This window comes from Taudactylus pleione, unplaced genomic scaffold, assembly GCF_031769625.1.
Source record: "Taudactylus pleione unplaced genomic scaffold, aTauple2 ptg000500l, whole genome shotgun sequence".
NCBI lineage: Eukaryota > Metazoa > Chordata > Amphibia > Anura > Myobatrachidae > Taudactylus > Taudactylus pleione.
The window spans coordinates 1,425,186-1,486,133 of NW_028284902.1; the positions used below are offsets into that span (position 1 = coordinate 1,425,186).

At 45.0% G+C, this 60,948-nt stretch overlaps 1 protein-coding gene across 1 annotated transcript; it reads left to right on the forward strand.

Moving 5' to 3' along the window:
• Nucleotides 1–35,307: 35,307 nt before the first annotated feature.
• On the forward strand, nt 35,308–57,483 carry ATIC (5-aminoimidazole-4-carboxamide ribonucleotide formyltransferase/IMP cyclohydrolase). Its single transcript, XM_088449920.1, has 16 exons — nt 35,308–35,436; nt 39,992–40,118; nt 40,675–40,751; nt 43,396–43,462; nt 43,581–43,669; nt 45,256–45,407; nt 45,506–45,662; nt 46,661–46,786; nt 47,214–47,321; nt 47,409–47,494; nt 47,635–47,724; nt 54,156–54,284; nt 54,370–54,462; nt 55,842–56,024; nt 56,133–56,285; nt 57,299–57,483. Exons 1-16 carry the CDS (start codon nt 35,412–35,414, stop codon nt 57,416–57,418), a joined length of 1,782 nt encoding a protein of 593 aa, XP_088306046.1. The 5' UTR covers nt 35,308–35,411; the 3' UTR covers nt 57,419–57,483.
• Nucleotides 57,484–60,948: the final 3,465 nt, after the last annotated feature.

A 60,948-nucleotide genomic window follows, 5' to 3' on the forward strand; every position in this document is an offset into this window, starting at 1 on the left:
ACACGATTAGAATACCATAACAAACCTTTAAAAACCTGTCAAAAAAAAATATTAAAACATTAAAAATGTGAACTATAACAACATTACATTTTTAAAACCTGTAAAAAAGAAAATATTAAAACCTTAAAAATGTGAACTATGACAACATTACATTTAACAAAACTGTATACACAAATATTTAAATGTCCTTTTTTTCTTCTTCATAGATAATGTCCATGGATTCTGAACGTGAATTCGTTACAGGATTCATTGAAATCCTGCACTCGAAAGACTGTCTGTGGAAGATCAGTTCTCGGAAGTACCACAACAAGTCGCACAAGTTGGCCGAACTAGAGGAACTTTTGGTGTATACGAAAAAATACATATCTGATGCAGACCTGAAAACTGTACGGCAAAAGATTAAAATCTCAGGACAGTGTACATCAAAGAAAAAAAGAAGGTGGATGACTCCAAAAAATCAGGAGCGGACACAGATGAAATATATATTCCTGCGCTGTGGTACTACCATATGATGTCATTCATCAGTGATCAAGAGCCTCAAAGGGAATCTATCGTCTTGATGGCTGAGCGTGAGGGAGAAGAGGAGGTTGCAGAAGTCTTGGTAAGTAGTGACACAGTTTAAACCAAAATCCTTAATGTTTTTGTTGTTACATCCCAAATGTCCAATTTAGTCAGTAGTTCACAGACAGTCCTCCTGCCATGGTACAGCACCTGGTCCATTAATATAGGTCATGTACTCCTCCCTCACTTCTTTGGCACGTGCGGTGGATTTTGTTGTAGTTGGTGGTGCAGACACGGATGTCAGATGTTCAATGTCCTCCAGGGGTCCTACATCTTCTGGTCTAGCTGGGACTGGTCCTCGTTGAGTAGATTTTCTTCACAGAAAGTTATGCAGCACACAGCATGCCATCACGACCCAGTCTATCTTCTCCACACGTAGATTGATGGTGGTGTGGAAAATGCGGAAGCGGTTGCTCATTATTCCAAACATATTTTCCACAATGCGCTGTGCCCGGGATAGACGGTAGTTGTAGATCCTCTTCTCTCTGGTCAGGCCCCTCTGTGCAAAAGGCTTCATTACATGTTCGTGTAATGCAAAAGCCTCGTCTGCGACGAAAACGTAATTTAGGCCGTGCTTTGTCTGGTCCAGTGAGGGCAAGTTGAGGGTTTTGTTGGCGAGTCTCTGGTAGAAAGCTGTATTTTTGAAGGACCCACCATCCGAAGCACGGTCATTCTTGCCGACATCCACAAACAGAAATTCGTAGTTGGCATTCACCACTGCCATGAGAACGAGGCTGAAGAATCCTTTGTAGTTGTAGTAATATGATCCGGTGTTGGCAGGTGGGTTGATATGTATGTTTCCCATCAATGGCTCCTCCGCAGTTAGGGAAATTCCAACGTTGTTCAAAATCTTTCGCGATGCTCTTCCACTCCTCCACGGTGTTAGGAAACTGTAAAGATAGTAAAAAAGGGTTAAAACATGACTATAATATTTTTTATATATTTTTTCCCTATATAGACTCCCACCCAAGACCCTGATTTAGCATCAGCACCGGACCTCAGTCTGCTCGGTGGTGATAGTGATCCGGAGAATACCACACAAGTGGAAACTCCACTTCCACCTGGACCCTCATCTTCTCAACAACCCCATAAAAAGAAAAAAAAAAACAAGGGAGAAGGAGAATCTTACTGAACGTGAGGACAATTTTTTCCAAAACGCAGAATGGCTGCTGCAGAAACCCCCAGATGCAATAGATGATTTCACAGCTCATGTGAACAGCACATTGAGAAATATGGATACAGATAGCCAAAGAAATTTTCTAAGGTTAAACTACGACCTGTTGAGTCGCTGTATGAGCAAAAATATCTCAAATTCGACATACATTGCAGATCCAATGCTATTTTCCCCTGCCCCAAATAGGTATGTTTGTCCCCCCCTGCCCAGTTAGATATTACACCCCCACCAATCACCCCAAGCACCAGCATGACCTTGTATAATGCACTGCTGGATGCAGCGGATGAGTCGCCCCAATATACAGAGATGTAAATTTTTTCTTGTTTTTAATATCACCAAATTTTATGAATTTTAATAAGTGCTTGCTGCATGGGATAGGGTGGTGATGACGCCATTTGGACAAGGTCACTACGCACCTAGCACAAGTACACATTGCTGGAAGCCGGGGCCACAATGTATACTTGTGCCATGTGTGTATTGGCCTGTTCAAACTGGAGTCTGACCCACCCTATCACATACAGCCGGCTACCTATTGGGATTCATAAAATTTGGTGATAATGTTCTTTTGTGAAATTGTTACAAAAAAAGTATATTCCACACAGTATAGTGCATACTTTTAGTTGCCTGCAGGTCAGTGCACATTGTACTAAATGAAGGCTATTCTTTGCTTTATATTGAGTAAAAAAAAAAAAAAAATTCATTACACAAGAAACCAATGTGTGGTGTGTTTTTTTTACTTACCTTGCAATACTGGTACTGTAGCACTTTAACGATGGCTTTCCTGGTCTCCGGAATGGTGACGCCCAAGGACTGAGGTGAGATGAGTGTCCCAAACTTCAGGTCTTCAAATGACATTCCTGTAGCCAGGTACCTCAGGGTAGCCACCAGTCTGTCTTCAGCAGGGATTGCTCTCCGCCACCTTGTGTCCTGTCTCTGGATGTGGGGGGTCGCCAAATGCAGCAATTCCTGGAAGGTGGCATCATTCATGCGCAGGTAGTTCCGATAGTCATCCGGGTTGTTCTCCTTGATCTCCATCAGCAGCAGGGCCAGATTAAAGGGGTCACAATTGATAAATGAAGCAATCTTATAAATGTCATCACTATTTGGTAAGGAGACCTCTTTTGTGTGCCTGGGCATAAACGCGTTGAGCCTATAGATATCTTCATACTCCCTCCTATTGCTGGCAGTCTTTATCCATTGGATTCATCAACTCCTGTTCACTTTGGTGTCTCAATCTTTTTCCGGTGGAACACTATAGCCCTGAAAGACACTGCTACAGCCGCTGCATGCCGCTGGACCATGACTAATCCGTGACCTATACCGGTAATATCATCGCCTAAGGGACACCTTAATTATTTATTGGATTCACCCAGCACATGACTATGTTTCATTTTGGAAGGAGTACCTACTAAGGAACTTACAAATTATCTTATGCTTATTTGTGGCTATTTTTAATGTTTAATTGTTTGTACTTCATTTATTATGCCTCTTTAATGCCTTTTGGGGATTGATGAAATTTATTAAATTATTTATATGTTAATCAACTGTCCATTGATAATCTACTATTAGCGCTTTATTAATTGATTAGCGCTGGTATATTACTTTTCAAGTTCCTAGACAACTTTGCTTCCTGTCTCCCTCACTTTCTCTCCTCAGATCTTCTATATTATCCTAGGTGACTTCAATATCCCAATCGATGTCCCTACAGAATCCTATGCCTCTAAACTCCTTCACCTTACATCTTCATTTGGCCTCTCCCAATGGACCACCTCCCCCTCCCATGCGAGTGTCCACTCTCTTGATCTGGTTTTCATTCACTGTTGTGATAATTACTGATTACTCCAGCTCCCCAATCCCTCTCTCTGACCATCACCTCCTCTCTTTTAACCCATCACTCTCTCCTTCTCCGCCTCTGCCTCCAAAGGCCACCATCACTAAGCGTAACATTGAGGCTATCCACACAGTTTCCTTATCCTCCCTACTCGACTCTCTTCTCTCCCCTATTCTCTCTCTCTCCTGTCCTGAACAAGCAGCTTCCTTATACAATGCCTCCCTTACTTCTGCACTGGACGCTGTTGCTCCGGTGATCACTACTCACCCTCGCAGATCCACACCTCAACCCTGGCATTCCAGATGCACCAGATACCTACAAAAGTGTTCACGTACCGCCGAGCGTCAGTGGAGGAAATCATGCTCTAAGGCTGACTTTCTCCATTTAAAATTTATGTTCTCATCCTACAGTTCTGCCCTTTCCTTCTTTAAACAGTCATATTTCAAGAACCTCATCTACTCCCAGTCCTCAAATCCCCAGCGTCTCTTCATCACTTTTAGTCCCTCTTCTGTCCATCCCCTCCTCACCCTCCTCCACACTTTCTGCCCTTGATTTTGCCACCTACTTTACATCTAATATTGACAGGACATCATGTCCCACCAAACCCCAAGCACTCCACCCCTTCCCTTCCCTGACCATTTCTCCCCTTCCATCTCACCTACTCTGGCATCTTTCTCCCTTGCTTCAGGAGAGGAAGTCATGGCCCTCATCCCCTCCCCCCCTTCCACCTCCCCCCATGACCCTATCCCCTCCCGCCTCCTCCACTACCTCTCTCCTTCTGCTCCCATTTTGCCCACCTCCTTAATCTCTCCCTCTCATCAGGCACTGTCCCTTCTGCATTCAAGCATGCCTTTGTCTCCCCCATTCTTAAAAAAAAATCTATTCTGGGGTTTGGCTTGGCAGGCTGTGCGGTTGGACATGCCTCGCACCAGCTCCCGCTGCCATCTATATTTGGGGCTGTTTCGGGGGCTCCCCGCACCCACCGACGACCCTCCTGCTAACTGGACGGGTCACTTACCCGCTGGCTCCCTCCCGCTGCTGGCCATTCCCCTCTCTGGCTGTCCTCCAAGCCGCGGTCTCTGCATTCCTGGAGCCGCGGTCTGTGTTGCTGCTGCCTGACTCCTGTGCATCAGTAGCTTCCGGTGGCTCTCCTCCCTGCTCGGCTCCCGAGGCACCGCTATCGACTCCTGGCTCCCTCCCTATTTGGAGGGCTGGCCAGTCTCCGAAGTTGTGGTCTGCATGGGGGCTCGACTGCCATCCTGAAATCCTGACTGGGGACCTGACGCTGGACAGAGGAGACTGCATCTCTGGCCTCAGGTACCGCTCATTCTCCTGTGAGCTTTCTCAACTTGGGCCATCTGCTCCTATGCCCCTGGGGTCTGCTCTCCTGGCTGGGGAACAGCCTATGTTGAAAATAGCAACAAGGTCCCTTATAGTAGCCCCATTATTCTTGGGCTCCCTGCTCCTGATATAAGAAAATACAAAGTTAATACAAACTTCCTATGCTGGATTTTATCGATCTCTCAGCTGACTGTACATTATGCTGACCTGTACTGGGGATTTATTCCTATATTTTTTCTCCTTACAACTATTGTGAAATTACTACCCTGAGTTATACTGTTTCAGACTCTACGGATTCCTCTGAGGTTCCACTCGGGGACATCATTAGCTCCCCCACTACCATGGCTGCTTCTTCTCCCTCCAATAGTTCTCAGGACCATGTATTGAAGCTAAGAGGTGAAATTGCAGAGATTCTGTCCCATGTCAGGTCCCTCCCTTCCAAACAAGATATGCAAGCATTGGAATCTCGACTTCATGAATCTCTACAAACTCAAATTTCTCTGGTCCAAACTGATGTCGCTCATCTGGGTTCTCGTGTGGTAACTTTAGAAGAGGACAGAGATGCTGTACATTCCCAACTAGCTCTTCATGAGACAATCACTCAGCAGTCTCTGGATATGTGGGCTATGCAAACCAGGGTTGATGATTTGGACAACAGAGGTCATAAAAATAACCTTCGAATTTGTGGCCTCCCAGAAGATATTCCTCCTTTGGGCCTCACAGATGTCCTTAATAAAATCTTCGGGGAGATTCTGGCTCTAGATCCAAATTATTCCATTGAATTTGACCGAGCTCACAGAGCCCTTCGCCCAAAGGGCTCGGCATCTGATCGCCCATGTGATCTGATTTGTCATGTCCACTACTTCTCGCAAAAGGAAGATATCTTACGCAAAGTCCGCAGTTTGGAGGGGGTGTATTTCAATGGCACCCGCTTACAGATTTTCCAGGACCTTTCATGGCGTACGCTCCAGCAGCAAAGGTTGCTGAAACCCCTCACGGAAGCTCTCCGCAAGAAGGAAATCAAATATAGATGGGGGTTCCCACTATCCCTCCAGGTGTCGTATGAAGGCAGAGCCCTCACCCTCCTGGCCCCCACAGATCTCCCTATAACACTTCCTGATTGGCAAGCTCTTTCTCTCCCAAACACATTACCTCCTATCCTTCTGAGAAGACCCCGTTGAGAACAAGTCCAAAACTCCAAGAAGAAACCTAGAGGAGACAATTCGCCTCATGGAGCTGACCCTACCTGACCTCCACGTGGTCTTTCTAATAATTCTGTTCTGACTCTTTTATATAAATATATGTGAATATATGTATATATATTTCTTTCTTTTTTGTGTTTCATTGTATTTCTCTGCTGTTCCTGTGAGTTATTATAGGCTTTGTTGTTGTTTGTTTTTTTTTCTCTTTTTTGGGAGTCTATTGCCAGGTATAGTTATTGGGTTAGTACTTTGTCTCCCATATTGATTTTTACCAGATGTCTACCCAGTCCCTCTAGACCCTTCTTCCCTGACCTCGTCATTTGGGCCTTTCCTGTCACGGCCAGGGTTTCTCGGCATGGTAGTCACCGGGTATTACCTGTGAGGTCGTTATGGCGGGGGGGTTCTGGCAGCGGTGCTGGTGTTTGGCGAGGGGCAATGAATGCGCGTGGTTCTGTGCGGGCACATTGTCACTAGGCCTGGCGAGGTCTGGCGGTGTTTTCGTTCTGTTGGCATGGGCGCCGCCATCTTGCCTGCAGCCCTGTGATTCCGGCTGTCCAATCCTGGTAGGTCATGTGCTCATTCCAGCCAGTCACAGCATGGCACTGAGTATTTAGGAAGGTCGAGAGCCTTCCTTCCTTTGCCAGTGCAACGTGTTTCTCAGCTGCGGCTGAGACAGAGGACCTCATTCAGAGGCGGTCGGAGGATGCAAGCGGTCGCTCAGAAACTGGGCGGCCACTTGCATCCTGACCACCTGCCTCTGTTGCAGTCGTTAGGCTGTGGGTTAACACCCACAGCTCTAACGACTGCTCCAGTGATGGTCGCGATGGTCAGAGACCATCGCGACCATCGGGGCTTACAACGAGACCCTAGGGTAGTGTCTCCCTTGTCGTAAGCCCCGGAGAGCTTCTGGCTCTGTCTGAGCCGGAAGCTCTCCACTGACATCACTAGTGATGTCAGTGAGGCCGCCCCCAAACGGTAGGCATTCCCATGGGAACGCCTCCGTTTGGGCTGCCACCCCCCCGGCCCGCCTTCCAAACGGGGCGAGCTGTCAATCAACATCTACAGCTCGCCCCCTTTGGATCGAAACCCGCTACGACCGGCGCTGTCGCTCGTAGCGGGTCTCACGCATGCGCACGACAGCACCGGCGCCGTCGTGCGTATGCTCTGTGGGTGGCCATCGACCCAGTCCGAGCGTATCGGCGCTGAATGACCCCCAGAGTACCTGTGCCTTACCTGCCTGCCTGTTACACTACTAGTCTGAACCTTGCCTGCTCCAACCTGCTGGATTTACCCTGCACCCTCCACATACCTTTCACCTGCCTGAGTACCTGAACCTGCTGTTCCCTGCACCTTGCCTCCCTTCACTTCCAGCTGGACTTCATTACCACAGCCTGCATTTGTTACAGCTCATCATTCCTGCATTCAGTTACTGCTCATCATATCTGCATTCTGTTACAGCTCACCATATTTGTTTATGTGGACATATCTGGACATTTCCCATGAACCCCCACTACAGTTATCAAGTGCACTTTAGTGCTATATCTGGACTTTTTATTTGCCATTCCCATGTCTTCTAAGTCACTTATTAAAAACTCCACCTTTTTCATTTAAGTCTGCTTCTGTGTCTGCTCCTATCACCACCCTGGGTCCACCACAAATTCAGAACCTCACAGTTTGCACTGGCCCCATGGATCCGGCCACGGAACAGGAGTCTGGAGTGGATTTATTTTGCTGCATTGCTGGCCATTTAGAAAACCTGGAAGCTATGCAACATTAGATGGCCCAGTTCCTACAGGAGATGTCTAAATGCCAAGATAATCTGCAAACCTCATTAATCACCTCTGGGGTATCAGCAACTTCACCTCCTCCTGTGCCTGGTAATATAGGGACCACAGTATCCCCTCGTCTACATCTACCCATGCCAAGCAAATTTTACGGCAATCCTAAGCTCTGTCGTGGTTTTTTAAATCAGTGTGATATACACTTTACGTTACAGCCTGATAACTTCCCCACCGCTAGAACCAAAGTGGCATACATCGTGTCCTTGCTGATTGGCTTGGCTCTGGATTGGGCCTCCCCACTCTGGGAGCGTTCAGACTCACTGCTGGATAACTATACAGACTTTGGCCCTGATTCAGAGCCGTTCGCTATTTGCGGTCGTTCGTTCAAAAACAAGGGGTGGCTATTCAAATTAACCATTCGTAAATTGCAGTCTGTTCACACCTCTAAGTCTGAACGAGCGAGCAAAACATACGCTCGTTTATTTGATAAAAACGCCCCCTGGCCGCTCGCACCATACATCATGTCCGCTATTTATTAGATTAATCGAGTACATCGTACAGCGTATGAACTGCTCGCTATTCTTGTGGTTGGTTTTTTCAACCGCTATTTTGCGAGCAGTTCTGAGTTAAAAAAAACCAAGTGACGTGGTCAATGACGCTGCTGTATTAATTATGCACTCCCTTAAAATGCCCGTTTTGACCTTTAAGCACGCCTGCGTTCGAATTCCACTCCCCCGTTTTCAAGCACCTTCCCCTGTTACCACCCACATATGCCTCATTCTGTCACTCAAAATAGCAGGCACTCGCTATATAGCGTACAAACGATTTTCGGCCGCACTGACTGGTTCGCGCATGCGTACTAAAAACCGTACGCATGCGCAGATGTGCAAACATCGCTCGGAACGAGCGTACTGCCGCTAGCAAGCGGCTCTGAATGAGGGCCTTTGTATCTTCATTCAAGAAAATTTTCGATGAACCTGGACGAACAGTGTCAGCATCGTACAGCATCATGACCCTGAGACAAAGAACCCGTCCTGTCAGCCAATATGCCGTACAGTTTCAAATCTTGGCATCAGAGCTTAAGTGGAATGAGGAGGGCCTCACCTCAGCCTATTGGCATGGTCTGTCCGACCGATTAAAAGATGATCTGATTACCCATGAGCTTCCTACCAATTTAAATGATATGATCTCACTCTGCAACAAAATTGACCTACGCTTCAGAGAACGTAAGGCTGAAAAGCACAGAACTGACTGGCAAAGGTCATTTACGTCTCCCTTGCCTACCCGTTCACCCCATCCTCCTATAGATGAGGAGCCCATGCAGGGGAACCAAACCCATCTCTCCAAAGAGGAACGTCAGAGAAGGATGCTAAAAAACCTCTGTCTGTACTGCGGAGATTCAGGTCACCTGGTGGCCTCCTACTCCCGCAACTCGGGAAACGCCCGTTCCTAACTGACCTTGCGAATATCAAGTTAGGAGTTATTTGCCCATCCCAAACACTAAAGATTTCAAGATTTCCTTATCTTTGGATCTCAAGCCCAACCCTGTGTTCGTCTCTGCTCTATTAGACTCTGGAGCAGCCGGAAACTTCATGACTTCCAGTCTAGTTGATAAACTACAGATTCCTTGTTCATCTCTCAAGCAAGCAATTTCCCTGACTTCTGTAGATGGACATCCTCTAGCTAAAGGACTGGTCACCAAGGAAACTCAACCAGTATTAGTTCGTGTTGGGGCACTCCACTCCAAGTCTTTAAAGTTCTTAGTGATACCAGAGGCTTCTCAAGAAATCATCTTAGGACTACACTGGTTACGCAACATAATCCCAGGATAGACTGGTGATCAATGCAGATTCTTTCATGGGGAACTGACTATCAGAAATCCTGTCTTCCCAAAATACGACCTGTAAGAAAGACAGCTTCATTAACATCTCCAGATCTTCCCAAGGAGTACCAGATGTTCTCTGATGTTTTTTCCGAGCAACAGGCGAACATCTTACCTCCCCACAGAGAATGGGACTGTCCTATCGAGCTGCTACCTGACAAGATGCCACCTTGTGGTCGCACCTATCCTCTATCCGCGTCTGAGACTAAAGTCATGTCAGAGTACATCCAGGACAACCTAGCAAAGGGGTTTATTCGCCCTTCCACCTCTCCACCTGGAGCTGGCTTCGCTTCTTTTTCGTTGGCAAGAAAGATGGAGGCCTAAGACCTTGTATAGATTACCAGGGCCTCAATGATATAACGATTAAGAATCGATATCCTCTTCCCCTGATCACAGAATTGTTTGACAGAGTTAAAGGGTCCATCATATTCTCAAAGCTGGATCTGAGAGGGGCTTATAATCTCATCCGCATTCGTGCTGGCGATGAATGGAAGACTGCCTTTAATACAAGAGAAGGACACTTTGAATACCTTGTGATGCCCTTTGGGTTGTGCAATGCCTCTGCCGTGTTTCAGGGCTTTGTTAATGAGATTTTCCGGGACCTGTTGTACGTCTCAGTTGTAGTTTACCTGGACAATATATTGATTTTTTTTTTGTCTTCTGTAACAAAACATCATGAAAATGTGAAGGAAGTATTGTCCCGTCTGAGAAAGAACCACCTTTACTGCAAACTGTAGAAATGTGTCTTTGGGGTTCCCAGTGCCATTCCTTGGTTACATCATCTCTGGCTCCAGTCTAGAAATGGACCCCAAGAAGGTGCAGGCGATTTTGGATTAGTCCCGTCCTCAAACTTTGAAAGCCATCAAGAGATTGCTTGGGTTCGCCAACTACTCTAGATGTTTTATTAAAGGATTTTCATCATTATTGGCTCCCATTACCGCGTTGACCCGAAAAGACGCTAACCCTGCCCTATGGCCACCTGAGGCAGAGACTGCCTTCCAACTTTTAAACAGGCGTTTATTTCAGCTCCAGTCTTACGACAACCAGATTTGGATAGGCCGTTTCTAGTGGAAGTGGATGCATCTTCAGAGGCCGTGGGTGCAGTTCTTTCCCAGCGTTATGACGATAATCGAGTTCATCCCTGTGGGTTCTCCTCCAAGAAGTTTTCTCCTGCCGAGAGAAATTATACCATTGGTGAGCAAGAACTTTTAGCCGTAAAGTTAGCATTAAAAGAATGGAGATATCTGCTGGAAGGGTCCAAGTTTCCCTTCACTGTCTTCACGGACCATAGAAATCTTCTCTTCCTCAAGAATCTTTAGTGCATGAGTCCTTGTTTGGCCTGATGGGCGATATTTTTTGCATGGTTCCAATTCACCCTGACCTTCCGGTCTGGAGCCCTTAATCAAAAGGCAGATGCCCTGTCCAGATCTTTCCGCTGTGATGACAAATCAGAGAATCAACAAAATACCCCTGTTTTGGAGTCAAGAATCTTCGCCACCTTACAGCTACAGCCTCTTACAGGGAAGTCCTTTGTTACCGCGGAGTTAAAGAAGCAGCTTCTCACCTGGGCTCATTCCTCTCGCTTTGCAGGTCACTCAGGTACCCGGAAGACCTTGGAATTTTTAAAGAGGCTATTGGTGGCCATCCATGAAAGCAGACGTGTCAGAATTTATTTCTTCATGTTCTTCGTGTGCCCAGCATAAATCTTCACGTCAGGCACCGGCTGGTGAGTTATTGCCACTACCTATTCCATCACGTCCATGGACACATCTCTCCATGGACTTCGTCATGGATCTACTGAATTCTCAAGGGTTCACTACCATCTGGGTCGTAGTAGACCGATTCTCTAAAATGGTCCATTACATATCATTAAAGAAACTGCCTTCTGCCCCTCACCTGACTCACTTGTTCGTTCAACATATTTTCCGTCTCAATGGTCTTCCAGCTGAGGTAGTCTCTGACCATGGTGTTCAGTTCACAGCAAAATTTTGGAGAGCTTTATGTTCTATATTGCAAGTAAAGCTAAATTTTTCTACGGCTTTTCACCCACAAAGCAACAGTTCCACTGAGAGGGTTAATCAAGACCTTGAGACCGTCCTGAGGATTTTTATGACAACTTCCTAGGACAATTGGTCTGCATTGCTCCATGGGCTGAATTTGCTCATAATGCCTCCTACCACTCTTCCACGAACCAAACACCATTCCAAGTGGTCTATGGCCTTCATCCTCGGGTCCCTGAATTTCAAAGTCTGCCCGTCTTTGATGTCCCAGCTGTAGAAGACACAGGGCCTGATTCAGACCCGCTCGCGAGCGCTATGCGCTCACAAGCGGGTCGATAGTGGCCCGGTGCACATGCGCACGACAGAGCCAGCTCCATGGGTCTCGTACCAAAGGGTGCGTGCTGTCGATGTTGAGTGCTGTCTATGTTGAGTGACAGCACGGCCCCTTTGGTGTGCGGGCCGGGGGAGTGGCTGCCCATGTGAACGCCTCCGTTTGAGGGCGGCCTCACTGACATCATGAGTGATGTCAGTGGGAGAGATTTCGGCTCTGTGAGAGCCGAAATCTCTTTGGGGCTTGCGGCAACGAGACCCTACCACAAGGGTCTCGTCGCAAGCCCGATGGTCTTGACCATCGCGACCATCTTCCTGGCCGCTCGCTATAGCTGTGGGTGGTCACCCACAGCTATGTGAGCAGCCAGGAGGCCGCTCTAAAAAAGAAGAAGGCCGGCCCTGATTCAGAGTGAGCGCTCTGTCAGAGTGTCCGGCTCTGAATCAGGGCCACTGTACGGATATTTGCTTCAATCTGGTCTCAAGTTCGTACTGACCTGGAAAAGGCATCCTCTCATTACAAATTTAAAGCTGAGAACAAGTGTAGGAAAATACCACGTATGCAAGTTGGAGACCAGGTCTGGTTGTCCACCCGGAACCTACGACTTCGAGTGCCATCCATGAAATTTGCTCCACGCTTCATCGGGCCCTTCTCCATCACAGAAGTCAATAACTCCATGGCTTATCGCCTTCAATTACTCCCTTATCTGAAAATTCCCAATTCCTTTCATGTCTCCCTGTTGAAACCCCTGGTGCTAAACCAATTTGACAGAGTCCTGCCTGCTTCTCCCCGTGTCCAGACTGAAAGGGGCATAGAGTTTGAAGTCTCCCAGGTCTTGGATTCCCGTCTCCGCAGAGGACATTTGCAGTACCTACTGGACTGGAGGGGCTACGGCCCAGAGGAACATTGTTGGACCAATGCCTGAGATGTCCATGCTCCTGCACTCATCAAGAGGTTCCATGCTGCCCATCCGGAGAAGCCTGGTGAGTGTCCTGAGGCCACCCATAAGGGGGGGGTACTGTCATGGCCAGGGTTTCTTGGCATGGTAGTGACCGGGCATTACCTGTGAGGTCATTATGGCGGGGGGTCTCTGGCAGTGGTGCTGGTGTTTGGCAAGGGGCATTGCCTGCGCGTGGTTCTGTATGGGCATATTGTCACTAGGCCTGGTGAGGTCTGGCGGTGTTTCTGTTCTGTTGGCATGGACGCCGCCATCTTGCCTGTGGCCATGTGATTCCGGCTGTCCAATCCTGGTAGGTCATGTGCTCATTCCAGCCAGTCACAGCACGGCACTGAGTATTTAGGAAGGTCCAGAGCCTTCCTTCCTTTGCCTGTGCAATGTGTTTCTCAGCTGCGGCTGAGAGAGAGTACCTGTGCCTTACCTGCCTGCCTGTCTGTTACACTACTAGCCTGAACCTTGCCTGCTCCAACCTGCTGGATTTACCCTGCACCCTCCACATACCTTTCACCTGTCTGAGTACCTGAACCTGCTGTTCCCTGCACCTTGCCTCCCTTCACTCCCAGTTGGACTTCATTACCTCAGCCTGCATTTGTTACAGCTCACCATACCTGCACTCATTACAGCTCATCATTCCTGCATTCAGTTACTGCTCATCATATCTGCATTCTGTTACAGCTCACCATATTTGTTTCCCGGACTGTTCCTGTCTGTCACTATCTGGACATTTCCCATTAACCCCCACTTCAGTTATCAAGTGCACTTTAGTGCTATACCTGGACTTTTTATTGGCCATTCCCATGTCTTCTAAGTCACTTATTAAAAACTCCACTTTTTCGTTTAAGTCTGCTTTTGTGTCTGCTCCTATCACCACCCCGGGTCCACAACAAATTCAGAACCTCACATTTCTCATCTTGGCGGTTGGTTCTTAGCACATTTTAGTATTTTCTCCTTCATGGCAATATGCCGTTTAATAAAGTTACATTTAGTGGTACAGATCTAGCAATTAGCACTGTTCTATAATTTTCCTATTTAGATTTATTAATGTAATGTTTTGGTTGGCAGAGTCATTGCCCCCTAGTGTGCCCCTATCCACAAATTTTTTCTCAGTCACATGGGTACCTCGGCGGTCCCCCTTTTTGACCGGATGCAGATTTTTTCATGTTTTTATTATGGCTACCTCTCTTAGAATAATTTCTATCAATGCCAGAGGGCTTAATATATGTCGAAGCTAGATTATTGGCTGAGACAAGATCAGTTTAAAATTGAATCACAGCGACACCATCTTGTGACAGGCCGCAAGACGTCATCTTGGAAATGAGATCGCAAGACGCCATTTTGCGAATGGCCGCCTAAGTGCCATTTTAGATAAACTCACACTTTAGTACATGTGGCGATATTACTATTACCATCATGCGAATGCATCTGTGACCATCGCCATAAGTTACGGCGATTCACCAAAAGCCCATTTTATGACTTTACGTAGTTTGGGTGCTCTGGATAAAGTGTATATTATAATTCCCCTTAAGGATATATTTCAGAAATGGCTTTACAGTATGTCAAAATTGGATTGCATTAGCAACAAAGAGAGAAAATGGCCACATGACAACTAGCCTGTGTAGACAAGCTTCCTGGATATAACATCTGCTCTCACTCCAGGTGGCTCTGCTCGAATACACACCTTACATTAGCAGGCTTCCTGAAATAAAATACCTTCAAAGCCAAGAGTGTTATCTTAGGTTTTGGGTCTTGTAGCTGTGCTAATTTGCATTTACACAAGAACCTGGGAGAACAAAGGACTTTACTTTTGAGCCTGGGAAGGGTGGGGGCTGCTGAGAGAGGGGGGGCATGTGGAACTATAAGGCTCAGCATTCCACACTGCTAGGTGTTCACTTAGTTTAAGAGAGATTTAAGTGCACCATTTCTCATACACACATTAATACGCACAATTGCGCTGGTAACTAATCGCATATTAGCGAATGCATAAGATCCTATATGAAAACGCTGTTCATTAGCTTTATGCGCACGCATCTGCTCCAAGTTAACTAGCGTCTTTATATCAAACCCCACATACTCACACATTACATATCCACATACAAGGTTCCATAAGCTTTAAGGGATAAGATTTAAGTTTGTTCATTTAATATAAATGCTGTGAAATAAAGATTACTTGGCAACTAAGGTTTTATACATGCTAAGTAAGCCGTGTTTGGTTTTGTAATGATGCGTACTCTTTCAACAGAATTCCGGTATTATCGGTTTGGAGATTGCATCATGCATTCTCAACTTATGGACCGCAGAGACTTCAAGCAACAAAATGTATATTATATGAACAACTATTAGGATGTTGCATGGGGCGGGAAACCAGAGACCCTCAGTTGTTGGAGGCTGGGTTGTGTCTATTTGAATCAGCCTGTTAAATGCTCTGTAACAGATGCATCCCCCTTGAGGACCAATGGCATCAGCAACAAACTTCTCTATTGTGTTGTCTATTTCTGGGGGGTATAAATATGTGTGCTCCAACACTGGGTCTTAGTCTTCTTGCTGAATGCTGACTGACGAGGGGTTTCTTGCTGATGCCTAACATCTGGACCAGAGAGCGCTGCATATGTATAATTGTACTTGGGTCTGTATAATCTCTTTGCGCTTAGATTATATGAGGATCATAGCATGTAACTGCTGTACTTTTACTTGCATAATACATTGTGCTTTGGAACCACAGATTCTAGGTCTTAAGTCTTTATTTACTGTATGACTGCATACGCAAAATAGCGTCATCCTTAGAGGTTTATAGGTAGGATATTAGAAGGTATAGGCAGGGGTATATAGAGGCTCAAATATAGATTCCTTAGTTGGGGGCTCATAGTGAAGTCACTTACCTACTCACACGGCACATATGGTTATCGATATCTCAGCAAAGGGTAGAGTGGCCACATGCAGGGTTTACCTGCAACCACTCAGTGCTGAGAAATCGCTACCCGTTTTCGTGTGAGCCAAGGACGCTGACTAGATTCCAGGGACAAGAGAGGAAAAAGTTTGTTTTCCTTTGTTGATAGAACCTAACGTTTAAAGGGGGTGCCGCAGTATTGAGCACGCGGCTGAGTCGCAGTTTTGCGAACAGTAAAGACGCACTTTTGCGTACGCAGCTAAAAAGTTGTCTTACGGTTGTGTGGTAGTCGCATTATTGTGTATGCAACTGGTTGCACAATAACATATACGTACTTCCGGTTGTGCTGCCACGTGTTTAAACAAAGCCATTGAGGTTTACATTCTTTTCAATTGTTGCCAATAATTGGGTTAACGTGTATTTTTCTGCGCAGGAAAAAGTGTGTAACAGTGAGTATTTGTTGGTAGGGGTAACTTGTTCCCTACAGTTAGAGGTACCGTATGACCTTTAAGGGCTAAGTGCTAGTCGCTTGGTAAGCAGCTTACCGTTCTATACACAGTAGCAGGTGTATATGTCTTTGTTGCAGATAAGGTGTGGAAGTTGCCTATTTAAATCTTATCCAGGTGTGGAAGTTGCCTATTTAAATCTTATCCAGGTGTGGAAGTTGCCTTTCTAAATCTTATCCGGGTGTGGAAGTTGCCTTTTTCAAATCTTATCCTGGTGTGTGGGCGCATCCTGTTAATATCGTCCACAGGTAAGTGAAAGTATCTTGATTGTCTTTCACCAGTTTAAATCTTTATTGAAAAGCATAGGATTTGTCTCAAAATGGGAGCCGTGCAAACAATAGAGATGTTAGACAATGATGTGCTGCTAATGGAGGCGCCGATAGGATCGGCTCATAGTATTATGCATACTAAGTACAGTACTTATGCAATAAGGTATTGTGTATGGTTTAAAATGACAATGAAGAGTGTTAGACCGTTTCCCAGAATTGGTAGTTTTGATAAGGATGTATTAGATAATGTCCGGGATCACATCAGTTTGATGCGCTCCCGAGAGAAAAAGGGAAAATATTATGAATGTTTAAAATTGTGGCAGCATGAAGGGGATGCGTGGCTTAAAAATGTGCAAGTGACGCAAACTAGCGTCACGAGCGCATTGCCAGCTAATACATCCGCGACGCTAAATTGCAATATGGGCGAGCCACAAAATGGCGCGCACGTGCAGCAAGGTAGCGTTGTGGATAGTATTGCCAGCAGTTCACGCTCACCACCCCCACCTTATGTGGATGGAGGTGCAAGTACAGTTACCAAAAATACCCATAAAAATTTAACAAGCAATTTGTACCCTCCCTTAAGCAACCATAAGGAAAATGTTTATGATGTGGATGATGAGCCTATTGTAATGTCTGCCATTTCCCATGCTGTGCAAATGATAGATGCTGCATCACCACAATCACGAGTGGTGGCGCCATCTTCATCGGTAACAGCAAGGGAAGTGCTAACACACTCTGCACCCGTAGAGGAAGTTGTTAATACCATATGTTGCAGCAGCAGATTAAACCCCCAGCCAGGTAACCAGGTCAAAGGTAGCAGCGCTACCAGTCTACATCCCATTCGGACGATAACTGTTCCGAATGGAAACGCAGATGCAAACGGTGTAGTGCCCACGAGGGAAGTAGTAATGCATTGTCTTTGGACAAGAGCAGAACTAAGGGCCTGATTCAGAGCCGGACTTTATTTGCGTCCTGCTCGTTCAGAAAAAGGGGCCGGCTATTTAAATTGAGCGCTCGCTCTTTGCGGTCTGTTGATGCCTCGCTGTCTGAGTGAGCGAATGAAACATGCACTCGCTATTTTGTAAAGACGCCCCCTGGCCGCTCGCATCATACGTCATCTCCGCTATTTATTAGATTAATCAAGCACATTGAAAGGCGTCTGAACTGTTCGCAGTGCTTGTGGTTGGATTTTCCTACCGCAATCATGTGAACAGTTCAGGCTAAGAAACAACCAAGTGACGTGGTCGGTGACGCCACTTTGTTAATTATGCACCTCCTAAAAATGCCCATTTTGACCGTTTGGCACGCCTGCGTTTGGATCACCGCTCCCCATTTTCAAGCACCTTCCCCTGTTACCACCCACAAATGCCTCATCCTGTCACTCAAATTAGCAGGCACTTGCTATTTTGCAAGCGCTCGATTTCCGACCGCAATGACTGGTTGGAGCATGCGCATTACGACCCATACGCATGCGCAGTTGTGCGAACATCGCTCGGAGCGAACGAGCGGCCGCTTACGAGCGGCTCTGAATCAGGCCCTAAATTCCATCATAAATGATTTCCCCGATCCCAAAAAGGAACTAGCCAAATGTCAAAGATTTTTGAGGAATTTGGGTAGTTCTCATGAGCCAACTAATAAAGATTGGCGTGTTGTGCTAAGGGCCTGTCTACCACGCAATACCAACGTGACAAAATTTATCACGGATTGTGTATTGGATGGTGACGTTCCCTTAACAGACCAAGTAAACCAAGATAATATTTCCCGCATCATAACTCAATTGGGTATATATATTTTCCAGTAGTAGTTAACTGGAACAAAATTTTTACCATTAAGCAAAAGGAGAGTGAATCTGCAGAAGAACGACCGGGCTCTGCAGGCTATCACCCAGTACACTGGGATAGAAGATATTAAAGATAGCACTCACCACAGGGGAATGATAGTCACGGTACTCATGGACGGTCTGAAAGACGACTTAAAGACTCGGGTTCAGACATCACAACCTGGCTGGAGGGGAGTCACAATAGATACACTCATGGAATCTGCCATAGAACATGATAAAAACATCTCAAAGAAGAGAGAGACCCAGAGTGAAAAACTAATGGCTGTCAGTATCCAAGCTCTGGAAGGAATGACGGTAACATCACAGCCAGAAGACACACCTGCACCTATACACACACTTGCACCTGAACAGTTATACGTCCTCACCAATCCCACACCACAGCAAACACATCCTTACCCCACATATCATACACAACCACAGGCCTCATACTACCCACAAACTTCATACCTCCCACAATACCCTTATCCTTCATATCCTTACCCATACCCACCATCTTTCCCTCTCTTATATGACTGTTTACTATCTTTTCAACCTATCAATGGATCTGTTCTAATGTAAAATGTGGACGATTTATTGTTGTATTTTAGGTCATGTTTAAATGATATTAAATTGTTGTGCTTTATCTCCCACTCACAGGACAGAAATATTTAAATGCAAGCGCTCGCTCGTTCGCATGTAGCTAACCTTCCGCACCATATTCTCCCAACCCCTCCTCTAGCTAGTGAACGTTCAAAATAGCGAGCGTCCGTCTCCTCTTTGGTTGCAGGGAGCGCTCGCACAAGTCAATTCCGAAAGTGGCCCTGTCAGTTTTTGATTGCCTGCTATTTCATTCTGCAAACATACTTGAATCGATTAATGGCAATCACTATATTAATTACCTTAATTGTTATTCACATGTTTGAAATCCTGGTTTTTTTTTCAATGTCAATAAACTTTATTCTTGTTAGTGTGTGTCATTTCTTCCGCAGAATACGTACGGTTTGACCAAGGGGATGGTTTTTCTAAATTAAAACTTTGTTTGAATGCTACTATTGTTTTGCGTTTTTTTTTCAACTTTCATTTTTATATTTAAATTAGCTTACGTATGTCACTGCATCAAGCCTATCATAACTCACATTATATGTGAGGGTGTAGGTCACATGACTCAAACAATAACCAATAGAATTGTTCCTCTTAATTTACAAAGTACATTAGCCAATCACATTTTTTCTAGGACCTTTATTAAAACTGTTTTGTGTAAAAAAAATCATTGCCATCAAGAGAGCCAACGCTTTCTGTAGGCGGGAGCTACTGGTCCTCACTGAGGTGATGGACGAGAGAATTACTGACCATCCGGCCCCCATCACCAACCTCCGCAAGCGGAGGGCCTACGCGGAGGTGCGCCGCCACCTGCGTTCCCTCGGCTATCGCCGAAATATAGGGCAGTTGGAACGCAGGTGGTCGGATCTGTGGCGCAGATCACCATGCCTGCTGGCCCTTTTGCATCTCCGGATTGCGCAAAGTAAGTGTTTCTGTGTATTTATAATTTTTTGTGTTATTTTTTTTAATTTTTTCTCATACCTGCATGTGCATATTTACAGTATAGCCCTGTTGGTTTATTTTGGACATACCTGCGTGTGCATGTTTACAGTATAGCCCTGTTGGTTTATTTTGGACATACCTGTGTGTGCATGTTTACAGTATAGCCCTGTTGTTTGGTTTTTTTGGCCCAAAAAAAAATAAAAAATTGGTAATTAAAAATGTTTTTCTCCATCATTTAGGGGCAGAGCGGATAGTCAGACGTCGCAGATGTGTGTCTCGTCCCCTATCCCCCACTCCCACCCAAACATCCCCTGCCCACTCTTCCCCAAATTCCTCCTCCACCCCAGACATTGCCATCCTTCAGTCCCTTCCCTCTCCTCACATTACCATCTCTCCAATTTACCCCTCCCCTCAAAACCCCCTCTCTTTTCCTCACCCTCCACTTCTGGCAACATTAGCCCTCCTCCTTCCATGAGGCACTGGCCCACCTCAGATGAGGAGGAATTCGGGGCTCCAGGCCCAGTCAGCAGTGTGACTGGTATGTTTACATTTTTAACTATGGTTTTTTGCTTTTTTTTGTTGAAAATATTTTAATTTGGTTGATGTTGTCCTTTTGCCTGTGCAGTTCAAAATAGTAAAGTAGTTTGATTTTTTTTATATATATATATATCTTTGTGAAACAATGTCAAGGATGTTTTCCCCTTACACATATGACACATGTCCAAACACTCACACTTGTGTCTTTCTTGTTTACGGTACCAACAAATGTTGTAGTTTTGCTTAGGTTAAATACATATGTTTTTTTTTTAATTTCTTCTTTTTGGGCCCTTATTTCTTTTAAATCTTTTCGTTTGGCATTCCTTTTTTTTGTACATGTTTTTGTAACTGATGTTTGTTTTTAGTATAGCCAGAATTTTTTGTGTATTTTTCAAATCTAAATGAAGGTGTTATTTTAGTAATCCGCAAATTTTTTTTTCCGACAGAGGCCCAGAGGCATCACGAGGCAATTGCTGCCGGATTGATTGGTCTTCGGGGCCATGTCATTACCATGCTGGTGGCATTGGACCACCTTTGTGCGCTCCTGCGCCACTAAGTTTTTGCCATAACCAAAAAATTTATATACAAAAATAAAGTTTATTTTGAATTATTTAAGTCTCATTCCTTTTCTGTATATCTTAGATTGTTGAACCTTACGTAAGTCTTCTATTTGTCCCTGTGTTTTGAAGTAATGTAAATTTGTTTGTAGAAAGGTCAAGTAAGTATGTAAGCTTGCAAATTAAACACATAACAATACCAATAGGTTTGTAGAATTAACGACAACATTTTTTTTTTTTTTTTTTTGTGGTAATGTAAAAATTAAAGCTACCTGCTTAGGCCTTGAATTGAAAACATACTGATTCACCATAATACCTTTGGTGTTTGTTTTTAGCAACAAAGCAGGGTACAAAAGTTTAGAAATTAAGAAATTACAGTATTAGGCATTAAGCATGTTTGCATTTTTTTGAGCAGGTTACACTTGGTTGTAATTTACGAAGGAAATGGTTGGTTAACGTAAAAAAAACATTTATTGCACACAAATAATAAACACCAAGTGAATTGACAAAATAAATTCACACATTGAAAACACACACAAAAGTCCAAACAACACCAAAATCCCCAAACATAAAAAAAATCAGGAACTGTTTGAAGAAGTAGAATGGCAACATGAATCCACAAATGAGAAGAAATCATTAAACAAAATAAAAAGTTAAAAGTGTACATTAAAATATTACATGTCTACATTGTGTCAATTAAATTAATTTGTGTAAATAATTACCTAAAAAATCTTGCAACAATTTCATCGCGTATGGCCCCCCCACATACTGACCTCCGACCAACCTCGGGGGTAGCCGTCCTCAGGCAAGGCATCCTCTGGCTGCATTGGGACACCACTCCTTATGGTGATGTTGTGAAATATCCCACATAGGACCACAATTTTGGAAACCATAGCCGGCAAATACATGAGGTCGCCACCAGAGCGGTGGAGGCATCTGAATCGGCCTTTTAAAAGGCCGATACAGTGCTCCACCACCTGCCTGGTGGCTGTAAGTGTGGAATTATACTGACTTTGTGGCCCTGGTGTGGGAACCAAATAAGGAGTGAGCAGCCAGGGCGTGCAAGGCTAACCACTGTCTCCTGTGAAAATATGAAAAACAACATCAGGACCATTGGGTACAAAGCTTTGCATTGGTTTCAACAGAAGGTGTCAGCTTACCCAGAAGCTACGCATCACCATATTGTAGGTTGTTTAATTTGTGCCAAATCCCTGATTGCCGGATGACGAAGGAATCATGTGCACTGCCTGGAAATTTGGCATTCAGGGACAGGATCTGGAGGGAGGCATCACATACCACCATTACATTCATCGAGTGAAAGTGCTTTCGGTTCCTAAATATAGCCTCCTGCCTTGCTGGAGGCTGAAGTGGTATGTGAGTGCCATCCACAACCCCTATGATGTTTGGGAAGCCAGCAATTTGGTAAAATTTATCCTTCACCACATTAAGGGAACCCATATCCAATTGCATTTTAATAAAATGATGGAGGTGTTTAAATAGTGCATACATCACTGCCCTCAGGATCCTAGAAAAGGAGGATTGGGACATTCCTGCTACTATTCCCACGGTGGTTTGAAAGGATCCTGAGGCACAAAAATGTAACACCAACATTAATTGCGTAAGTGGTGGTATTGCTGTAGGACTGTCAATTTGCCGTTCAAGATCACTCTCTATTAATGAGAGAGTGTCTATGATGATTTTTGGAGGCAGACGGTATCACCTTAACACATCATCTGGCATTCCAAAAAGGGTGACACGTGTTCTATATATCTGGGGCCTTGCACGCCTACGAGGCCTATGCCTGGGACGAAGTTGAGGTTGGTCGGGTTCTGGAACCATGGCCAATATAATACGACCAACATCAACCTGAAATGTTAAGCCAGGTAAATATTGTTTTAGACAAATGTGTTAAGAAAAATATACTTATCTTTTCAAAGAAAACCAAAGATTCTTACAGGCCTGGGTCGTGTCATGTGAAAATCCAACTACATTTCAAAAGTAGAAAATATTTTTAAGATTAATTTTATAAACTTAAACCAAATATAGTTTTCTAAAATTTAGAGAAGGGACCACACATTAGTTTGCAAAATAGTACGCTACATTTAGAGTGAAGACATGATTTTACACAGAACAAGCACACATTAGTTTGCAAAATAGTACGCTACATTTAGAGTTAAGACATGATTTTACACAGAACAAGCACACATTAGTTCGCAAAATAGTATGCTACATTTAGAGTTAAGACATGATTTTACACAGAACAAGCACACATTAGTTCGCAAAATAGTACGCTACATTTAGAGTTAAGACATGATTTTACACAGAACAAGCACACATTACTTAGCGAAACATATGCTAAGACAACACATCTAATTTGTGAATTAATAAAACCAAAAAAACTTACCAAAAACAGACAAATATCAAAGTTATAAAAGGTCACTTGGGTTCCAGCCAAAATAACTGTAAACAAAAAAAAAATATATAAAAATTTAACCAAAATTTATTAATAAACGTTTATGGGATTTATTGAAATACTTACTCAAAAATATAAATAAAAATAGCAAAAAAAAATATGCAAAAACTGATAAAAAAGAAAAAAAGTAATACAAAAACGCTCCTTCAAAAAAATACCAACAACTCCTTCACGCTCCAGTAACCAAACTACAAACCACTACCCTGAAATTCCTCCAACAATCCAAAAATGCCACCTCGAATGGAGTCACACCAAGCCATAAATAGTCTTTATTTTCCCGCACAAATTAAGGATGGACAATAGGAGCGCACAATGAATGGTGTGGCCAAATAATGCTGACGCATGTATAAAAACGTCACTGAAGGCCCAAATCGGTCTGCTGCATTGAGAAAAGACAATGAGTACAGAGCAGCAAAGTACTAGCCAAGAGGCGCCATGTAAGTATTTGTTTTTTAAGGGGAAAATGCTTATGCTTAACATTACATTTTGAAACATTTTACTTAAAATATTTTTAAAACATTTAAAAAAAAGGTGTGGAGGAACCATGGAAGAGGCTGCTGGGCCTAGTAGGCAAACTAGGGCCCAAAAAAAAGGCAGCCACAATTCACAAGGAAGGAGATGGAGGTTTTGGTGCAAATGTGCAACGACAACCTGGCATAGGCACCAAGGAATATGGGTGCAACCCAGAGATGGAAACTGTGGGACAACATAGCCAGTGGTGTCAATGGGGTGGGTGAGTTTGAACGTTCAACCCGGGAGGTCAAACGCCGGTACGTAAAAACTACATTTGACTAAAAAGTATTTACAGGTCCAAATACTGCAGCAATAATGCCAACTTTTTAACCAACAGATGGAGCGACTTCAAATATCGGCTTAAACAAAAACTGGCTGATAGGGCTAGGCATGCAGGGGGGACAGGTGGGGGTTCCACCCCTGTGTCACTTGAGCTCACGGATTTGGAGGAGCTGGCACAGGGGTGTGTGCAGGATGAGGAGGTGTTGAGCATGTCGAACATGGATACCGCCATGCCAGACTTTGCGGCTCGGCATGTTGCCCCAGGTAAATGTTGTAATTTTAACAACTCAGAAATGTGTTTTGTAAAATATCTAGAATATAATTTTACTCTTTTCTCTTTTTTCTCACAGAGACACAGGCGGATGAGTCTGCTCCAGAGGTGAGCTTTGGCCGCAGAATTTCTTCTGGCTCTGCAGGGGAGGAAGCAGTAGATCCGGCTGAGGACCCTGTGGAAGACAGTCCAGGGCATTCCCCCTCGCAGGCAGTGGCCCTCCTCACTGATCTCAATTTTAAAACGGATCAGCACACTGAGATTCTGCTGAGGATGGACGCCAATCTGCTACGGGTGGCGGACGCCCTGGAGGAAAATACTGGCCTAATCCAGAGGCCACAACATCTGCCTCTGGCCAGGCCAGCCGAAGGAGCTCCCGGCCCCGTTCCAGCTCCCTCCAACCCCCGGCCAAACGGCCTAAAAGGTGATGACAGCACTGGCTAATTACCCCACAATCCATCTCTGTGTTTGCCCCATAGTCCTTCATGACTACAACCTCCCTCTCCTTTCTTGGGAATTTTTTATTTGTTTTTATTTTTTTAGTTCAGATGCCATTTATTTTGTGTGTGTGGCCCAAATCATTTTGAAATTTTTTTACCTGAAAATAAATATGTTTATGGAAAAAATTGAAAATTAAAAAAACAAAAATGGACACAATCATTTAATAAAATTATGATCAAAATCGGCAAAATTCTATTGTTGATTTATTCCAAAACTGGTTAAAAGGTAATCCCTCAAATAAACTTAGAAACAATACAATGGAAATAGAAACATTTAATTTTTTTTAAAAAAAACAAGGGTTAAAAACAATTTGAGTTTTAATTAACACTTATCAAAAAACAAAAGGACGATTGGTTTCTTGTCCCCAAAAAAATTATGAAAAAAAAAATATGCGTACAATATCGTTTCCCTAAAAAAGAAACACTTACAAACATTTTAAAAGCCCCCAAAAATAAAAAACCATTTGTTAGCTAATTGATTGTATGACCCAGAAATTAGCAGCTGAGTAGTTCACCTGCGTTCGGTTTTTAGCTACTAAAAAAGGTCTATTTCCTAAACACCTTACAAGCAGTTTTGCAATAAAAAGATGATTGTTTTTGTGGCCTCAATTGATAAATTGCTACACCATCGATGAGCCCAGGGAAGTACGAAGAGACCATCGTCATTGCGGTAGACTACACCAGACCACAAGCTGAGCGAGCAGTCTTAATGGAAATTGTATGAGACAGTGACATATCACTTGTTCCATTCACATTTCGCGCTTGCATAAGATAATTTATGTACGCCCAAAAAACGCCTTGACACGCCTGCGTTTTTCCATCTCCACCCCCGGCACCACCCCAAAATGGACAGTTCTGTCAATCACATTTGACATGTCACTTCCTGTTCGCTGTGTCTACGATCGACTGAAAAATGACCGCAATCAGACGTACGCACATGCGCACTGTTACACCGACGCATGCGTGGTTGGACAACATCGACTGACTTCAAACGAGTGGCCGCTTGTGAGCGGCTCTGAATCAGGCCGACTGTTCAAACAGACAGCCTCATGTGAAAATATGATAATGAGGTTACTGTGCAGGGTCTCACGAAGATGAATGAGAATAATCAAAATTGAAAGTGTTATTAACTAACATGTCTAATGCAAACTGTCATGATGTCAAACCTGGAGAATTTGTTATGATCCAAATTTTTTTTAGCTCAGGTTGTTTGACTGATCAGTGGAAAGGTCCGTATCTGACAATACCACATCCTCAAAGGGTGGCCGAAAAGATACGTGGGTCCATTCCACTCACTATAGGGAGGTTAACCAACTGGTGGAGATACAAGGCGGAGACAAGGCCGATAACGTGGACCTGTCGATTGCGAGTTTGTGCCGGAAGGATTAAAAAGGTGACGGTGAGATATCTGAGCTAAAGAAATGTGTAGATCAGTGCTTCCAGCAATGGAGTGGTCTGCTGTGGTCATCCTAGTTCTTTTTTTTTTCCAGAGTTTTTGTCGTGATGATCTGTTTGGGGATACTCAGTGTGTGTGATGGAGGACCGATTGAGGAAATGGGAGCTGATGGCAGTGCTGATGGAGTGGAGTCAGGAGGAGTGCAATGCCAATCTGGGGAGTGTCTGACCAATCTTAGTACTGTTATTGTGTTACCTGGGAAGAGTAGTCCCAGAAGTTATGACCCCTCACACATGTTGAAATGCTTGGTATACATAAAAGCATACTATCACCATATCTTCACACGCAATATGAACACAGAGGCAAAAGAAATATGATACCTGGTGACGTGCATAAAGCCACTCAGTTAATTAGTGAGACAACTGGCTTTCAAGTTTTAGTAGCATTGGATCCCACCAGGATTGCTCGGCGAACACTAAATTTTAGATATATTCAGGATCTTGCTAAATTGATAGATAATATCACCGAGATGTACGATGACACATTCAGGTATACAGGGAGAGAATTGCAAGCATACAAGAAAGAACTGGTGCAACACAGGCTAGTGTTATATTATTTAACTGCTGTTACTGGAGGGTATTGCGTAACTCTGGCCACCCAATTTGGAGTAAAATGTTGCACGTATGTCACCAATGATACCAGCGACCCCAAGGAGGTGATAGACCAAAAGATGGATGAAATTCTGCAGCTAAAATGGGAGTTTCATAAGAACCATAATGCTTCAGTGGCTGAAGTAAGGGAGAAGATCGAAGGATGGGTTTCATGGCTGAACCCAGTGAAATGGTTCTCAGGTGTAGGGGAATGGGTCCAGGAAGTGATCGCCAGCATAGGCAAGTTCTTGATCTTTATACTAATTGTCATCATAATAATTGGCATATGCGTCCGGTGTGTTCCTATTGTGTTGAAGTGTGGAAAATGTAAAAATAGAGTAAAACACAAGAACGAAACTATGATGGTGGTCAGTAATGACAATATGAATACCGAGGTAAATATAGAACTGCATTACAACCCTGAACTAGGAAATACCATCATTTAATGTATTATATTTAGACATGCATAGAATGTATTAGTGAAATGTTAATGTAAATGTTAATGTAAAGTCTAAATTCCCCTTCAAGACTGCTTTTATAAGACTGGTGCATCCCCACACCTTTCACATGATCTTCCAAGATCCGCGGTGTGCATATAATAGTAGTTTTATGTCCCCACTCAGAGACACATTATTGATGGATTAAGAACCACCTTGTGCCATCCCATAATAACACTAAATAATATGTAAATGTAAGCCTAAATTATATTTTAAAATCAGATTGTGATAGCATGTTGTTCGCTATCAAAGGGTGGACTGTCGAAGCTGGATTATTGGCTGAGACAAGATCAGTTTAAAATTGAATCACAGCGACACCATCTTGCGACTGGCCGCAAGACGCCATCTTGGAAATGAGATCGCAAGACGCCATTTTGCAAATGGCCGCCTAAGTTCCATTTTAGATAAACTCACACTTTAGTTTATGTGGCGATATTACTATTAGCATCATGCGATTGCATCTGTGACCATCGCCATAAGTTACGGCGATTCACCAAAAGCCCATTTCATGACTGTACGTAGTTTGGGTGCTCTGGATAAAGTGTATATTATTATAATTCCCCTAAAGAATATATTTCAGAAATGGCTGTACAGTATGTCAAAATTGAATTGCATTAGCTAAACAGAGCAAATGGCCACGTGACAACTAGTCTGTGAAGACAAGCTTCATGGACATAACGTCTGCTCTCACTCCAGGTGGCCCTGCTCAAATACAGCAAGAGGGTAGTTTGTAGCACCTTACATTAGCAGGCTTCCTAAATAAAATACCTTCAAAGCCAAGAGTGTTATCTGAGGTATGGGTCTTGTAGCTGTGCTAATTTGCATTTACTCAAGAACCTGGGAGAACAAAGGACTGTTCTTTTGAACCTGGGAAGGGTGGGGGCTGCTGAGAAAGGGGGGCGTGTTGAACTATAAGGTAAGCATTCCACAGTGTTAGGTGTTCACTTAGTTTAAGTGAGATTTAAGTGCACCATTTCTCATACACACATTAATACGCACAATTGCGCTGTTAACTAGTCACATATTAGCGAATGCATAAGATCCTATATGAAAACGCTGTTCATTAGCTTTATACGCACGCATCTGCTCCAAGATAACTAGCGTCTTTATATCAAACCCCACATACTTGATACGTGCATCAACAAAGTAGTGCCAAGCGTGCGCCTGTGTCATAAGTAAAGGGCCGGTTGGCTTGACCGTTAAGGGTGCTGTAACCCCCGAAAGTACACTCCAGTCCAAACCAAAAATAAAATTATTTTCTGTGTTTGTGAATTGTGTGCGCAGTAGCCGCACGTGCATCAACAAAGTAGTGCAAAGCGTGCGCCTGTGTCATAAGTAAAGGGCCGGCTGGCTTGACCGTTAAAGGGTGCTGTAACCCCCAAAGTACACTCCAGTCCAAACCAAAAAAAAAATTATTTTCTGTGTTTAGCCGCACGTATATATCAAATCGATATAACATAAATGGAGGACCAAACTTTCTCCGATAAAAATAAAATAGAGAAAGATCAAGAGCCACTTCCTCCTAGTGCTGAAGCTGCTGCCACTAGTCATGACATAGACGATAACATGCCATCAACGTCGTCTGCCAAGGCCGATGCCCAATGTCATAGTAGAGGGCACATACAATCCCAAATGGCAAAGTTCAGGAAAATGACCTTGAAAAAGACATTTAAATCAGCTGAAGAGAAACGTAAACTTGCCAATATGCCATTTACGACACGGAGTGGCAAGGAACGGCTAAGGTCGATCCCTAGTATGTTCATGACTAGTGGTTCAGCTTCACATGACGATGGAAGCCCTCCTCCCACTAAAAAAATCAAAAGAGTTAAGCTGGCAAAAGCACAGCGAAGAACTGTGCTTTCTAAGGAGATATCCCAAATCCCCAAGGAGAGTCCAAGTGTGGTGGTGGTTGCGATGCCTGACCTTCCCAGCACTGGACGGGAAGAGGTGGCTCTTTCCACCATTTGCACGCCCCCTGCAAGTGCTGAAAGGAGCACCCACAGTCCACTTGCTGATATGCAAATTGAAGATGTCACTGTTGAAGTACAACAGGATGAGGATACTGGTGTAGCTGGTGCTGAGGAGGAAGTTGGCGAGGAGGATTCTGATGGTGATGTGGTTTGTTTAAATCAGGCTCTGGGGGAGACAGTTGTTGTCCGTGGGATGAAAAAGCCCATCACGGTCATGCCTGGGCAGAAGACCAAACATTCCACCTCTTTGGTCTGGCAATATTTCTATCCAAATCTGGACAACAACTGTCTTGCCATATGTACCATATGTAAAGGTGAAATAAGTAGGGGTAGGGACGTCAACCACCTAGGAACATCCTCCCTTATACGGCACCTGCAGCGCGTTCATAAAAAGTTACTTTCAAGTTCAGAAACTTTGGCTAAGACCAAGCAGTCCAGGGACACCTAAATCCCGTTGTCCTGTTGTATCCAAGTGCCTGCAAACCACACCGTCAACTCCCTCCTCGTCAATTTCCTCCTTAGTCAGGATCGGAAGTAGTCCTGCAGGCCATGTCACTGGCATGACTGACTCTCCTATCCGGGATTCCTCCGGAGGATCCTGCATTGCTACGCCTACTGCTGCCGCTGCTGCTGTTGCTGCTGCTGGGAGTCGTTCATCATCACAGAGAGGAAGTAGGAACACCACTACTTTTACTAAACAATTGACCCTCCAACAGTCCTTAGCGAGGAGGATGAAGTACGACAGCAGTCATCCTGAAGCAAAACGTATAACTGAGGCCTTGACTGCTATGTTGGTGTTAGACGTGCGTCCGGTATCCGCCATTAGTGCAGTGGGATTTAGACAATTGATGGAGGTAGTGTGTCCCCGGTTCCAAATCCCGTCTAGATTCCACTTCACTAGGCAGGCGATACCGAGACTGTACAGAAACATCAGAAAAAGTGTCCTCAGTGTCCTGAAAAATGCCGTTGTACACAATGTCCACTTAATCACGGACATGTGGACAAGTGGAACAGGGCAGACTAAGGACTATATGACTGTGACAACCCACTGGGTAGATGTATCACCTTACGCAGCAACAGCAGCAGCGTCACCAGTAGCAGCATCTCAGAAACGCCAGCTCGTTCCACGGCAGGCTACGCTGTGTATCACCGGTTTCAGTAAGAGGCACACCGCCGACAACCTCTTAGAGAAACTGAGGGAAATCATCGCCCAGTGGCTTACCCCACTTAGACTCTCCTGGGGATTTGTGATATCTGACAACGCCACCAATATTGTGCGGGCATTACATCTGGGCAAATTCCAGCACGTCCCATGTTTTGCTCACACAATAAACTTGGTGGTGCAGAATTTTCTGAAAAGCGACAGGGGCGTGCAGGAGACGCTTTGGGTGGCCCGAAAAATTTCTGTCCACTTTCGCCATTCAGCTACTGCGTGCCGAAGACTGGAGCGCCAGCAAACACTCTTGAACCTGCCCCGCCATCACCTGAAGCAAGAGGTTGTGACGCGGTGGAACTCAACCCTCTATATGCTTCAGAGGATGGAGGAGCAGCAAAAGGCCATACAAGCCTATACATCCACCTATGACATAGGCAATGGAGGGGGTATGCACCTGACTCAAGCGCAGTGGAGAATGATTTCCGTGTTGTCCAAGGTTCTCCAGCCCTGCGAACTTGCCACACGTGAAGTCAGTTCAGACACTGCCAGCTTGAGTCAGGTCATTCCCCTCATCAGGCTTTTGCAGAAGCAGCTGGAGAAAGTGAAGGAGGAGCTAAGACGGAGCGATTCCGCTCGGCATGTGGGACTTGTGGATGAAGCCCTTCATTCGCTTTGCCAGGATTCCAGGGTGGTCAATCTGTTGAAATCAGACCACTACATTTTGGCCACCGTGCTCGATCCTAGGTTTAAAGCCTATGTGGTGTCTCTCTTTCCGGCCGACACAAGCCTGCAGAGGTGCAAAGACCTGCTGGTGAACACACTGTCAGCTGAAGCGGAACGTGACACGTCAACAGCTCCTTCTTCATTTTCTTCCGCAAATGGGGCTGCCAGGAAAAAACAGGTATCCTAAGCAACCCGCTGGCGGTGATGCAGAGCAGGCAGGACCAAGTTTCGACATCTGGTCCGGACTGAAGGACCTGGCAACAATTTCTGACATGTCTACTGTCACTGCATATGATACTGTCACCATTGACAGAATGGTGGAGGATTACATCGGTGACAGCATCCAAGTAGGCATGTCAGACAGTCCATACCTGTACTGGCAGGAAAAAGAGGCAATTTGGAGGCCCCTGTACAAACTGGCTCTATTTTACCTGAGTTGCCCCCCCTCCAGTGTGTACTCCGAAAGAGTGTTTAGTGCACCCGGGAACCTTGTCAGCGAAAGGCGTAGGAGGTTGCTTCCACAGAATGTGGAGAAGATGATGTTCATCAAAATGAATTATCAGCTCTTCCAGGGAGACCAGCCTCCAGAACGTACAGAGGGACCTGTAGTGGTGGATTCAAGTGGGGACGAGTTAATACTTTGTGAGGATGAGGATGTACACACTGAAGAGGGTGAGGAATCGGTGGATGAGGAGGATGAGGATGACATCTTGCCTCCGTAGAGCCAGTTTGTGCAGGGACACATTAATTGCCAGCTTGTTTTGTGGGGGCCCAAACGAACCAATCATTTCAGCCACAGTTGTGTGGCAGACCCTGGCGCTGAAATGATTGGTTTGTTAAAGTGTGCATGTCCTGTTTTGTACAACATAAGGGTGGGTGGGAGGGCCCAAGGACAATTCCATCTTGCACTTTTTTTTTTCTTTGCATTATGTACAGTTTGGGGCCTAGTTTTTCAAACTGCCATCCTGTCTGCCACTGCAGTATCACGCCTAGATGGGTCACGTGTTTGTGCCGCCCACTCGTGTCGCTTAGCATAGTCATCCAGCTACCTCGGTGCAACCTTTTGGACATAAAAACACTATTGTGAGGTGTGAGGTGTTCAGAATAGACTGGAAATGAGTGGAAATTAAGGTTATTGAGGTTAATAATAGCATAGGAGCAGAAAAACCTACAAATTCTGTGATTTTAGCTGATTTTATGCTTTTTTTCAAAAAAATACAGATCCAAAACACAAAACCCAGAACCCAAAACACGGAAGGGTGGTTTTGGCAAAACCAATCCAGATCCAAAACACGAAGAAAGATCCAGATCCAAAACCAAAACACGAAAAGTGGCCGGTGCACACCCCTAATATATATATATATATATACACACACACATTTGTCTGTTAAACACGCACACACACATATATATAATATATATAGTATGTAGCAAATGTATATATTATATATAACTTACGCACTAACACACAATATACAGTATACACACATGCACACTAACATACTGTATACAATAACACATACACATACAGACTATATACAATAACACATACATATACATAAACATATATATATATACAATAAAACAGTACACATACACTTACATTTTATGCAGCCACTGCTCAGTTCATTAGGCTCCGCCATAATGCCGCGATTTGCAGGTCATATTGCCATATTGGCTCGGCCCCCACTTTGGCCACGGTAGCAGGGGGAATTGGTCCGTCAGGGGGGATTTCTAGGTACTCAGAAAATCCCCCCTGCATGCTCTAGTGGTGGGGGCCCCTCTTTGTGTGGGGGCCCCGGGACAACTGCCCCTGTGCCCCCCCCTTAATCCGGCCCTGTTTATGGCCGATGGCGAATGCTTTTACCATCGATGGCGGAGAACCAGATGTTTTTCCTCCATCGATGATAAAGCATAACCAAATCTGTTTGTTTTTGTAAGGTGCCGGGACATGGAGCATAGCCCAGCTCCTGACATCTTCAAAGCCCCGGCCCTGGTTCTGATTGGCCTATGGGCCAGTCAGTCAAAGAACAGGGATGACCATCGGTTGGTGAAACCATCGCATAGTTGCTTACCATTGGTGGCCGCTTGCTAAATCACCATCGATGGTAATCACACCGATGGCCATCCCTGATCACAATTGTAACAGAGGTAGGTGTAATATACGGTTGGTGGCAGCCTTATATATATAGCCTTAGCATTATAATGTGTCAGGCATAATCGCAGTACTGTCAACGGCAGATAGTAGTCCCAGCAGAGTCTCTTGGTCCGAGCTGTCTTCATGGACGCTGGGGAGTAAAGACTCATGGAAACGCTGCACATGCGCAGTAACACATGTCAAAGATCAGACCTCTGTTAGCTGAGCTAGAGAGAATGGGGAGGAAAAAGGTGCTGGGACTACGGAAAATTGTATATTTAGTAGAGTCTTGAAGATGCAGCAGCTGTAATTATGGCAGGGTGACTGCAGGTAGCGTCCAAAGGACTGGCTGGCGGCTGCCATTCCAGGGTTCTACATGTTAAAAATCCCCGATTTGCCGATCACAATAATATTATGATCATATTTTGATCGTGATCGGCAAGTCAGTGAAATCCAACATTTTGGATTTTACCGATGCCCTGACCCCGGCATCTGGGTTCTGGGGAATTGCAGCAATCTATCGTGAAGGGGGCGGCAGCGGTGAACATTTTTACCAAGCAAGGGGGGGGGGGGGGGTGTCAGCCCATTGCGTGGCGTGCCAAGGCCCGGATCTGTGTCTTCCTACACAGATTCACCGGCCCCGGCAGCGTGACAACACCGGCCATCCTGAGCTGAGTAACCAGAGGGTTTTGTCAGATGACCAATGGTCACACAGATGATCCGAAGCTGCTGGCAGCGGCCTGCTGCGTGCAAGGACGTAGCGCTAGTGCAATACCGTCCATCTCTGAATCTGTACCCATGGTTCGGGAATCTTGTTGAGTTGGCAGATTTTGACAGTGATGTCCAGGATGCTGGTAGTAAAACAACAGATACCTTGTCCTGAAGGTACTCCCAAGCAGTCCAGGTTTCAAGCATACCCATGCTAGAGCACAGATGGTTAAATCAAACAGAGGTACTAATTAAGTCACCTGTGCTTAAGCATGGTAATAGTAGGCTTAAGGACGCCCTAGAGCAGGGGTCTTCAACCTTGACTCTCCAGCTGCTGTGAAACTACACATGCCAGCATGCACTGCCATAGTTTTAGCATGCTGTGATATCACAAAATTGCCAGTGCATGCTGGGATGTGTAGTTCCACAGCAGCTGGAGGGCCAAGGTTGAAGACCCCTGCCCTAGAGTGTTTGGGAAGCACAAAGCACTATCCAATGATTAATTCTGCACCTGCACAATCACATGATGAGTCTATGAGGAGTTATTACACATTTCCCAGGGACCCATTCCCACGGCCTGTGTGTGTAATCTCAGATATAATAACAATGTCTATTAGCAGCCCTGCGTCCTTGATAAAGGTTTACATGGAGCAGACACAACAATGTGCGTCACTCAGTAACCCGTATACAGCAACCAGCCCTCCATCACTAGGATCGGGCGGAGCCAGCCGCCCGCGCCAACCACCATAGCCCCGCCCATAGCGCAGACTGACTGTCAGTTTCGGTCAGGGGAAGCCACGCCCCCGTCTGCAAACCCCGCCCCCTCCCTGATTGAAAGCCTATACATGCCCGTTCTCTTCCTGTGATGTGCAGAGCCCGCCCCTCACAGTGAGTTCTATCTGACTGCTGCTACCACGTGTTGGTCTTACTGAGAGTCTGTGTGTTTGGTTGTTGCAGCACTGAATGATGGCACAGGCAGAGGAGCTGGGTAAGAGACCTTAGTGTGTGTATATATATAATTTTCCTTGTGTGAACTGGCTCCTTCTATTATCATGCATCTGCTACATACTCCTTTTCCTGGTCTGTGCCCTGTTCTCCCACTAAGCCCTGCTGTCTGCTCCTTACCAGCCTGTGATGCCCTGATGCAGGGTGGCACAGGACACTCATGCCTTGTGTATCAGGATGTGTGTATTCCTGGGTGGGAGGGACACCTTGCCTATGCAGCATGTCTGTGTGGCCTATCCCTAGTTCCACCTCTGGTTATAACTTTAGCCATTGTGTTTAGCTTATTATAATTTTCTGTGTAGTACTCAGATCCCTGTAATAAAGCATTACTTCTTTCTGCAGTATGTACTATGTAGCTTCCCCCTTGCCACCCTAGCCTATCTATGGCATGAGCATGTGGGGAGTGAATCAAATTTAATGAGTCAAATGACTCCAGGCTGCAAATGGATTATACCGCTACATGTGACCGTACACAGATAGGGCTTTGTGCTTCTGCAGGCATCCTGGGGTCAGGTCCAGGGGATAATGCAATGTAGTGTTCACTCTCTAGGCCACAAAGAGCATGTGGGGAGCCCCTAAGTAAGTCAGTCTGGTATCTTCATTTTACATTGAGGGTTATAGTGTATTCCAGTGGTGGCTAAACTTTCTTGAATTATGGTGCCCTATTGGAACAGCATTTAAAAAAAAAATAATCTATATATATATATATATATATATATATATATATATATATAATAATATATATATCACCCCTAGGCCAAAAGTTTCTTATGGAGATTCAGAAAACAAAAACTGAGGCACTTGTGCTGACCTGTCACCCTTAGGTTCAGTTATGTGGTGGTGGAGAGGGCTGTTCTCCTGTCTGTTGCATATGTCATAATGATGGTGCTTTCTCTGCTATCAGCAGAAAGTTAAAGTGCAACTGCTCAAATAATTTTTTTATTTTTTTTTTCATACAGGGTAAATAGTGGTGGCTTTTGCATGTAGCTGCAAGTACTAGTCCACTTAATTTTTACACTGCAATGTAGATTTTAGCTAAGATGCTCCCCTCCCAGCTCTACATCTCTGCACAAATCTTCTCCACCTGCAGTGCAACAGGGTTTTCCTAAGGTTCATATGTGATCTTCCCCATTTTTTTTCTTTTTTGTATCTGCTTTGATTCTTCCCACAGACTATGGGATCAGTCCAATTACAAGTGATGTACTCGCGGGAACAAGTCTTCACAACAGTGGATGTGGTTGACAGCAGCCCAAATTGGCATAAAAGTGCTCGCAGCCCCATAGGGCTCTGAGTAAAACTATGTGAATTTAGGCTTGGAGAGGGCCGTGAAATGCGGTGCCGTTGCTGGTGTTTACATGCTGTTACAATGGCAACTCGTACTTTCACTTGTAATTGGATTCACCCCAAAAACTGATACACAAGGGATACAACCTAAGAACCTACAATGACATACAAAATTAGGACGGTTACAGAAATCCTTGTTTCATTATAAGACACAGCAGGGACCCACAGCACAAATGTTGGCACACAGTGTTTCATTAACACATCATTGTTTTGTTTCCTTAATTTAAAAAAATAAGTAAATAAACTTTGATGCATAGTGATAAACCTAAATTAGTTTTAAATTATCTAATAAAATGTATGTTTTAATGTAACGGGGATCTTGGTATACCGTGCATAGATTTCTTTCTTTAGCTATAAACACATTTAAAGTACAAGTCAGAACGTGCTGCAGGAAAGCTTTCTGCCAAACTTCATGGTCTTCTAAGCCATAAGAGCTGAGGCCAATACAGAATCGATAGGAGATTGTGAGAAGACACCTGAGATGCATTCATTATACCACTTAGGGGGCTATTTATCAAAGCTTGGAGAGATAAAATTGTGAGATAAAGTACCAACCAATCCGCTCATAACTGTAACTTTTTTTTTCAACCACCACCTGTAAAATGGAAGTTAGGCGCTGATTGGTTGGTACTTTCTTTCTCTCCACGCTTTGATAAATACCCCCCTTTAAAATCATTGTATGGCCTTTTTCCTCTGTGCTTCTGAGCAGTTCACTATCAGATAATAACCTTCGTATTACCATGAAATCGCTGCAAACATCCTGTTACACTGCGGTCTAATTCTGTAACATCTGACCCATAATGAGGACTTTGTATCTATTCATTTAAATTGAATCCATTCGTGTTTCCTTATTAATCCACAGGGCTCTATTCCATTCATCATGAAATACTACATTACTACAAAGCTGTGGGTGTCCACCCACAGCTTGTGCGAGCGGGCTGGAGACCGTCGCGACCATCGGGTTTGCGACGAGACCTTGGGGTAGGGTCTCTGCTGCCGCAAGCCCGAGTGGACTCCCTGCTCTTCTAGAGCAGGAAGTCCACTGCTGACATCACTATCGATGTCAGTAGGTCCTCCCACAGATGCCAGGCGTTCCTAAGGGAATGCCTGCGTTTGTGCAGCTACCCGCCTACAAAACAAAGCGAGCTGTCGCTCACCATCAACAGCCGCCGCGTCTTGTAGCTGTCGCTCGTTGGGGCACGCCGGACGCTGCACATGCGTAGGGCCCAAACATTGAGCCGCTTGCGAGCAGCTCTGAATTAGGCCTAATATGCGATCTTATACTGGGTACACACCTATACGATCCGTGGCTGGTGATCGGGTCAACGATTGTGTACTGTAGATGTGTATGCTGGAGGGTTAGCCGTTAAACTGCTTATAACGCTTCTGTAATGATTGGGAGGCTGCATCTTATGTGCTGTTTAATATTTCTCAGTCGACCTCCCGATCCCATAGAAGCCCATACACCCTGAGCTATCTGTAATATAACTGTAGGAAAAGCATAAAGCCCTTCTCACACATGCGACCGGGGAAATTGCCGGGTCTATCAATCCAACAAATTCCCGGGTGTCTCAGCCTGACCCTGGTACGGAGCAGGGTGGTGGACTTGGGATTCCGTCCCTGGTTTAGCCACTTTCACACATAGGAGTTTATGTATTAAGCAATGAAATTCGTGGAGAATTTGTCTATAGCAACCAATTCGCTGCTACCCATTATTTTATAGACTGCACTTGATAAATGCTACTTGGAAGCTGTTTGGCTGCCATGGGCAACTTCTCCACTGATCCACTTCTTCACGCTTTTCACTGCTTGATACGTTAACCTCTTAGAGCAGTATTCAATTTGAGGCGAAAAGTCGTCGTTTTCGCCTATTTCAATTATCACGTATACAATTACATTGACTTTTCGCTGGTGCAAAAAGTCAATGTAAAAAAAACGGGGATACCGTAATTTTTCACCAGCCTTTTGCTGGCGAAAAAAAGTGCAGAGTTGTGGTTTAGAGGTGCAGGCTTAAAAAAAAAAAAAAAAAAAAAAAAATAGTCTGTACCCCTGCAAATGCCCCCTAAAAAATGATCTGTGTGAGAAAAAAAGTAAAAAAAAAAAAAAACTGACACCCCAAAATTTTTTTTCAATTTTGGGCTGAAAAAAATGAATAAAATGATAAACCACTTCTGAAATAGGTAAATTAAATCCAGGGGGGGGTCGGAAGTATGCGGCAGGTGTTTTCTTCAATGCGGGTGATAGCAGCAGGTGCATTTTTGCAGAATTTTTAAAAATCATCTTAGGGACTTAAAAATATGCTTGCACCCTTTTTCATCTACCCCAAATTTGATAGGAACAGTTACTTTTTTTTGGAAAAAAATAACTGCCATTCTTCACCCCCTTCATAGTCGCAAATATGCACCTGCCGCGGTTATAACCCCGACTTCCTTCAGCAGGCCAAAATGGGGGTACCCATAGTGATCCCCCATGTCTGGGCATCTGTAGGGGGGTCCTAGGAACATTTCCTGAAAATTCCTGTTTTTTGGTGATGCTTACCTTTCTGCAGGCTCCCGTTTTCGCTGATTCCTAATTGAATACGGGGATAAAGCGCCCGATACTTTATCCCCGGAAAACCTGTGATGTGGAGCGAAAAGTCCATCAGACTTATCGCTCCAAATTGAATACCTCCCTTAGTCTAGTCCTGGGGCAGAAATTGAGTATTTAGATTGTCTGTCTGGAAAGGGGTATTTTTGGTTTTGCTTGGGTGTGTGGTTTTTTTTTTTTTTTTGTTTGTTTTTTTTGCCTCCTGTCCCCACTTCTATTTTTCCTTAGGTAATAGACAGGCTGCTCATTTAATACGGTAGCTACCAAAATAAACCTTGTGTCCAAATAAAGTGGAGTAAATCCTTATTTGGTAAAGTTCAGAAATTTAAAAACTTCTGAAAATGAGTCTCATTATAGGGGTATCATACACCTCTTTCTTGTAGGGGTTAAATAAACATGAATGACACTTAAACATCGGATGCTTCGTGTGACTAATGGCAAAATATCCGTAAAGTGTTACTAATTGGATGTTCGATTTCAATAGTGTATAACCGCTGCCTACATTGGCAGTATAATACAGAAATGATTCCACATTGTATAACTTGGAGAAATTAAGCATTGTGCACAAGCCCTAATAGTTATTACACATGTCGGTCCTTGTTTTCCAGCTCTCTTCAGTGTTTCAGACAAGCAGGGGCTGGTGGAGTTTGCCCAGCGGTTGAGCGCTCTTGGCCTTTCATTGGTGGCTTCTGGTGGAACTGCAAAATGTCTGCGTGATGCCGGGCTCACTGTCAGGTATAGACCAGAGCTAAACACAACTTAAGCTGCATTTCTTTATCCCCACTCTGTCCACTACAAGTATTTACACCATGTAGCAAATGAGGAATACATAACTGTTAGGTGAAGGAGCTGACCCAGCGCTGCTAATGGCTTCCTCATCCGCTTGTTGCTGCTGGTGGTTGGCAGAAACCGTAGGCTGGTTTTGTGACAGTTATGGTTTTTTGGCCAACCTGTTACAGTAGGATTGGTCCATTGAGAGCCAGGGCTGCCTGTGAAGTAATCCTATTGTGGCGGAACACAACCTATACCACCTTCGATCCTGGTTTAGACTTACTCCTGGTAGCTGATAGTACATCGACCCCTGTTTCTTTTTTTTTTTTTTTTTTTTTATGTCAGAGAAATGGTTTTATATAGCTGTAGTGAAATTTGCTGCCTTAAGGAGACTATAGGCCACACAGAACTGCAACATTATTTATTTTTTTTCCTCTTGCCCTGTGGGAGTAGTTTTATTCTCAGAATAGTGGGTGTGAGACTGCGACATCTCACTAGTACTTTACCCTTGTATTTTCAGAGATGTGTCTGAGCTTACTGGCTTTCCGGAGATGCTGGGTGGTCGTGTCAAAACCCTTCACCCCGCAGTGCATGCAGGTGAGTCCGGGCCGGTCGACCTTGTACCATAGACTCATCTGATTGTGTGTGGTGTGCACGGTGTCAACCTTATGAAAAGAATTTTGAGGAATGTTTACCTACATAGTTATGAACTCTTACTAAAATAGCAAGGGCCTTGGCATAGGCACCTACTGATGTACTGACCGTATGTATGCAACTGACTTATTCGAAGACCAAGATACTCTTCAATCTCTATAAAAGTGCATACACATGGTATGATCTGTACCACCAATGACATGAAATATCTTTCAGTGAAGTCTTCCTGGCAAAGTTGACGATATTGTCCTGATTGGCCTGCATGTACGGACAATCGTAGATGCCGTCATTGTTCATGTGAGAACGCGTATCGTTGGTCGTTCACTGAATAAAAATGACTGCTATGAATGATTTCTTTCATACCGTAACAATATATTGTACCGTGTATGCACCTTTATAGAGATTGAAGAGTATCTTGGTCCTCGAATAAGTCAGTTGCATACATACGGTCATTACATCAGTAGGTGCCTATGCCAAGGCCCTTTCTATTTTAGTCAGCGTTCATAGTTATAACTACATGTAGGTAAGCATTCCTCAAAATTCTGTGGACACCATGACTGCGGTCAAATTAGACCTGATCTCACAATACAGTAGGCCTTACCGGGTATTTCAAGTTGTATAATTGCGGTTCTTGGCACAGTGGTGGTGCACAATTATGCACAGCATTGTAAACTCTGCAGAAGTTGTAGGCAATGGTGGTGGTGTGTGGGTTTTTTTTTTTTTTTTTTTCCCCTTTGAGTTCCAGACTGACAACGCTACAAGCCAAAAACATTTCCAACATGCCTTTCGCCATTACAACTCATAAAAATAAACGAAAATAACTGTAGTATTAGTGGCTTCCCTGCCCTCCATTTGTTAGGTTGATAAATTATAGTCTGGAGACTAGGACATGCTCCATAATTATGTACTGTTGTTCAACGATGAGCAGGACTAGCGGTAGCTGTCACTCACCAGAGCCCCAGGCTTTGCTGGGAATGTAGGCCTCACTTGTATTCAATCTGGTGAGGGTATAGCGCACCAAAAAGGTCTCCTTCTGTGAGGGAAGGGGATGGAGCAAGGGCAGGGGGGAACTGTGCAGCACGAGGGATGGACCTTGCTGGTGCCACTCACGACCTCTTCATAACTAGGCCCGTGAGTTGTCTGTCTGCTGTATAGAATTGAACATCGTCCCTGTAACATCTAGAATATCATCTAACGGCTCACTATTGTGGAGATGGTTTGTAGTCCAACTGATCTAGGAGTGTCCTGTAGTGTACATAATGGCTCATGCACCTCACGAGGATAAGACCCCTTTGGTAATAAACAACCTACATGATCCAAGCTGTGCACACAACTCTCCCCTGGATATGCAACTACCAGTTATTTATATTGCGCACACATATTCTGCAGCGTTTTACATAGAGTATTTGGCCATTCACATCAGTCCCTGCCCCAGTGGAGCTTACACTCTATATTCCCTATCACATGCTCACACACATACACACTAGAGTTAATTTGTGTTGGGAGCCAAATAACCTACCAGTATATTTTTGGAGTGTGGGAGGAAACCCACGCAAGCACAGGGAGAATATACAAACTCCACACAGGTAGGGCCATAGTGGGAATTGAACCCATCAACCTCAGTGCTATGAGGCAGTAATGCTACCATTAGCCAGTCTGTGCTGCCTGTTCCTGTTCCTTAAATACACGCATGTCTCCAATGGCTGTTTCCAGTACCTGTGGGCAGGCTATGATTTGCAATTCCACACTTGTACAAGACATTGTGTATTGCTCTCTAAATGTGTTTTAAAATGAAAATAACCCCTGAAGTCTGTTTGAGGAGAGCTATCTGTATGTAGGATTTTTACTACGAACGCCCACTGTAAAAAGGCCCACATGATACGTTGGAATCGATATGAGATGCTCCCCGGAGGTTGCCTAACCCTAACCTACTCCCGGTGGTTACCACCTTCCTGCACCCTAATCCTAACCCTCCTGGGGGGGTGCCTAATCCTAACCCCGGCTAACTGCTCATACTTACCGGTGGACGGTATGCCGACGCTGGTATCCTGATGTCCTCAGTGTATCGGCATTATGCCGGGTGGCAGGATTACAGCTTCTGTATTTCGACTGCTGGCATCCATTCATCGGCATATAAACTACATCCCGATAAGTTTTCTGCCTGACATAGTTGATGAACCAATCCTAAAGGCAGTCTGCAGTCTCTGAGGGTTTTTTCTTTATCATTGTTATGGGTTGTGATTGAAGCCGGTGTTCAGTTTAATGTGCTCAGTGCTATACGATGACCATAGCAAGAGCAGTCACATGATGGCAGAGCGGAGACTTTGACCCCTCCACCTCTGCAACCTGGTCTCCATGGATAATGAGCCTTGTGACTGACTAGCTCTCACTGAGAGATCCGGTTACACTGCGCTAGGTAAAAGCACTAATTAGTTTCTGCTTCATATTAAAGAGCTCTTCAAAAAAGAAAACTAAGTGGGGTTTCTGCTCACATTGCATTTTTTTTTCCCCTTCTTTGTAGCCCAGCAAAAACTTAGTGCTTGATTTAAATGTCCCTGTACTTGATGGTTCTAATTTCTTTTCTCAGGTATCCTGGCCAGGAGCACCCCTGAGGACCAAGCGGATCTTACTAAATTAGGTTTCAGCTATGTCAGGTATTCCAGGTTTTCCGTATGTGTATTTTGTGTAGGGAGTCTGACATGAGTGATAAAAACCAGCAATGTCCGGTATATTGATCAGTGGTGACCGTTACTTACTGAGGACTTCTTGCAGGGTGGTCGTCTGTAACCTGTATCCTTTTGTGAAGACTGTCTCTGCAGCTGGTGTCACGGTGGAGGAAGCCGTGGAGCAGATTGATATTGGTAAATGTCTTGTATGAGATGGTGGTAAATCGGAATGACGTTCCCCGGGTGACTCTTCCGCACACTGTTGGTTTTAAAATGTTGCCTTTTTGGTAAATATTTGTTACCTAAGAACACAATACTGATACTCTTATGTGAAGATAGTAGGTTAATGAGGAAGGAGGTCCTGATACCCATCCATGCAACATCTCCTGGACTCCCCTAACTTATTTCCTCACCTTGCAGGAGACGTATAACCTTTAATGGGGAGAATATTAAACGAATATCTCAACACGCATATAAAACTTGCTACACTTACTATTACATATGTTGAGATTTTACTCGATTAACATTGCTGTCTCTGTACAATTGCTGTTCTCTAGAGAGGTGTGTGTGTGTTAGGCGGGAGAACATTGATGTCCTGGCTCCTCACCAACTTACTGTGATTAACCTCAAACTTTCTAAAGTTGGCATAAATACTGCAGCGCTTGGCTGCGATAGGTCACTAACTGACTCTTGCGCAGTCTTCAGACAGCAGGAGAGACGCACGTGGTTAGTTTCATCACTCCTTGGAGGCGGGGTCCTGTAACAATATAAAATGAGATCCCAGAGCGCTAAGCTAAAAGGTTATGTGTTTTTTTTTTTTTTTTTGTTTGTTTTTTTCCCAACATCTGCTGGGGAAGGCTTCTGTGGGTCTGGTATAATTGACAATGTATAGGTTGACACCAGATGGTTGATGGGGTCAAATGGTCGACACGTGTGTTTTTTTTTTTTTTTTTTTTTTTTTTTTGATGCCCGACAGAGCAATTCAATTGTTGCTCTGTCGGGGCGCGATAGGTGCCAGTATTTCTCCACGCACTCAGGAGTTCGTGAGCAGGAATGTGACAAACACCCTGGTTAGGGCGTGCTAACTGCAGATAGCGCGCCTTAACTAGAAACGAAGACTGGTTTTAGATGGCTAAACCTTGTCTTTCAGTCGGCGAAGAGGGTGATAATTAGCGCTCGGAACATTGGAATAGCAGATTGGGTGCTCACTAATTAGCACGCCCAAAAAAACAATTGGATCACCCCCTCTGAGTATGTCTGCTAAATCTTTTCAATACTGTACTCAAGGTAGTGGAGGCCAAGTGTATGTATATGTGTGTTTTATTAATTTATTTATATATACACGTTGAGTATCACTTACCCAAATATTCCGAAATACGGAATATTTTTAGCATGACTGAGAAAGTGAAACCTTTTGGTTTCTGATGGCAAAATGTACACAAACTTTGTTTAAAGCACAAATTATTACAAATATTGTATAAAATAACCTTCAAGCTGTGTATAGGGTGTATGTGTACATACATGAAATTCATTTATGTTTCAAACTTTTTTGATGTACAAAATTATTAAAAATATATAGTATAAAATGACCTTCAGGCTGTGTGTGTGTGTATATAAAACATAAATGCATTCTGTGTTTAGATTTGGGTCCCATTCCCTAGACAATTCATTATTTTATGCAAATATTCCAAAATACGGAATATTTCGATATCCAAAATGCTTGGGACCAGGGGTATTTTGGATATGAGAGACTCAACCTGTATATATTTTTTGTCTTTCAGGTGGTGTAACACTACTGCGCGCAGCTGCCAAGAACCATGCCCGCGTTACCGTGCTTTGTGACCCCAGCGATTATAACAGTATTGCAGATGACATGAAAAAATCCGATCAGAAGGACACAACCCTGGAGAGACGCTGCCAGCTGGCCCTGAAGGTGCCATGTAGATGGGGGGGGCGGGCATTGTACAGGTATGAGAAACCTTTAATATAGTCTCTCTAACGGTATGTTACTCTTTGTGCTAATCTTCACAGGCGTTTACACACACGGCGCAATACGATGACTCCATCTCTGATTACTTCCGCAAGCAGTATAGTAATGGTGTATCCCAGCTACCCCTGCGATACGGAGCAAATCCCCACCAGATACCTGCTCAGATCTTTACTCGTGGGGCCCATCTTCCACTCACCGGTAGGAGGAGATTATTTTTTCATTGTGTTAAGAAATCACTGGATATGTGTCTCTGATGTCAATGGGGATGAAATCCTTTCCCATGCCAAATAACTCCCTCCCCCCACACTCAGATTCGTGGATATTTTAAACAAAAAGCCACACGTGCCACATGTTGCCCTTATTATGCATATTGCCGACAGTCTAGTATGGAGATGAAATATGAATTAACTTTACATTTGATATTATATGGTCATCGTAAATAACATAAAAGTTGAATATTTGAGAACAGGCTAGCTTTATATATTTCTTGACTAAAGCTGGGTACACACCAGATGTCGGTTGTTTTTTTTTTTTTTTTTTAACGATTTGTCATTCTGATGAGTTGAACAAATCGTCCAGTGTGTAGGCACTATCGTGTTCTTCCGCGGCGACCGTTGCATCTTCAGATCTGCTGTATGTGCTGCTCAATCTGAGGCGATCGTCAACGATTTTCCGCAAATCGTGTCCACGCAATACCGGGCGACCAGGCGTTATGTGAACCTTATATACTTGACGATGAAACGACTGAACGACGCACGATTGATCATTTGGTAGATTGCACAGTGTGTTTGAACTATAAAGTGTGTCCGGGAAATCGGGACGAGCATCTTATCGTTTGCACATCGTCTAATGTGTAACCAGCTTAAGATGCAAGGAATAACTGGTCAATTTATGTTTTACATACACTTGCTGCACAGAGGGTGGCGCTGTTGAATAAGCATACTTTGATAAAGTATGTGAGCTTCCCTCTTTAGCTGTTGCATAAACCTGATACAAGAAAACCTGCACTTTTTCTGGCCGTCTTTTACCATTTCCAGATAATGTGAAATACGTCTTAGTATGAATGTTTGATGGCTGGCAGTGATTGTATTGCACAGTATATTATAGCACTCTGTAACTCACTCCTAGACATTAGCATGAAACACCTGTGGTACAGGAGAACCGATGACTATAACACTGTCCGTCTCTATCTGCAGTGCTGAATGGGTCCCCTGGGTTTATTAACCTGTGTGACGCTTTGAACGCCTGGCAGCTGGTGAAGGAGTTGAAAAACGCGCTAGGCCTCCCGGCAGCCACCTCCTTCAAGCACGTGAGCCCTGCAGGTAACGCAGCGTTAAACCCTTGGCCTAATCGCAACCTTGCACGTGAGATGTCTGTGTATATATGGGACACAGAAATAGCAGCGTCCAACACAAACTGCAAATGTTGGTACTTAATTGAGCAAAAATAAATATATTTCAACCACACTGTAGACGCTTGTTTCAATGATGTTGTGGAGCTGCACAGTCTGTACTAATGCTAAAATAACAGCCTATTTCCTGCCTTCCTACATGAAGTGTTTGCCAAAAGCAAATTATAGTGACATCATTAATATGACCAACTAAGAAAAATAAATCCATCTCTCTAACCTTTATATAAAGTGCTCGGTCTGGTTTCCCCCTGTGTGCGCACCATTGGTAAAAAAAAATAAAGCAATTACCCTTGTTTTGTTTTAACATTTTAAATTGTTATACCACCTTCCACCACCAGGTGCTGCTGTGGGTGTTCCACTCTCTGAGGAAGAGGCTCAGGTGTGCATGGTGCAGGACCTGTACACAACACTCACCCCATTGGCGACTGCTTACGCCAGAGCTAGAGGTGATGCCTCCTTTTCTGTCTGACTTTGGGAGGACAGTGTTTAAATCCTCATGTTTTGGCAGTATTTGAACCGGTGTTTATTCCTAGGTGCTGACAGAATGTCCTCGTTTGGTGACTTCATTGCTATTTCTGATGTGTGTGATGTTCCCACTGCAAAAATAATATCACGAGAGGTATGCAGAAACTGCGGACGGGGAATTCAATAAAATGGGATTTGCTGTATATTTTTTATTTTTTTAATTTTAGTTTATGTAATTGGCCTATAGTACAGTAAACTAAGGTCATTGTATATTCTCATCCATTATGCTCCTAGGTGTCTGATGGGATTGTGGCTCCAGGATATGAGGAAGAGGCTCTTAAAATCCTGTCCAAGAAAAAGAATGGAGGTTATTGTGTCTTACAGGTGATGTATTTTGTTTCTATAGTTACTTGATCTGTATTTTGACGATAACTTCATCCTTACATGCAGCAAAAATACAAAAGTTCCACCCCTATCACAGCAGGGAAGGGACGACTTGTTCTGCCCGTCACAAAGTTCACTTAGTTGGCTTAAACTCCACCCACACAGTAGGGAGGGTATTCCTAATTAGCGGTTCTCCTATGGCCAGGGAGCCTTGTTAACCCAGTGGAAACCCTTTGTTAACCTGTTCGCTAACATTTATAGACTTGTTCCTAGATACCCAGGCTTTCTACTTCAGGGTCCATAGGGGGTCCACAGGGTTGACCTTGGGGTATAGCTGGATCTGGATCCATGGGCACCACGCAGTTAAAGCTTTGCTGCTCCCAGGATGCACTTGGGTCCGTCCTCCTCTATACCCCGGCCACAGGCACCTCCGTTTTAGTTGGTGTCCGGCCGGAGTCGGGTCACCTTGCGCAGTGGGGCTGCATAAGCAGCCCCTAAGCTTTATTTAAAAAAAAAAAAAAAAAGTTTTATTTTTACTGCGGCAGCATCAGACTGTCCATCTGGACATCTACGCTGCCGCTCCAACAGCCCCGCTGGCGCTGCGACACCGGTACTGATCCGGGGATCGCAGCGGGACCCCGGAGTCAGTACTAGCGTGGCTCCGGGACCTCCCAAGGACTGCTGCCGGACTGAAGGGGCCAGGTAAGCCGCATGCAGCGCTGCACGCGGGGATAATGCAGTCTTCATGTCGCCGGTCTCTGGGGACAGACCGGCGGCGCTAGTAGCGGCGGCGGGCTCCCCCTCTTCAGGAATACCCCGCGTGACCGCTGGCCCCCGGGGGTGTAAGTACTGGCGGGGAACCGGCTTCCCCGGGGGTTTAGTACTAGCAGGGGAGGCAGCCTTCCCTGCTTCAGCGCTCCTCCCCTCAGCCCAGCGCGCCTTCTCTCATGTGTGCTGGCGTCGCTGGGCTGTTATCTCCTGGCCACTCCTCCGAGCTCTCCGGCAGCCATCTTCAGGCAGCATCGCAGAGCTCCCAGGCAGGCTTCCAGTGGACCAGTCCCCTTGCGTACCTCTCCCCCTGTAAAGGACAGTGTTCGCAGCGCTATAGCCCTCCCAGACACTGAATCTGGGAGGTTGATTGTAGCGGAAGGTGCAGTGAGTATAACTTCTCTGCATGGTATGTGACTTTTTGCTAGTGCTGCTGTCTGTGCTTATTTTCTACTTACTGTCAGCTTTTTACCTATCCCTTTCCTTCTACTACGGCCCGCAGGTGCGTGGGGGAGGGGTGTTCTTTCTGTGTACCTCACTTATATAAATCTACGTATTTGTGAGGTCCGTCACATACTGCGGTGTGCTCCTCAGTAGCATATTGAGGGCTGTTTGGGTTGCATACTTGGGAGTGCGTGGGTGTTATACGCCTTACCTCGTTTCGGTGAGACACTTTTATTGCAAAAAAGTTTGTGTCATGCCTGATGAGGGGAATGAGCGCTCCGAGGCTCCTGTGTTTTCCTGCCGACGCTGTTCGGCAGGGGTTGACGGGGCAGATTTGTCTCAGGACGGTCTGTGCGGGCGGTGCCAGTTGGTACCTGGACCCTCTGAACCCCCGGTGGCGCAGGATTCTCCGTGGGCAATGTTTACGCAAGTGCTGGCGTCAATCGCGGACCGACTTGCGGTCCCGACTGCAGCCCCTTCTAGGGTGTTGCCCCAGCCTACCATGCCCCGTTCCCCGGGTGTGACTCGTCTGGTGCAGTCTCCTCCCGGGTCTCAGACTGTGGGTCCTTATGCGGGTTTGCCGGTATACGTGCAATCCCCCACGGTGCCGCAGCAGTCGATGGTACCTTTTCAGGGTATCCTCAGGCAGTACCCCCGCCTTGGGTGGACGTCCTATCCAGCTCTGTTCAGAGTCTGGCGGCTTCGTCATCTGCTTTTCAACATATGTTGCATAGTGATTTGCCCCCACGGGCGTCCAAGCGTTCCGTTCCGGCTTCACTGGCGGCTCAGTTCATGGACACGGACGTGTCTTCGGATGATGGGGAGATCCATGAAGACTCTGACTCGGATGCCGGGGCCCAGGAGATGGAGGTCTTCCATTAATGTGCCGGCATTGGTTAGGGTGGTGCGGGCCATCCTTCACATTGAGGAGGATGTGCCCGCCCCCAGGTCAAAATACCCAAATTTTAAAAAGGCCAAGGTAGCTTTGACTGTTTTTTCCCCTGTCCGATTGACGGATCATATGGCAGGGGCCTGGCAGTTGCCCAGCAAGAGGTTCCAACCGCAGAAGCGGTTGGCTTCGAACTATCTGTTTCCGGAGGCTCATTGCAGGAAGTGGGAAACTCCTCCAGCGGTGGATTCCCACGTTACCCGCTTAATTAAAAGCGCTACGCTGCCTTTGCCATCGATCTCCTCCCTGAAGGATCCCACGGACAGGAAGGTGGAGACTTGTTTGAAGTCTATCTACTCTCTCTCGGGGGTGGTGGCCCGTCCGTCCATGGCCATCTCTTGGGTGGCTAAGGCCATCGAGAGCTGGGCCAATGCTTTGGAGGATACCTTTCCGGAAGATGCTCCGGAGATCCAGAGAGCGTTGATAGGTCAAATGAGGGATGCGGCTTCCTACATTGGGGAAACATCGTTAGACGCAAGCCTGCTAACCTCTCGGGTGTCGGCTGCAGCTGTGTCGGCGCGTCGGTCCTTGTGGCTGAGGTCTTGGAGAGCTGACGCTGACTCCAAAATTGGACTGGAGGCCTTACCTTTTAATGGGGAGTTGCTTTTTGGTCCAGACTTGGACAAAATTGTGGACACTCTGGCTAAGTCTAAATCAGCCTTCCTCCCTTCGGCTTCTGCTCCTACCAAGGTACGGAGCTCTGCTTTTCGTTCCTTTCGGGTTCAGGGCAAGGCAAAAGGTCAGTCCTTCCCGAGGCAGTCGACGACCAAGGCTGCTTCTAAGCCCAAGAAGCAGCCCTGGAGTGCCAGGCGCCCTTCTTCCAAGCAGGAAGATAAACCTTCTGCCTGATGGGACCGGCCTCCATCTGGGGCACCCCAGAGTGGGAGGCCGACCTTCTATTTGCCCAGTGCTGGCACAATACCACCACGGATGCCTGGGTTCGAGAAGTGGTCTCCCAGGGGTACGCCCTGTCTTTTCGGCACAGACCACCCCACCAGTTTTTCTGCACGAGTCCTTCTCAGGATACGACCAAGTCTTTACAGATTCAGGAAGCTATAGAGTCCTTGCTGACAGCAGGGGTCATTGTTCCCGTTCCTCAATTACAACGAGGGACGGGGTACTATTCTTCTGTTTCTGGTGCAGAAACCCAATGGTTCTCATCGCCCTATCCTCAACTTGAAGTCTCTGAACAAATTCCTCAGAGTTCCCAAGTTCAGGATGGAAACGTTACGTTCCATCATTCTGGCCTCTGCAGGGGCTGATTCTATCGGAATGGAACGGGTTACCTCACCGGATCCGCTCTCAGTTGCTGGTGTTGTCCCCGGAGGTTCGGCAGTCTTTGGCTTGGTGGCTTCAGACAGCTCATCTGGTCGAGGGGCGCCCCTTTTGGATCCCGGACTGGGTCCTGCTCACGACGGATGCCAGTCTTCGGGGTTGGGGGGCAGTGACCGGCTCGTTGTCACTTCAGGGTCGTTGGTCTGCGGAAGAAGCTCTTCTTCCCATCAACATTCTGGAACTGCGGGCGGTTATCGGGCCATGCAGTCGTCCGGTCCCGCTCTTCACGGGCGGTTCAGGTGCAGTCCGACAACGCCACCACGGTGGCGTATATCAACCACCAAGGAGGAACTCTAAGTCGGGCAGCGATGTCGGAGATGTCTCGCATCCTTGCTTGGGCGGAGTGTCACATTCCAGCGATCTCGGCAGTCTTCATTCCTGGAGTCCTCAATTGGGAGGCGGACTTCCTCAGCCGTCACGACGTGCATCCCGGGGAATGGTCGCTTCACCCAGAGGTGTTTCAACTACTCGTGGACAGGTGGGGGCTGCCGGAGCTGGACTTGATGGCCTCCCGTCACAATCACAAGTTGCCCGTTTACGGGTCAAGGACAAGAGACGCAGGCGCCAGTCTGGTAGATGCGCTGTCGGTGAAATGGACATTTCACCTGGCGTATCTGTTTCCTCCGATATCCTTACTTCCTCGGGTTCTGCGGAAATTAAAGCAGGACGGCGGCACGCTCATGCTGGTTGCTCCGGCGTGGCCCAGACGTCCTTGGTACTCTGATCTGAGGTCTCTCCATCGACGCTCCGTACCTTCTTCCTCAGCGTCGGGACCTGTTGTCTCAAGGGCCCTGCCTTTACCCGGATCTGGGTCGGCTGTCTTTGACGGCGTGGCTCTTGAGACAGCCGTCTTGAGGTCTAGGGGTTTCTCCAGTTCGGTCATTGGTACCATGCTTGGGGCACGCAAGCCTGCCTCCGCACGGATTTACCACAGGGTGTGGCGCACTTACTTTCAGTGGTGTGAATCCAGAAACTATGATCCTCAGGTGTTCCGGGTTTCCATAATCTTGGAGTTCCTTCAATCAGGTTTGGACCTCGGCTTACGCCTGGCCTCTCTGAAGGTTCATGTGTCTGCTTTGTCCGTGTGGTTTCAGCGACTGATTGCTACACTACCGGATGTTCACACCTTTTTCCAGGGTGTTCTCAGGATACAGCCTCCCTTCGTGGCTCCTTGGGACTTGGCGGTGGTGCTACGGGTCTTGCAGGGTCCTCCTTTTGAGCCTCTTGAGGTGGTGGACCTCAAGTGGCTGACGTTCAAGACAGTTTTTCTCCTAGCAATTGTTTCTGCCAGGAGGGTGTCAGAGTTGGGGGCGCTTTCCTGTCGCCCCCCCCCCCTTTTCTGATTTTTCATCAGGACAGAGCGGTGCTCCGCACTCGTCCTGAGTTTTTGCCCAAAGTGGTCTCAAAGTTCCACATTAATCAGGAACTTGTTGTGCCAGCTTTTCAGTCACCTGATCTTTCAGCTGGTGAGGCTTCCTTGGATGTAGTCCGGGCACTTAGAATCTATGTGGATCGGACTGCTTCGGTTAGGAAGTCGGATTCTTTGTTTGTCCTCTTCGATTTTCATAAGAGGGGTTGGCCTGCCAACAAGCAAACGTTAGCCCGTTGGCTTCGTTCCGTTATTTGTGAGGCTTATGCACAGGAGGGTTTACCTGTGCCAGCCTCTGTTAAGGCTCATTCCACTCGTTCTGTGAGTCCCTCTTGGGCTGCTAGACGTGGCGCCTCCGCTGTTCAGCTGTGTAAGGCGGCCACTTGGTCTTCAATTCAAACGTTTTTGAGGTTCTATGCGTTTGACACCTTCGCCTCTCAGGATGCATCCTTTGGGCGCCGGGTACTCCTTTCAGCACAGGAGCGTCCCCGCCCTTAGTTAAACTGCTTTGGGACATCCCCAAGGTCAACCCTGTGGACCCTCTATGGACCCTGAAGTAGAAAACAGGAGATATGGTAAGAACTTACCTTGTGTTATCTCTGTTTCTACGAAGTCCATAGGGTCCACAGGGCACCCACCCTGACGCACCTGGCTTCATATGGGCTGTGTGGCTGGTCACCGGTTTTCCATCTCCCATTTCTGTGAGTATGGTTTCTTGTGTGTTCCAGTCTTCCTTCTCTCTGTTTAGTCTCCTCCTCCGGCCTTAGCTGCTTAGCAACTGAGGTGCCTGGGGGCGGGGTATAGAGGACGGACCCAAGTGCATCCTGGGAGCAGCAAAGCTTTAACTGCGTGGTGCCCGTGGATCCAGATCCAGCTATACCCCAAGGTCAACCCTGTGGACCCTATGGACTTCGTAGAAACAGAGCTAACAAAGGTAAGTTCTTACCATATCTCCTGTTTTTCAAGCTTCTCCTGATTTAATTTTTGGCTGCACATGTGTGGGTTTGTTTTTTCTTTTTGGGTCTGGGATATATCCTTGGGGCATGGATTCTCTCAGATGAGCTGGGACAATACCACGTAAATATTTTAATGTGAAAGGGACCTAGCCCTCATTGGTAGCTTATTTTTATAGATCTCGCTAACAACGGAACAGGGTTTTGTTTTTGTTTTTCTGTGCAATGAAAACTGGCCTCGATGAAGTAGGCCAGACTCCGCCATGTCCTAACTACCAGTCACACAGTAACATAATATGCAGGTAGGGTTCTCATTTTGTGGAGGGAGGACCTGAAGGTACAGTCACTATACATCTGATGAATCGCTTTTTACTAATTTTAATTGAAAACCTTTAGAGGACATGCCCACTCTTTAGTGTTTATATAAAAAAAAAAACCTAGTTTTTAATGCATTTTAAATTCTAAACTTCAGGCAGCAGTAAACCAAAGTTCAGATACAATCTCCTTTTTGGAAGTACAAGATCCTTTTTTGTTTTTTATGAAAAAAAATTTCCAAGCTCCCCTAAAGGTGGCATGTGTAGGCACATTCCTGAATTGCTGTGCACTCTTTCAGATGGACCCAACTTACGAGCCGGAGGGCAATGAAATCCGGAGCATTTTTGGCCTGCACCTGGAGCAGAAGAGAAATGACGCCATTATAGATGGTTCGCTCTTCGGCAATCTGGTGACTGCAAAGAAAGAGGTAGTGGCTCCTTGGTCCTTGAATGAATGTCCGTAATCGCTGTCGAGACGCTCTGGAATAACTTCTGTGTATTCTGCTTATTCAGCTCCCAGATTCAGCTGCCAGAGACTTGACTGTAGCCACCATTGCACTGAAATATACCCAGTCTAACTCCGTGTGCTATGCCAGGGATGGACAGGTGCGTGAGCAGATGTGGGGTTTCTGATTGGTAGGATTGATGCGTTACACCAAGCTACCATACAGACTAGCAAAGGGCTATTTTTCACATTTATGGTGTGGGGAGTGTAGTAGATCGGAGAGCTCAGAAAACTTGTCTAATGGTTTTACTGGGTATGCATTAAGGATTTGCTGTGATGCAATGGGATGTATCCCCTTCAGCAGTAGGGGCCCAGATGGCAGATTATGTTGCACCCCTAGGAAACACACTGGGAAAAGAACTGAAAACTGCTCCCTATATCTTTTTGTACTGCTTGGTTTTAACCTGAGCGCACTCCGATCACAGTTTACAATAATGCAATTCGTGGTGGCGTATAGATCCCATAAGTGGGTAGTCTATGTAAGTGTGTTTATAGGAGAAAGTGTAATGGTAAAATTATCAGGTATTTTATATAGCGCACACATTCCGCAGCGCTTTACAGTGAATATTTGTCCATTCACATCAGTCCCTGCCCCAGTGGAGCTTACACTCTCTATTCCCTACCACATGCTCACATACATACACACTAGGGTTAATTTTTGTTGGGAGCCAATTAACCTACTAGTATATTTTTGGAGTGTGGGAGGAAACCGGAGTACCCGGAGGAAACCCACGCAAGCACAGGGAGAATATACAAACTCTGCACAGGTAGGGCCATGGTGGGAATCGAACCCATGACCTCAGTGCTGTGAGGCAGTAATGCTAACCATTACACCGTCTGTGTTGCCCAAAATCACACAATAGACCAGTCATGCTCACGGGTATAAACTCCTGTAAATGTCTATAGTAGTCTGTCATCACTTCAGTGTTCAGTATAAGAATGTGTGTTCTGAGTAATGAACCCTTACTATATATCATTATGGGTATTCGAGGTCACCTTGGCTATCCATGACATGGGGAAGCTTGTAAGGTCCTTGTACTGTGAGTAGGGGTCTACATTGTCCCATGTATAATCAAGTCATGACTTAACCAGGGTCTGTTGACCCTGGTTAGTTTGTGCACTGCAATGCATACCCAGTGCAAATTAATCCTACCCCCACCTACCTTGAAACAAAGCATTCCAGTATATAGTACAGTTAGAATTAAAAAAATTCCTAAACCACTGAGCATTTTTTTTCTAATTACTCTTTTATAAATATTTTTTTCTCACACTTATTGGATATTTGGTTATTCAAAAAAAATAAAAGCCTATTTAATATTCTGTGATTGTAAAGACTGACTTGTAGAAAGCAAAATTGTGATACTGCATATTAACATAGATACATTTTTACTATACATTGGTTATCAATACAAATAAAGAATTTTAATACCAAGCGCATTAATCATCATATTCTATATAATCCTCTTTCTTGATCCGACAGGTGGTAGGAATTGGCGCCGGGCAGCAGTCCCGCATACACTGCACTCGGCTGGCTGGCGACAAAGCCGACAACTGGTGGCTCCGACACCACCCACGAGTTCTCGGCATGAAGTTTAAGGCTGGAGTGAAGAGGGCGGAGATCTCAAATGCCATTGATCAGTATGTGAGCGGCACCTTAGAAAAGGTATACAAGGCCGAACTAGGTGCACAAAGCCCATCTGTGCTTGAATAAGTTTGAGCGACTTGGTTTAGTATCTATGTGTAACTGCATGCTGTACGTCTCTGGCCTCAGGAGGAGCTAGAACAATGGAAGTCTCTCTTCGAGCAGCCCCCAGAACTTCTGTCCCATGAAGAGAAGCAAAACTGGATTTCTACTCTTAGTGGGGTCGCTCTGAGTTCTGATGCTTTTTTTCCGTTCCGGGATAACGTGGAACGGGCACGGAAGGTGAGCTTACTGGCTGGTGTGGATGGCTATTTTAGGCCTTCTAGTTTAAATAGACGCTAAAGCTAAAATACAAGATCTCCTTTCTTGGGGAATGAGCAATAACCCCAGGGCTCATTTATGAATATGCATGGGTTTTTGGGCCAAGATGTCATGGTATAACAGGAGTGGGGAGATCACTGAGGGGGGCACACTTTAACCAATACCACTTAAAAACTTTTAAACAAACAAGTGACCCGTGTTTAAAAGTCATCATTAGCTAAGATCTGAACAAAGCTTAATGGTGCAGGTTTTCTTCGGTAAACTTTCAAAGTGGAACTTGATGGAGGGAGTGACAGATTGCACTTTAAAGTGCCGTTACTTTCCATCCTCGCCGTTCTGGTAAATTTGTAAAACTGGGAGCAGACTGCCTTTTTTTGGCTCATTTCCATGGCTGAGTGCGCGCGCACCTTTTGACGTGTGCGGCAAACAAGTAGGTTCTTTAGCAAGCAGTCCAGTTGCACATTCTTGCTGTTGGTAAATCAGCCTTCTTACCTGTGGATACTATATAAATCAAATCTAGTTATTAGAACCTATACATTTATTTAGATTTGCAATTCCAGCTATGGGGAGACCTTCTCTTGGTAAAGGAGGGAGGAGATGGAGCACCAAGTCAAGGACCATTACAGCTGACCTATGATCGCACAGTCCTTTCCGTGTGACCCAAAGGCTACTGTCTGTATTTTTACTACAGACTCGTGTTCATTCTAGAGTGGGCAGGATGGCTATGATAGAAGGGCACTCTTCGTGCTGTTGAAATAAAGTGGTTACTAGAAAGGTAGGGGGTGTGCATAGCACTCTGGTAGATGTTGGGCTGCCCACAAGCTCTCCCTGCAGTAACAATAGATGCCTCCTAGTGGCAGACTGGGGTACACTCAAACTGCATTTCCCTTCCAAGAACAAGCTGCTGGTCATTCTTGTGTGTGGGTTTTTTTTTTTCCTTGTTATGCCTAATTGCCTTGTTTTCTTTTACTTAGAGTGGAGTTCAGTTCATTGCTGCCCCTTCAGGGTCTACAGCTGACAAAGTAGTCATCGAGGCATGTGACGAGCTGGGCATCATTTTGTCGCACACCAACTTGCGTCTCTTCCACCACTAACGCTCCAAAATCCTTCTGTCTACTAGAACTTTTTGTGCTGTTACAATAAAACTTTATTTACTGCATTTTTTTTGAGTGGTTTTATCTTTTCGGCTACATAACACTGATGAATTAACTTAAATGCATTACGAGGTAACCTGCAAAGTGTATACAATATCACACTGCCCATAGTTTTTATCCTTTTTCAAATCTGTGCTCTTACATATGAGGGCACAATAAACAATCCTCCAAGTCCTAACAATGATTTTATTCTGATAACAAAAGCCAATATGAAGAAGCCATATTTAAAAAGACTGTATACGCCATGGATCAGTAGTTTTGTAGAATCACATGTAGCACAATAAGTGTTATTTTGACAGTTGATCAATATTTTAAATCTTAAACAAAGTGCTCCTGTTCTATGATTAAGAAAAATAAAATTGTATATAAAAATATTATAGTACAATGGCACTCCAGGGATATCAACTACTGTGGTGCCTTCCCAAATTTCTCAACATGAGGGGTGTCTATGTAAAAAACAATAGACCAGGCGGCAGTCATCTAGACTGTGTAAAAGTATAAATGTGGTTTATTTAGGCCTAAATCCCAAACTCAAACATTACAGTCCAGGTTCTAAGTATATCCATGCTTGAATCAAGATGGTTAAATTAAACTGGCTAATTGATTCACCTGTGCTCAAGCATGGCTATCCATAAATGTGTATTGTAATGGCAGTTTGGGAAACCCTGTTTTGGGTCATTGTCTCGATGCATTATCCAATTTCACAAAATATATACTCCTGTTTTGGTACAATGAAAAATGAGCAGCTGAGCCCAAAAGTATGCAAACTCCCCAAAACTATAAAATTACATTACCAAAAAAGGAAACTTTTTTTTTTTTTTTTTTTTTTTTGTTTCAATAACCTCCAATTTATAACCTTTATTATGGAAATTGATAGATTTATTTATATAGCGCACACATTCTGCAGCGCTTTACAGAGAATATTCCAATCAGTCCCTGCCTCAAATGGAGCTTACAATCTATGGCCCTCATTCAGAGCCACTCGCTATTTGCGGTTGTTCGTTCTAAAACAAGGGGTGGCTATTCAAATGAACCGTTCGCTGTTTGCGGTCTGTTCACGCCTCTAGGTCTGAACGAGCGAACAAAAATTGCGTTCGTTTTTTGGAAAAATACGCCCCCTGGCCGCTCGCATCCTACGTCATGTCCGCTATTTATTAGATTAATCGAGTACATCGACCAGGGTATGAACTGCTCGCTATTCTTGTGGTTGGTTTTTGCTACCACAATTTTGCGAGCAGTTCTGGCTATAAAAGAACCCAGTGACGTGGTCAATGACGCTGCTGTTTTAAATATGCACACCCATAAAACGCCCGTTTTGACCTTTAAGCACGCCTGCGATCGGATCTCCACTCCCTGTTTTCAAGCACCTTCCCCTGTTACCACCCACATAAGCCTCTTTCTGTCACTCAAATTATCAGGCATTCGCTATTTTGCGAGCACATGAATTTCGGCCGCACTGAGTGGTTCACGCATGCGTATTACGATCCGTACGCATGCACAGTTGGGCAAACATCGCTTGGAGCAAACGAGCAGCCACTTGCGTCCGGCTCTGAATCAGGGCCTATGTTCCCTATCACATGCTCACTCACATACACACTAGGGTAAATATTTTTAGTCAAATTTTACATACAAAATAAATATTAAAATTTCTAAATGTGTAAACTTTTATATTGGCTAAATCCACTTCAAAGATAACTCCGATATTGTAATAAATATGAAATGGCTAATGCAGGTGATGGCTTGTTACAAATCTGCTATATAGTGAAAATGGGATGATGGCCATAGTCTGACCTCTGCTGGATATATTGAATATTATTGTTGCGTTGTACCTGACTGCAAACACATCCCCTACTGGAACGTTTGTGTGCTGGCTGAAAAGAATAGAAGTCTGCCTGCTACTAAGATGGCATTGCTCTACACCGCATCCAATTGTGGATGGTGCAGTATGACCAAAAGGGGATGCGTTCGGCGAGGTGGAATCAAGTAAGTTACAATATGGCCAGATACAAATATAATATTTTACCTTTTGGAAGAAATTGGAAGTACTTTCAATAGTGGAACATATGCAATCAATGGGATGATAAAGTGATCATAGACAGTAAATGGGGTGTTCATTCTCTATCTATAGAGGAAAAATGGGACCAAATATTTAGCTGGAGATGCACTATTTCTATCCAATGTACAGGTACAAATCTGAGCTATAAAGTACATATAATACTTTCCCCCCAATGTTGTATCAATATGTGCTATGAAATAGATGGAAGTATTTTTGGTATTCTAAGGCTAACCACAATCCTAACCATCTGCACCCCACAGCTGAATTCTTAATTCCCCCTTTCAGCACCCGAACACTCACTTCCTGCAGCACTAACCCTAATGGAGCATACACACGGTCAGATGAACGATTTTTGACTGCATTCAAATTAATGGAATCGTCCAAGTCTGACTGCAAACGCATCAGATGTCAGATATTGTTATCTGACAAATGGGAATGCGCATCGTTGATCGTCCATCGTTCAGATATGAACGACTTTTAAATCGTTAACGTTCATATCTGAAGGAAAAATCTGACCGTGTGTATGCACCATTATACTTGCTGTTATCACCTTTTTGACTTGATCCCGCACCCGGTGTAGTGGACCTCAGGATGCCGACTACTTCCTGAGAAAGCTGATCAGCGCAATTTGATCTGTAGAACGGCCACTGGCCATTGAGGGTCATTCAGAGCTCTGAGAAGACTGTAAGATATACAGTAGGGGGGTAATTTCTGGCAGAGGGACCCAGAGTTGAGCACAGCTGCTGAGGCTGATGTGTACACACTAGATATTATGCACGATTTGGGTGATTCCGAGGCATCAGAACGACATTGTGCAGTGTATGATAATGATACGCGTACCTACAAGTTGTCATTCAGATCCTCAGATCTTTCCTACAGCAGGTAAGATCTGGCAATCTTGTTAATGAGTTGTGGCATAGCGTTTAGACACTAACAATATGTCGTTCTGATCCGTGCGATGCTGTCCTTACTTGACACACTGATCAGTGCATACAAAAAAGATTGAAAAGTGTAAAAATGACGTGGTGCCCCCCCCTGTAATTCACCTGGGTACACAATTGTTTGTTGAGTAGGGTCCAAGTAAAGGCTGTTTGACATTTGGTCTCTACTTTGGGTTTTACTGATAATTCCTGGCAACTCCAGCAATTAATTTGTATTGGTTTTTCTCTTTTCTTTCCCTACCTCTATCAGATCTCTGTTAATCTCATTACAGACGGTGCTTGTGTTTGAATCCATAGCCAAAGGTTGATTGGCTTTTGGCAAGGAAAGTCCTTTTGTACACACTGCTCCATGGTCCTCTCAGTATCCTATCTCCGCAAAAGAACAATCCAGCACCTCCATGAGCAGTGTCCTCAGGAGCTTCTCTTCATCCCATGAGTGGTGTCCTCAGGAGCTTCTCTTCATCCCATGAGTG

What these genes read in the sequence shown, in the direction of transcription:
- ATIC (XM_088449920.1), top strand. Translation starts at nt 35,412, where the DNA reads ATGATGGCACAGGCAGAGGAGCTGG. An exon ending in CAAAAATAATATCACGAGAG is followed by an intron (nt 47,495 to 47,634) that starts GTATGCAGAAAC and finishes TTATGCTCCTAG; the next exon opens with GTGTCTGATGGGATTGTGGC. An exon ending in TGAGCGGCACCTTAGAAAAG is followed by an intron (nt 56,025 to 56,132) that starts GTATACAAGGCC and finishes CTCTGGCCTCAG; the next exon opens with GAGGAGCTAGAACAATGGAA.